General features: G+C 38.3%; 1 protein-coding gene across 1 annotated transcript; it reads left to right on the top strand.

The window, feature by feature from the left end:
* The first annotated feature begins 24,569 nt into the window (after positions 1–24,569).
* Positions 24,570–35,870, top strand: qdpra (quinoid dihydropteridine reductase a). The gene is made up of 7 exons (XM_037780924.1): positions 24,570–24,784; positions 24,873–24,965; positions 26,744–26,840; positions 28,093–28,233; positions 30,959–31,067; positions 33,556–33,639; positions 34,815–35,870. Exons 1-7 carry the CDS (start codon positions 24,701–24,703, stop codon positions 34,915–34,917), a joined length of 711 nt encoding a protein of 236 aa, XP_037636852.1. The 5' UTR covers positions 24,570–24,700; the 3' UTR covers positions 34,918–35,870.
* Positions 35,871–72,089: the final 36,219 nt, after the last annotated feature.

Consider the following 72,089-nt stretch of genomic DNA (forward strand, 5'->3'; position numbering starts at 1 on the left):
TATTTATGCATGCTATCATTACTTATTCATGTATTTATTTCTGTTTAGCTTATTGTTTTGACTAGTTTCTATTCATATTAATTTCTCTTTTTCCACTTCAAGACATCAGACTCTTAAATTATGCACTGTACTGCAGGCTGCTCTTTGTGTAAGAATGTATGCCACTACTACTATTTACTGTATATATGTTTTTATGTTTTTGTGTGTATTAAAGATGCACTGTAACTTTTTCCAAAATGTTGTAATAAATATGTTGTACTGCAAGAATTGGCGGTGTGCAGATGTTTTATTGTCTTCTATTCTAAACTGCATTTCATGTCATTATAAGAATTGTATAAGTCATTGACTCATCAAATCTTCAGATAATTAGTAACCTGATAATAGTGACTCTCTATTTAACCAAAGACGGGTTTGAAACTATGGATGTATGAGTGTACAACTTAGATGAGGTATCCAGACTTATGCTATGTTCACACTATGAGCGACAAAAGCAACAAAACCGGCAACAGTTGAAGTGTTGTTGAAGCGCTCATTGACATAGTTATGCTGTCAAATAGTTATATATGGAACGGAGATGATTGGTTGACATTTCATTCAACTAACGCTACTTGGTTCAGATTATAAAATCCTGTTCCTGGTTAAAAAAAAAAAAAAACATTAAGTTGTTTTCACCTCAACAACCTTTTTAGGAACTTAATGTGCATTAAGAGCATGCATTAGGAGCCCGGGACTAAATTTAGTTCCCGTTGGATAGTTTTAGGTGATACAAAAGTCCTTATAGTCGCAGGTAGCATTGACTGTTGGGAGGAGACAAGATGCAAACTGTGTTCTGCATTGGTAAAGTCAGCCACTTCGTATTCCCAACACCTCCTTCCTCTCTTGTTTGTGAGAGAGGACAGACACTATTTACCATAAGAGAGGTCACCACAGGTCATTTTAAGCATTTGAATAAACAACCGACCGTTGTTTTCTGGTGAGGACAGTCTTTTTGGGTGATACAACCTGAGCCTTACAACCTGAGCCTGACATGACCTGAGGCAACAAAGATTTCTGTCTTGTCATTATTTAATTGAACAACCCACAAAATTACGCTCCCTAACAGGCATTGTCAATTTCTTTTTGAGGGAAACATATTTTCCCATATTTTAAACACAAGGTTAATGTTGTAAATTGAAACAAAACAAAACAAAAACACAACAAAACTTCTTGGTTAGGTTGAGGCAACAAGACTACTAGATACATCATGGTTTGGCTTAAAATTACCTTGCTTGTTACGTTATTTAAGCTGCATACGTAAATAAAAATAAGTGACGTTGACTTTTGTTTTCACACAGAACATAAACAATGGTCTCCTGGATGACAGTCCTGTTTGTTTCACCCAGCCACCACCCCGACCTCCTCCACTACACAGACATCCATGGAAAATCATTACAAATGTATTTGTGATACGTCAAATACAACCGTAATCTGCAACAAAATACGTTTCCCTCAAAACAACAATAATTCATTATTCAGTTTTGTTGTATGGGAACGTAATTTATAGGAAAAGGGGATGAATTGAAGGAAATTTAATTTTTATGCAGCTATTTACTTGCTCTTAGCATTGACAGTGTGAGTCAAAGGGACCATTGTCACTTGGTGAAAGAGCTAAGTAAATCAGAGTGTCGTCTGCGTAGCGGTGATAAGCAATGTTTTGTCATGTATTATTTGAGGTGAATCCCACCAACTTAGTTTCTTTCTTCCAAGCTTCATCTGTCCCTGACCAGCCTAAGTCGATGACTTCCTCTTCCTACATCCATCTTTATATCCAGCCCAGTCGCACAGCAGTTTGTGAAATAGTCACGAAATTTAATGTATTGATTTGTGTACACACGAATTTCAATTTTTTTTCGTGATGGTCAGCACGAAATCAATTTGTATCAATGTAATTGTGAACCGGGAAGTATCAGGAGCGGCGAATGCCATTTAGGGAGTAGGTACTTAAGTTTTGCCACTTCTGTAGTTATTTTAAACCAAACCACAATTTTTTCTTAAACCTAAGTAAGTAGTTTTGTTGCCTAAGCCTAAATAAGTAATTTTATTTGCCTAGGCCTAATCAAGCCAATATTTTCCTAAACTTAACTAAGTAGTTTTGTTTCCTAAACCTAAGTAAGTAGTTTTGCTGCCTAAACCTAAAGAAGTAGTATTGTTGCCTGAGCCTAACCAAGTTGATCTTTTCCTAAATTTAACTATGTAGTTTTCTTGCCTAAACCTAACTAAGTAGTTTTATTTTGAAAAAACTGGAGCGGAAATTTCATAGGGAATTCGTTGGAAAACGCACTGAAAAATATGTTGTTGAAAGTTGCGCTGAGCGTCATGAAAAAAAGGTAAATTTGTGTCTATGTAGACAAATTAAAGTTGTGACTATGACTGTGAGACTGTGTTGTTATAGCATTACAGCCACTTTACCTTGTAATTTAGTTTTATATACCTCATATTACTTTTACTTCCTCTATTTATCTGTACCTACTGTATTTCTGTTCAGCAACAGAATATCCACTCTGGGAATCAATAAAGGTCTATCTTTATCTTACAGTAAGCATTTTAGCTACTGTATATATTGTTATTGTTGTGGTCCTGAACCATTTCTATCCCACACAAGATGTCAAAGAATAAAATCTATTTAATAGCTGTAACATGTAGTGCAGAGACAGGACAATAATGACAACTTAGCACAAGAGATGTTGCCGAAAGAAACACCAGAGATCACCACTTAAATATCTGACATGCTTTCATGTAAAGCCTGAAAAGCGAATCCTGAGCTTCATGTTTCGTGTGCAAATATACTGCCAGAGTCACATCACCATAATCAAACATGATGCACGCGCTCACGCTCATTCAGCACATATGCCAAATGTGCAGTTGGTCCCAGCGAAATGAAGGTGTAGCATGATTCATTAAGGCGAATAAGGGGGAGCTCTCCCTTGACATTCTCCCTACGAATCCGGAGATTATGTTGCCACATCTGTGCTTGTAAACAACCCGTGTGTATATGTCACATGGGTGCTGCTGAGATGGCTCTAATTTATCATGCAGACAATTAATGCCCTGCATGTTAAATAAAGAAAAGAGGGGAAGGAATTGTCTCCGTGGCATGTTGAAGCGTTTTGTTATTCAAGCTGGGAGTTGTGATGTGTGCAGGCTGTCATGTTTGAGAGTACAATAGTTAGTGTGTGCTAGTTTTGAAAGTGTGCACACAGTGAAGTGGTAAAAGTCTACTTCTTTTTCTACAGTTATTTGCATGTTTTGTTGCGTGTGAGCTGGCTTTGTCAGTGTGTGTATGTGTGTGCATTTACACAAAAGAACGGCAGTGAGAATAATCAGCGTGTGTGTCTGTGTGTGTGTCGGTGTGTGGTGAAGACTGTAATAGATTGTGACAAATTGTATGGGGAGCATCAGCAGGAGCGCGCTGCTCACACAGATGTGATATGTGACCAGTTTCACATCCCATTATCCGTTAAACTTTGCGGCGGCGTGCACTGCTCCAGATTGCGATGTCAACTGGATGTACATTCACTGCGACTGCTGCATTAGGACAGAGCATATGGCTCCCACTCTCCATTCTCCAGGCCTCTACAGTGACATTATTTTGGATCCATCTTCCAGAGCTGAGGTTTTTCCATTTGACCTCTATGAATTAATGCAGCAGTTGTGCTGAGGAATCGCCCCTACATGCACCACAATCTGAGAGCTAAAAAACACTTTGTGAGTTCTGTTGGTAGATTGAGATGTCCAAAGTTTGAAAAAAAATTGCTATAGTTGCAAACTCATTAAAACAAGTAATGGAGAGAGAAGTCAGTGGTAAGCAGATCAATGAGATGATGTAGAAGGAAAACTAAATTAGTGTTGAAATGATGAGTCAATTAACGGATTGGTCGCATAAGACACGAACAGCGAACTCTTGGATGAAAGCCTTGTGTTTGTTGGACCCATGCACCTCCCCTCCCACCCGCCCTGTATTTCTCTTTCATTCTTTAAACTACGTCACCACAGCACTTTCCCTGAGTGTTTGCTGTTGCCGCAGATGGGTCTGCATTGTAGTTAACGGAAAGCTCATTGTGCCTCTTAACGAATGTCGGTATTTGACGCCCTGGGAATGACAATAAGATGGGTATAGACAGCGTGAAACTCCATATTGGGTAGAGGTTGGTTCATTCGGTTTTACAACATGTTAGAACGTGTTGTTTTTAAGTTTTGGGTTCACATTCACAACGTAGTATGTGTAGCAGGTCTCTACTGACCCACATGTACAAGACTTATAACGACTAATAACACACATTTAATGAGCAGATAACAGTCGAATCGGGTGCAAAAACTCATGACTCACACAGTAACAGTGGACTTTGTTTCTGTGTGAGTCAGATGATTCTCTAAATGTACATTCAGCTTTCTGTTTTGTGTCAGCTGTCGTGTTTCAGTGCTCTTGAATGCTTTCAGCAGGCCTCGCTCACTGTTTTTCAGCTCCAGTCATTTACGCCCAAAGTGATACTTTGAAAACGAGTGGAAGTCTTTGCTGAGTCCGTCCTGATGGAGTACTCTGCTGCTGCTACATTCATAATGCAGCAGTAGTAGTCACAGCACTTTGAGCGAAAGCTTTTGTGTCTCACTGAGGTCAGAGTCCAAATATCGCTCTGATACCAGCAGCCAGAAACCCAAACAGCCCTCCAAGTAGGACATGCCTCCACGCTGCTTCCTCCACTTTTATTGGTGTCCAGTGTTTGCTACGCTGAAATGATTGCATCCTGCCAAAGCTTTCATGGAAAAACGAATCTGTGCTCAACAGATTTAATGTTTATTCTAATTAGGAAGTGAGAACTAAAGGAAAAGAAGCAGACAGTTTGCACGCTGCTATAATTAAGATGATTATTCTTGCATATTTAATTACTGTTGGACATCCGTATGATTGCATTTGAACATGTTTCTTGAACATCTCAGCAGCTACTACTGCAGCCAAACATTTTTCCCGGAGGATGCAGACGCAAAAGTGGATCACGCCTGATCAAAACTTTTTTGTAGTGTAGCTACAACTGAGTTGTTGTAGCCTTTTGAAGTGCTTCTTAGCTAAGCATTGTTTCCCAGAGGATGTGGAATGAAATCTGACTCAGCAGGATGAAAAACATGAAACGCTTCTTTGACATAAAGAGACACGGTCCAGGTTTAAAGCAGGACTAGGAACGCGATCGCTGGCAGGAAGAAAAGCTCAGCGCTTCAAGAAAACTTTGATTCCAATGTTTCCCTGCTGTTTTATCTTCTGGCGACATGATTTCACTGAAATTAGATCTTCAAAATAATTTGTGGAAATAGTAAGACTGGACAAGTGTTGTCTATAAATGGAGAGACGAACAAAAGTAGTCACAGATTTTAATATACAACCGCAGGAGACACAAACAGTAAAAGACATTTTCAGGCTAATATAATGCAATCTCATAGATCCCTTTAACATTTGGCATAATCACGTGTCCCTAGTGAGTGTTTGGCTGGAGCATAGACTATATATAAATAGTATAAACCCATGAAATCCACAAGTAAATGCACTCAATATAACATCCAAACAACCTCAGAGAGAGGTGCAAATATATAAAGGCATTAAGCCGGTCCAGATTGTTGCATAATGGTTAAAAAGTAATTCAGGATCGTGAAACAAAGCAAGCTGTTAAATTTAACAAAGGAAAGAGTTGATTTATTTCTCACTAAAGGTACTTTTAATGGAAGGAAAGTAAGGCAGGGAAATCACACCAAAAAAGCAGTGGTGGAAGAAGTATTCATATCTTTTACAATATTTAAACAAAAGTAAAGAAAGCGTAAAGTAAAAGTCCTGCATTCAAAATCCCACTTATGTAAAAGTATATTAGCAAAATGCGCTTAAAGTATCACAATAAAAGTACCCATTCTACATTAAAATGTCCCCTGAGACTAATGTATTATTATATATGACATTATTACTCTATACTGACGCAACAATGTAAAAGTAGTATTTTATTATCATAGCAGGTCGAGGTGGAGCTAGTTTGAACTACTTTATAGATAGTTTTGGTTAGTGGTTCCCCCTCTGAAGGGTCACAAGATAAATAGGAGGGGTCGGAGATGATTAATGGGTGAGGGAATAAGAAAAAGAAAAAGTTTTTGTAAACAAATTTTCAATTATTTTTCAAAATTTTTTCTAATCTTTGTGTTTTTTGTGAAATATTGAGTAATTTAGATATTATCATTATTATTATTATTATTATTATTATTATTATGAAAGTTATTTAAATGAAATCATCTGAGAAGTTTAGAGGGGAAATGCGTCTTTGGGGAAACTGCTAACAACTCATATGAGACGTGACAAGGAGCCACAATATGGGTCACATTCAGGACCTCTAGATTATTTTTTTAAATCTGAATTTATGTATATTAATTTGGTAATATGATTATATTTGACATCAGATTATCCTCAGGACCTTAAGACCTGATTTCCATAACGCAGTGCGATAAATCAGGACTTCCTATGTGGCTAATGAACAATCCAATCACACCTTACATCTATGATTTATATGCATGTCTGCTTTCTGTCCATACTGTGATCAGATCTTATTATGCAGAGCAAGCGAACATGGCAGCTCTTTGCTGTACGGAAGGGGGGGGGAGGGGGGGTCATCTTTTATCACAAATGAAGCAACAGAAGTGATGACATGGCTTCTTGTGGGAGAGTAGCGAGCAGAGGTCATGTTGATGATGTTTCTAGCTGTACTGAGGAGTTTTCTTAAAGAGTAACTTAACACCTGGCTCGAAGCAGCATTTTACAGCAGGTTGTGTTGGGAGAAGTGTACTCGCTTTGACAACGTTGATGTCACGACGTACTGACACACGCTGGAGTACACTTCTACATCACAGCAATTGCTTCTGATGTTTGATGTGATGAAGATGTGCATATGTTTGAAGACATTTTCAGCAGTTATTATCGTACATCAACATGATGTCAACATGATGATGACAAAAACATGATGTTTTTAACTTCAGTGGCGACATCTCTTCATGTCGTGATGACTTTTTCTACCCACAGGTTTGACAGTACAGTACTAGGCTACTGGAAATGTGTAGTTACACCAGTATTGCATCATTAGGGACTGCTGGCATGTAACCAAGTACATTAATTCTAATACTCTATCTAGATACTTCATTTTATGTGACTTTCAGAGGGAAATATTGTACTTTTTTTACTGCATTGCATTTATTTCACATCTTTTGTTACTGTTTTTTTGCAGAAAACTGTATTCATAAATTTTGAAAATATTTTTCAAACAGATTAAATGATCAACAGTTCATAAAGTAGTTAAATTAGCTTGATTTTAACCAGCTAGAAAATTAAAATGCTGCTTGAAACTTCATGTATCAGTATTAACAACCCAACAATATAATATATAATAATATATCAGTCAGAGGGGCCATTTTACTGCATAACAACTTATTTTACTTTTGATACTTTAAGTACATTTTGATGATAATATGTTTGTATTTTACTTCAGGAATGCAGGCGGCATCTAGCGGTGAGGTTGCAGATTGCAACCAACTGAAATTTCTCCTGTGTGCCAAGCGTGTAGTGTAGTGTTTGGTTTGTCTGTTCTGGGCTACTGTAGAAACATGACGGCCGGCTCCTATGTAGATATGAAGGGCTCATTCTAAGGTAACACAGTTAAGAAAACATAGTTATTCTTATTTTCAGGTGATTATACATCAAAGAAAACATAGTTATTAATATTATATTCCATTTATGACAATAGATCCCCGCAAATACTACGCACTGGTCCTTTAAGTAAAGGGTTTGAGTATTTTTTCCACCACAGTCATCAGGCACTGACATTTTTATTCACCATTTCTGTCCAAAAATGCAGACTTGCTCTTTGGATAACACTTACACCTGGCTGTCTATGGCCGGATTAACCTTATAGGAGGCCCATCGGCAAAAATGAGCTGCACCGCACCTATTAACCTGCAGTTCCTCCCACTCTTTATGTGCTGTGTGTGCAGTTTTCTGTGCCTGGTCCCTGATTTAATTTATGCAGCATCTAAACTGTAAAAGGTCTTAACACTATAGATTTTCCTTATCATGTCAGGTGATATTCTGCTTTAGTGGTGCATATTCACAAATCTTTTATTAAAGTACCACAAAGCAGATGAAACACAGTAAACCTGGATCTTTCAGGGCCTCTGGACTTCTGGGAGATGCTTGTTTTGCCCGGTTGTTAATCAAGACTAGTCTCTGGATAAGATCCAATGACCGCTGGTGGTTTTCCAACAAAACAAACCTGTCGCCAAGTAAACTAAAAACATCAATGAAGGCCCAATATTTTAATTTTATGGCATACATATTCTGTATACTTACTTTCTTTGTTATATATTATTCATCCAACACATCCAATCAATTATTACAATATAAACTGTGCAGAAGAGGAGATGTGCCAAGTCTTCGCTACCGAAATAAAAACAGAATATAATAAATAAACTGATGACACAAACGTCTAGATCTAAAATGAATTCATGCAACTCATCCAATACAAAAGGAATGATTGACAGTGTTACATTCACATCTACTTTCATACTGACAGGCAACAATATTGTTCAAATGTCTCAACATGTTCAAAAATGTGTTTTTCTTCCCTTCAAAACTCAAGAAATGATTTTTCTCTTTATCCATCAGTTTCCTCCCTGTCATCATGTCATGTGTTGTTCATTTTCTTGCCTCCAAGTTGGGTCATCTTCACACAGAAACATTTGATTCAAACATATTGAGCCAGCCCGTTCGCACGAAATGGCGTATGAATGACACGTTAATTTGCAAGGCAAAAAGCGTGCAATAAGAACGTTGTTTTGCGAAATATTCACCTGTGAATTTATTGTGAAAAATGTGGATTTGGTCTGCGATACCTTTTGTCAAGTTGAAAGGAGTAATAAAGTTTGCCGTCTTGGTACGGACTACGGATCATCCGTGTTGATGTTTCACAAATATGGCGCAACTCAACCGGTTCTGCACAACTTGATTGGTTGATGCCTTTATTCGTGGTGCGAGAGCTCAGAAAATTCGTCCTTATTCTGGAAAAAAATGACGCCGCTATTTTGCCGTGTAATATTCTGTGTGAAAGTTTTCATGAAAAAAAACAAGAGTTCGAAAAAGGTATAATGACAAAAAAGGGTAAGCGTGTTTTCCATACTGATGTTACGTTGTTTCCGTGCGTATTGTACTTAGTTTACGTACTTATTTCAAGTCCAACCATGATGTATTTCCTAAACCTAACTAAGTGGTTTTGTTGCCCCCTGCTGGTACTGTACCTTCATATATGCGTGTAATATTCACGCATTGGCGAGGCAAAATGGGAGACACTTAGCGTGATATCGGGTTGATTGAGCAGTAAAGCAACCTGGAGAAACAATGAATTCTTCCAGAGTTAATTAACAGGAGACAGGCAGTTTATTAATAAACAGCAGCCTCGTAATGAACGAGCAGAAACGTGTCTTATAAAGCGATGAGTGATGCGAATGAACTTGGCTCGTTTGTCACGTACAGCTTTTCTGTTATGAGTGAAAAGCTTAATATTGATGCTATAATTCTTGTGCTTAATTCATTTTTACGCTGATGAGGTAAAATGCAACTTAACATCTTTAATCATTAAGTTCTTTACTCAAACTTATTGGTGCTGCTTGTCTGTTTTATCATTATTTTTCACAAAGCAAAACACTGTTAATTACTGCTTGTTTTTAAAATAAGCTGCTACTTGTTACACTCATCAGGCAGCGTCTTTGTCATAAATAATTACTATTCATCTGAGTTGACTCAGAAACAACACTTTAAAAAATAATAAATAATAATCAGCAGTAGTGATTTTATTAAGAATCAGCACAGTTTGATTCAAACACATGTTCACAGGTAAACCCACTGAGATATCCTCTAAGGAAAGAGATGATTATTAATAAAGTAATAGTGATACTGCTGGAGTATCTGTGATGAATAATTCACTCCTTTTTCACAATCAAGTAGAAAACCGCTGACTGAACATCTTCTGAATCAAACACTTATGGTTGTGCTTTACTGCTTTAAATCAAACATCAGTTTGAATAAAGGTTAAATTAAACTAAACTAATGCACAGCTTGCAGGTTTTTATGGATTCCCTTAAAGAAGTCTTCATTGATTTTCTTGGCTGCATTGGGGCAGCTCAACATGCTATAAACACTAAATTATCAATATAAGAAGTTGTTATGGTGGATGTGTTATGAAACAGTTCACACATCCAGCAGACACAGAGCAGCATTAGAGTTCATATTGGCATCATGTTTCTGTTGACCTGATGAATTCAAATCCAATATTCAGTCTCCTTTTTAGCTCCATTTTTGGTCTCCACCAACTCCTGAGGGATATCTCTGGTTCTTTAGCTGCTAAATGCTGCACAATGTTTACAAGCTGGTTGCTAACTTTGTATATCTGCAGTGCTGGGCAGGTAGTGTACAGTGGGCTTATCAGAGCTTTTTTGTTGTTGTTTTTGCTGACAACAGCTGTAAAACCAAAACATTGAGCTGAAAGATGCTGAAATGCTCTCTAGAACTGACTCAGGTAATCATTCTCAGTGAGTTTGTTATCTAAAGTGACTCCTTTCACATAACATTACAGTCATTTCAAGGGAAAATCCATCACTTTTACACATCAATGTAGTGGGTTTGCAGCTCTTGGAGAGTACTACTACATATGGGAATAACGTCATAAAAGTTGTCTGATGCCTTTTGTGGTGAAATCTTATGAATTCCCTCAAGTGATGTAACTTGAGGCAGCATCAGCTGGAACTGAAGACTCATTTCTGAGTCATTTTGCATGCAAAAAGGACACAGTTCGTGCTTTTGTCATGTCATTTGTACACCATGTATTGACTGCAATGTAAACACGTCTACGAAAATATGCCACGCTCAGAGCTAGTGACGTAGAATAAAAAGTGAAAGAGACTGCTTATGGTGGGCGTATGGGGAGATGGATGGGTCCAACAAACACAAGACTTTTAACTAGGATACCGGTGTTTATGTCCCAAAGTCTTGTTGAGTTATTTTAAGTTAAGTTACGTTAGTGACGTGTTTTTTAGTGACGTTTGCAACATGTTGTCCGTACTTCTGTTACGTTGTTTCCGTACATATTATACTTAGTTTATGTTATTATGTTATTTTTCCAAAACCTAACTAAGTGATTTTGTTGTCTAATCCTAACTGCAGCTGTTCCTTAATTTTTCTACGGAATGTCCTTGTAATATTGTGCTATTTATACGCCTTTCCCATGTCAATGTAGACGCGCGGCAGGCACGCTCAAAAAGCACAATGCTGTCGCAGCGTGCAAGCGCTCCCAAGCACTCCCAAGTGCCTATTTTTCGTTCAACTTTTGGAACGCCACAGCACCCGTATCATGTCACAGCCGGTAGATCTCTTTTCTTTCTTCCGTAAGTATCAGTCTACGATAAATATATAGAGGAGAAGTTAATCATTTTAGTGCAGGACTACCCAGAGCTTTAAGATCTGTCCAACGGACTATTTTACTGGCTTCACCCTTCCAGACCAAGGACGACACACCATCTGGATGAAAGGTCAGCCATATTGACACAGAGAAATCGAGTGTAAAGCTACCATGAGGGATTTACGGTGCTGGAAATGTATTCATCTTTGTTTTGATTGTGTTTAGTTTAGTCGCCAAGGCTTACTGCTAAATTACCGCAACTGCATTATAATCGTCAACATCACAGCATGCAGGTTTTGGTTGCTTAGTAACATCAGGCACTACAGGAGTCTGACAATGTTGGAATAGTGCAACACTAAATTGGCGCAGTACTCAGTTTTTCACTTCTCTAAGCTGTTGAACCGACAGTATTTTATTTCGTGTCTTACTTTCTTTCTGACACACAACTTGTTCTGCATCTAAACTCTAATTCTAGTTGTCACTGAATTTCTAACAACCATTAATGCAGCGTCTCCGAGTTTGAGTCTGAAACTGCAGGATGCAGCACACCTGAGTCAACAAAGCTGATTTCTAGGTGATATTTGGCTGTTAAATGTCAAACCTCAGTCAGAATCAAGGGCGTTATCTTCTTACTGTTTCTGACTGTGAACAGAAACATCAAAATAAATATGAAATCTTGTTTTGTCAGCCGGAAAACCTTTTGCAAGATAATCTCCTTTTTATCTTTCGCTTGGTAAAATTCATTTTATTTTCTTGTTGCAGCTCATGGCTTCAGCAGACACGCTCTTTACAGTATTCATGTCTTTTCTTGCATGATGTCCCTGAAAAGCCACATGTCCATAACCCACCTTTGTAGCCGTGCCATCGGCTGATACGTGTGTGGATGTATATGATTGGATGTCTGTCATATTTTTTTTTTACCTCTTTGATTTTTTTTTCTTCTTCAGAGTTATTTAATGTTGAGGAGTTTTGACCTCTTCGAAATGTCCCTGAGATAGCCACATAATGCATTGTTACCAAAGTGTTATGTTTTTTCTTTACAAGTCGATTCTCTATGGAAGTAAGAAGAATGTAGAAATATAGTGGCATTTATTACTTTCAATGTTGACTGAACTATGCCTCAGACAACTTTTTTATTTTCTGTCACATTATTTTAAATTATATCTCCTCTGAACACGCAATCTCTGTTTTACGTCTCAATGCCTCCTTTACCACTGATGTGTGAAATCACTCTAACACTAACACATTTTAGTTTATCTGTGAACAAACTTTAATTAAAGCAAGCCTGTTTTTTCATCACCTAATCATTACAAATTAAATGAGCCTCATCAACCAAGATATAGTGTTGAAACTTAAATAAAATATGAGGCGAATATGCTAATAAAAGCTGGTGAAACTTTCTTGTTAAAACAATCAGGAGATGGTGAGCAAAATAACAGACAGTGATGTGATTTTTTTGGGGCTTAATTAATCATAACTACATCGTAGACAAAAGGGAACAGCTGCTGGCACTTCTACTTCCCAGTCCTTCTCCATCTTTAAGCCCAAAGTCCCCGGCACAGATGTATCTTGATTCATCCCCAACTCCATTTTGATTGTTTCCTCACACCCATGAAAGTAAGACTTCAATAAGCACCTGCACAGACGCCGGTGATTCCCTGGGACTTTACCTCCAATCTCTCGCTCTAATCACAGCTTCACCCTCCTGTGAAACCTCTCTTTGCAGCTCTGCCTCCCACCAGCCGCCACAGCATCACACTATCACTTTATTGCTTCTCCACGCTGATCTTAAGTCTTACTCCAGGCGAGCTATACGTTTATCCTACATCAGCCACCGACGCCTCTGTCTACCAACAGATTACCCCTCGTCTTCCTCCCCATCTCGCGCCCTCCAGTAAACGTCTCACAACAATATCAATTTCATAATCCACTTTGGGGCGAGCTGCTGTGAGATCTGAGACATTACACCCCTCTAGCTTCACTACCTAATCCTCTCTGTTTAGATGCACCTGACCCACAATACACTGGGTTTTTGTTTCCAGAGCTTTCTGTACAGGCCGCTGGGATGTACGATCACACTGTAATGCCCTGCATTTAGCCGGGGCGTTTAGTGTTTTACCTTCCATTAGCGATGCACTTGCTTCTCTGCATAATCTCTGTGTAATCTCTTCATTTGCATCTACATGATATGCTCTTGAAGAGAAAAAGGCTTAATAAAATACATGTTTATGATCCTCTAAATGGTGCTTTTGCACAGTGAGAGTGATACGCCAAGAGCTTGAGCTGTTTCAGTTTTATCAAATGCTCATGGGGACATCTAGTGTTGGCTCAGGAAAGGAAAAGGAAGTGTTTTCAGTATTTCCCCCTGCAGGATGATCATGCACTCGTCCTTTCAAAGTGTAGTTAAAGCTAATGTGGAAGTGATAAAATAATAGACTTTCCAGGCAAGCTGAAGAGGAAAGTTTCCAGTCTGGGCAGCTCAGGTTCATTCACATAAAAAAAAACAATGTATTGCTTATTTAAGAGGGATTATTAATGCAATAATTTGCTCTCTGCACAGATGAGATGTGGTTTGTTGCCACTACATATTGAAGATTCAGGCAGGGCTGTCCTTGAGTCTTCACTTTTTGGAAATCTTTCCCTTGGTTTGGTCTCTTGGTTTCGTGCCTTGTTGGACTATTCAGAAATGGTCAAGTTGTTCCTGGCTGCTGATTCGGGGGATCAGTTTTACAGAACGTTGCCTAATTCAACCAACATGATGCATGAAAAAAACCCTGTAATGATCCTCAGACGTCAATTCTATTCATAGTTTGGTTTGATGTTAGAAGATAGATCAATATTGTTTATAGATACGGACTGAAGTTAACGCATTAACGCAAATTTGTTTTAACAGCATTAATTTCTTTAAGGCATTAATGCAACTTGCGATTTTTTAGGTTGTAGCGGGCTCAGTTTTAAAGCTAGAAGATACTAGCATCATATGAAACTAGAAAAACCAAAGGAATCCATTGGTGCCAACCATGTCATACTAGTTTGTCCCGAAGGAGGTTAAATAATGCTCCAAAGTTACACTAAATTTTGCAGAGGAAAAACTGGCATGGCCATTTTCAAAGGGGTCCGTTGAACTCTGACCTCCAGATATGTGAATGTAAATGGGTCCTATGGGTACCCACGAGTCTCCCCTTTACAGACATGCCCACTTTATGATGATCACATGCAGTTTGGGGCAAGTCATAGTCAAGTCAGCACACTGACACACTGACAGCTGTTGTTGCCTGTTGGGCTGCAGTTTGCCATGTTATGACTTGGGCATCTTTTTTTATTCTAAATACAGTACCTGTGAGGGTTTCTGGACAATATTTGTCATTGTTTGTGTTGTTAATTTATTTCCAATAATAAATATAAACATATATTTGCAAAAAGCTAGCATATTTTCCCACTCCCATGTTGATAAGGGTATTAAATACTTGACAAATCTCCCTTTAAGGTACATTTTGAACAGATACAAAATATTTCTGTCAATCCTAACTCCCTAATCACTATATTAGCATTGGAAAGACACTATTGCCTGTAATGCTCTTGAACAGGACTCGATTTCCTTGACTTAGACTCGACTGGACCTGGTCTTGGACTCGATTAAGTTGGTCTAGACTGCAGCCCTGGATTCAGGTGTGGTTGAAGATGAATGAGGTGGAAAGCAAAATTAATTTTATGCTCCACTGTCCTTTTATATCATGATTTGTGGTTTGTGGCACCGCTGAACTGTATTGCATTATGCAGAGAGGTGTTTCTGTAATTCAGCCTACACTCATTGATATAAATGGGGTGGACAAAATAATAGAAACACCTCGCAGTATAATGCAATAGGCACCACAAGCTGCAGCCTCCAAAATAATCATTCAACACCTCTTTAAAACAATTAAAAAATTAACATCATGAAGGGAGGATTTATTGCAGGACTGTTGTATTAGACTGCATTAGTTTTGGCTCAGTGTACTTAATAAACTGGGAACTGAGTGTATATCTCAGTGGTGGAAGCAAGCAGCTCCGTCTCTATCTTTCTCCTGTTATCTGTCTCTTTCCTCCCCTACTGCTCCCTGCTTCCCACAGCTTTGATAAGCTCCCATTAAGAAACCACTCCAAGCCGCTCAACCACCCAACACATTTACAAGTCACAAAGCATCGCAATCAACAAACTCGCACCAGGCCGAAACCCTCCAAGCGACCATTTGGAGACCGCCACAATGAGACGAAGAATTCAAATGGCAACAAAGTGGTGCTTGACACAGCTCGGGGAAAAAGCTGCCCGGGATTTATGTCTCAAAAGCATCAAAGTCCATGAGAGAGAGAGACCTCGGGGGACGGGATGCAGCTACAGTGTGTCCTCTGACAAAACTGAAGTGACTCAGTCCAAACAATTTGGCAGGATGGTGCTGGCTGTCACAACTGGAGGCCAAAACAACAACAACGTTTGCCAGTGGTGAAGAAGGGGACTGCAGCTAACTGATTTTACAGGCTTTTATAAACAACTACAGGAAATGACAGGAAGCAACTGCAACAAATTGTATATCAAAAATGTATTCGCATTGGATCTGCTATTGTCTGATACAGGAAATATTTCAGAGCAGAAGGAGATTGATTTCAGCTCACTGAATGAATTGAGTTAGAAAGGACTCAAATATGTGCCAAACACGTTGTACATAACAGTTGAAACAGAGCTCATAGTGCATCTTCCAGCAGCATGCAGCTGAATCAGAAGCCTCACAGCTCGAGGACAGAGAATTTCCAAGCAAAAGGAAAAGAGCACACAGATTGATTTGCAGCCTTTAACTGTGCAAACACACTAATGTCTACTGTGTCTTCATCAGAGACAAAGAGGACAAAGACTAAATGGCAGATATACATACTGTGTGTTCCAATTCCCATACTACCATACTAGTTAGTATACCAGAAAAAGATTTAGCATGTCCCAATATGTCAAATGCAGTATGCCGAAAATACCAGGATGTCCTACTACATCCGGTAACATATTGCAGTTTTGTTACGCCCCTTGGCTTTTTGGCATCAAAACCACTGTAGTTACCTTTGGCGTCACTTTAGGATCAGGCAACTAAAACTACTGTGTTTTGTCTAATGTTTGTACAGTGAAAATGACATTAAACGTTGTGAACACGGGACATGAACAGCGGTCTCCTGGATGAAAGCCTTGTGTTTGTTTGACCCATCCACCTCCCCTCCCACCCGCCTGGTGTATCTTTTTTACTCTTTAAATTCCGTCACCACACTCACTCCCGGCACACTTTCTTGCAGCATTTACTGTTGCCGAGGGCGGGTTTACATTGTAGTTAATTATAGCTGGAACGCCAGGTGCTTTTCATACTGGCGCTAAAGGAGGCCTTATACCGATCGCGCATGGGGTCGTCTGACTTTCTGAGTTGGAATTCTGACTTAAGGGGGTGTTCCAGTTGAAATTTCCGTCTGGGAACTCAGAAATTACGAATTTCCGGTTCAAATAGAGCGCAACATTAAGCCCTGAACCCAGAGGGACATGAAGTGGGTAGAAATGAAGAAAATATTATTTAAAAAAAGTTATTTTTATGAAATGGTCACTATATCCTGACAGTAGTGCATGAGAGTTCACAGACCGGAGAGGAAAACAACCAATCAGAGCTGATCTGGAGTCTGCCATCTCTGAGCAGCTGTCAATCACACGCGCCCTCCGATAAAACGGTCAAACTAGGCAGCGCTGATCAAATATGAATCAATATAGTGTACTGTTTAGCTGTAAAATGACAAAGTTTCCCGTCACTGGCTAGTTTTTTTAAAGCCTGAAAACAGAGCCATGAGGAGGTGCAGAAGTCTAGTTTTCTCTCAGAACACTTGAATTACAATATGCTGAAAGGTTATTATGGAATTTTTGCCCAATGATGCCAAAAAATTGTTGCCTAATGAAGCTTTAACTGCTTGAGGCTGCAAGGGTCTGAAATTATATAAATCCGTTTGGGACAGCACTTATACGCAACAACATATAAGATACTAATATATTACCTTGATGACACCAAACATGTACAATTGTTGGTTTTCATTTTACATTTTTTACTGCCTGATTTGAACGTCTTCCAGGCTCTTGCCTCATGAGATTATAGGCAATCGTAAAATAATCAATTTTATAACTTGTATACTTGCAATTCCTCTCATTAGATGTGTTTTTTTTAACGTACCATCTCAAATCCTTAATTTTAATGTGATGTTTTTGTGCCGTCCTCTTTGTTTACCTTTGTCTTTAACGCCTCCGGGCTTCCTCTGGTAACCCCTCCGGTAGAGTTTCACAGACTTGTAGAATCCATGCAAAGGAGCATTGTAGCTGCTATGGTCTCCATACAGAGACACTTCACATTGTTTTTTTCCATTTGGTTTGTTATCCATTTGTAAATCTTCCAGGAAGAATTTCTTTCCTGAGGCTCAGTCCACCAAGAGATATAACATTTAACAGTTTTGACTGGGTGCGATCACTACCTAAGTTATAGTGGAGGTGGAAAATCACACTTCAGAAGGTAACTCTAAAGACACCTATCTTACCAGAGGTAGCCACACCTGTTGGGGATGAACTGATTGACACTCGTTGTTGAGTCAACCTTGACGCTGAATGACTTCTGCACACTGATGAAGGGTAGTAGTTGTGCATTTTTACTCCTCTGTGCCAAACACAGAAACTAATACATTGAATTGAAAGAGCATCCTGCTGGATTTCACTGTGCAAACTCTCTCTTTTTTTGTACTTGTGGGAAATCTCATTTTGAAAGAAAGCTCCTACAGTTGTCAGCAGAAACTCCAGCTGGTGCCTGCACTGTTCTGCTCACAGTTGTTTCTTTCTACTGAATCTTCTTAAACCAAACATGCACATGTTCTATATCTGTTTCTACAAACTCTATCTTTACATCTATTTGCAATGCATCTATCCAACGTTTAACCTGTATTGGCACCATATTAAATAAACAACAATGGCACCACTCAAACAAAGTGGTAACCTGACCTTTTCTTTGAGCTTGCAAAAACAGTTTGAATCAGATTTTTAGAGACACCACAGTCCTTGTATTGGATAGAGTCAAAGCACAATATAGTTCAGCGAGTAATGTATGCATTAAAATGTATGAGTAATAGCTTTATTCATAGCTACAGAATTTATACACAGTATAAATCCCCTCTGAAGGCAGCAGTCTGCTCCAACATGCTGTGAATACCTTTAAAAAGATAACAGCGCTCAGTCACTTACAAGCAGAACTGTGATTATTTATTTGCATGGGTCATTCCAGAAACAAATAAAGTGCTGCACAACCAAGACAAATGCATGAAATCAACATTATACAATGGAATAAAGGAGTATGAGGGTACAAGAACACTCATTATGGTTATGGGGAAGGTGAGGAAGGTTAAAACAAGCCAGCAGAGTGGAAAAATACTAGGAAATGAAATTACTTCAGGAAAGTAAATGTGGAAAATGAGTCTTTAGAAATTGTTTAAAAGCCCTGAGCATTTTTGATAATGTTGTTTAAAGGTTAAAGCAGTTGGTCTTCTTCAGGCTTCAGTGCAGGTTTTAACTACAAGGGCCATAGCTGAGGTGGATCAACACATTCTCATCCCAACTTGTCATACACTAACGCTTTGTCAGACCCCTCGGCCCCTTACCAAAATTACGTTTATTCAAGTGTGCTATTAGTATACTTCTTTTGAACTTAAAATTAGAGAGTATACTTTCAGTTTATTTTTTATGTACTTATCAGAGAGGTACTTAACAAAAGTATGCTTACTTGGCTCATACTGACAAGTATACTTGGCTTATAGGCCTACTTACTTAACCTTTTGATCAAGATATACATTAGAAAAGTATAATTAATTGCCTTATAGGCCTTATTCTACAGAATACTTGGCTTGTAGTTGTTTTTACTTTTTAGATAGAGTAGCCTATTAAAGTGTGTGAGTGTTTGTAAAAGGATGTTTTGATATGATTTTACTTCAATTCATCAAGTTTTTGGTTTATCTGTTCACCGTAGAGGTATGCCAGAACAACACATTTTATTATTATTTTTTTTAATCTTATCACAAATCATCAAGTCAAACAGCAAAAGGAGCAAGTCTCTTTATGTAAAAATCATTGGGTAAGTACTATAAGTTAAATATATTAAGGATACTTTCATGAACTAAAAAGCACTTGCTTAGGTTCAGGCAATGAAACCACTTAGTTAGGTTTAGGTAAAAACAATGTGGTTGGGCTTAAAACTACTACGTTTGTACAGTGAAAATGACACTGAACGTCGTGAACACGGGACACAAATGAACAGCTGATTGTAAAGTGAAAGTGAAACTTAACGCACGGGACACGAACAGTGGTCTCCTGGATGAAAGCCCGAGTTTGTTGGACCCATCCATCTCCCCTCCCGTCTTACATAGTAGTGAATGGACAGCCCGGTGCATTTCATACCAACGCTAAAGGGTGCCTTGTGCGTCGGTATCTAACGCTGACAGCCGTGAAAAAGCGTTATTTGACGCCCTGGGAATGAGAACGAACTGACTGGATACATGCAACACATAACATCATCACTCCTAACATGTTAGGAAGAGTTTAGTGAACTTACAGACTCTATTTTTCTTTGCTCGGTCAGATGACAATAATGTCACCTGGACACGTAAAATTGCAAACCGCAACCCACAATTCAATTAGGATTTAGAACAATCTGAAACAACCCTCAGGAACATCAAAAAACAAGATTCATGGTATTAGACTTTGTTGGCCAATCCAGTCGATCAGGAGAAAACCGGACTGACTGCTGAACCCAGCCATTATTTCAGAAAGAGGTGCGGTGGAAGGCGGCGGGGAGCAGCTGATGTGTTCAGATCAGAGCGGAGGAAGAGCAGCAGCTCTCCACAGCAACAGCTGAGACAGCATATGTCAATATGTAATTTAAAGGAGCAGTGTGTAACATTTCAGGGGATCTATTAGCAGAAATGGAATATAATACTAATAACTATGTTTTCTTTAGTGTATAATCACCTGAAACTAAGAATCGTTTTGTTTTTGTTAGCTTAGAATGAGCCCTTCATATCTCCATAGGGAGCCGGTCCTCTTCACCACGTTTCTCTCTTCAAAGAGAGACTTTCACATTTTTACGTTACCTGAAGGCCGCTGTAGTTCTCCGACACACTTGTGAAACTGCGGTAACGTGAGCCGCAGAGTGCAAAACCGTGGTACCTCCAGCCGCTGTCTGTCCTCTGTTGCTCCTAAAGTAGTGTTATTATAGCAAGGATGGCCTCTGAGTGAGGCGAACGGCGCTACCACAGTTTTCCCAGCTCCTGGTCCTTCTTTCCAACCAACAATCTTTCAATCATCTCATCGCATCTCTGAGTGACCATCTCCACTCGAACAGCTACTTCTACACCAGCCACTGCTGCCGTAGTCATTATATTGTGTCCTCTTCGCGCCGTGAGATGGTGAGCTGCTGACAGACACTCGACCTGGCACAGATTGCCACGGTGTACTTATAATTTTGTGTTTGTCGACTGTCAGAAACCTGCAGGATGTTTCTCCCAGGTCTGAATCAGACAGCGGGACATAATTATAGTGTGTTCCTCGGTACGTCCCCCAGCTCTCGAGGAGAAGCGAGCTCGGTCAGCCTCACTGACTCCCATCACCCATACATCTCCTCATCTCACACTCTAGAAGAAATGTGGTCGTGCATGTGTGTGTGTGTGTGTGTGTGTGTGTGTTTCATACCTTTTTATCCAGGACAGACAGGCAGGAAGGGATGGCATAATACTTTTGTTTACAACACTGGAAAAAGTGCAAGTGTGTATTAGTCTTTCTCGCTCTGTGTGAGTGTGTGGATGTCAAACTAGACAAACCAAGCATTTATTCCCCGTAGCAGGAGTGTGTGTCATATCCAGGTGAGTGTGACAGATCGGGGGCTTCACCACACTGACAGCGGAGCCAAGGCCATCTCGCTTGTATTATTCATGAGAGCCGGGGATGTCTCGTTGGCACGCTGCTTTCGCACACAGCACGGATAGAGCAGCAGCAAAATAATGGGGAGCTGCAGCTCGCCGTTGTGTCATCAGCATCACAGTGTTATAGCAGCACCTGGTGCTCACTGTGTGAAAACTAAATGCTTGAGAGAAACACAGCCACACATTCATAAGGTGTTTTCTTTGTCTCTTCTGAACTGTGCATTCCCTTTCAAAGACAAAAAACTAAAAATAATTGGTGTCTTCTATTTGAAGAATTGCTCTGATTAATTCTCTTCTAATAAAGAGGGTGTAGCATGGGCCAAGGACGAACCCAATAGAGCAGATGTGAATAATGGGATGGATACACAAACTATTTTGGATTTTTATTAACATTGTGAGATAGGGCTTTGCTTTTCTGGAGGTCTGAGCTCTGAGTTTCTAGTTTTTATTGTAATTCCCACAGTTCTGAAATCCAATCCTGTTACTTATATTACCACTATGAACTGCAACAAGTGATTCACAAATTAGCAAAACGTTCTGCTTAAAGGAACAGTGTGTAGCATTTTGGGGGATCTATTGGCAGAAATGGAATATAATATTAAGTATGTTTTCTTTAATGTAAAATCACCTGAAAATATGAATCGTTACAGAGTGGGTCCTGTTCACAGAGCCCATGTTTATCCTACACGTTTGGCACACGGGAGAAGTTTCAGTTGGTTGCCATCTGCAACCTCACCTCTAGATGCTGCCGAAGACCTACACACTGCACCTTTAAGTAAAACATATGTGCACTTCTAATCTAATAGTATTGTTTGCTTTGAGTACTTTTATCATGCTCATTTTAAGGTTCATACTTGTATTTTGGGTTTCTATTAGAACATGTTTAAATGCTTTAATGTTCAAAAAACATATTATTTTTTCTCATACTGTCTGTCTGAATATACCTGTATTCACCCTCTGTCTGAAATGCTCCGTTTTAGCGCCCGTCTCTTTAAACTCATGCTCTGAATGGCTTTTGAGAACAATATGGAGCTTTGCAAAGGTGGTTCTCAAGCTGTAGGTGATATATTCTAATGAGCCTGCATGTGACATAGGAAGGGGAGCCACATCTGAATGGCTTGTTGAATCACATGTTTTCCCACAAAAACATGGGAAAATCCAGGTTGAAAAATGACAAAATTACCCTTTAACAGGCAACAAGCTGCTTGAATAGAATGAATAACATTGTTTTCTGTGCATCCAAACACTTAAAGTTATCTTTTGCATATCTTAAAAGGATAATCAGATTGGGGATTATGAAATAAGTCACATGGAGAGCAGAGAAAAGACCTCTCTACGTCTGGGGATAAACCTCAGTTTTAAATCCTGAATCAAAGGATTATTAAAAAGCCCTCCATGAGTTGATGATCAATTCAGAGCAGGAAACATGTTTGTGCTCACTGGGTACACTTAACCTCTTTACTTGCTGACGTGATACTTGGCCGTTTATCTCCCACATCTGCTAATATTATTTCCAACATTTAACTGAGCATTCATTCATACAACTTTAATTTACGACAACCTTCAAAGTCAATTGGTTATCCTAATTTGATTTTCTTGTTACCGCTGCACAGATGATACTGGATCATTCATTTTTTACTCACTTTGTTTGATCAAAGCAGGTAAAATATTCTAATGAGCTTGCATGTGACAGGACGGGGAGCCAAATCTGAATGGCTTGTTGAATCACATGTTTTCTGATCTAGACAGCCCACAAAAAAGCTGACTGGGTTGTCTTGTTTCACAGTTTGTGGGTTGGTAGGCATTCCAGATACCAAAATGTATGAGCACAAGCACTGAAAAAGTGACTTTTTCACAATATGTCCACTTTAATACTTAAAATGTTCCTGACTATACTTACATACTTTTGCTAAACCCTCCTATTACCTTTGGGGTTGATTTATTGCTTTATTATAAATTTGTAAACGATAGAAAGAACAATTACATCAACACATAGGTAAACAATACATATAAAGGAAATAAAGAGATAAATAAAAACAAACAAACATAAAAAATAAAATAAATAAATAAAAGCAACATAAAACACAAAATATGCCAGGGGATATTATAAATACATAAATAATAGTAACTTAAGTCAAAACATTAAAATGGGAGCAAAAACTGACCGTTTTATAACCCTTTTTGTTTTTTTGCACAAGATATATTCATATATATATGACTATATATGACTATATATATATATATATATATATATAGCCATATATATATATTATATACAGTATTACTATAATATATATATATATAAATATATATAGGAATATATATATATATTATATACAGTATTACTATAATATATATATATATGAATATATATATATATATATTCATATATATATATATATATAAATATATATATTATAGTAATACTGTATATATATATATATTTATATATATATATATATATTATAGTAATACTGTATATAATATATATATATGACTATATATATATATATATAGTCATATAGTCATATATATATATATTATATACAGTATTACTATAATATATATATATATATAAATATATATATATATATATATATATTTATATATATATATATTATAGTAATACTGTATATAATATATATATATGAATATATATATATATATATATAAATATATTTTTATATATATATATATGACTATATATATTTATATATATATATATATAAATATATATATGTATATATTTATATATATATATATATTATAGTAATACTGTATATAATATATATATATATATATATGACTATATATATATATATATATATATATATAAATATATATATATATATATATATGTATATATATATATAAATATATATATATATATATATATATATGTATATATATATATATCTTAGTCCTCCAGCACAGTTGGATAATGACTGATAATGAGGATGACGCATAGGCTGCATGGTTCACATGGTTGTAATTGTGGTGTTTCCGTTCGTCTTTGAACGCAGCATTAGCTCCGCCAACCTGTTGCACAACACTAGAAACGCCCCCTTCCTCTATCTGTCTGTCTGTCTGTCTCTGTCTGTCCCTCCTCCTCCCTGTCTGTCTGTCTCTCTGTGTGTGTTATATCTGCAGCTGAGCCTCAGCTCTCCCTCTCACTGCTCGCTGCTCATCAGAGAGTAAACATGGCTGCGGACCGGGTGATCGTTTATGGAGGAAAAGGAGCTCTGGGCTCAAAGTGTGTCCAACACTTCAAGTCTAAAGGATGGGTGAGACACCGCACTCAGTCCCTACCTGTCCACATGCTGTAACACCATGCTACCTGAGGAGCTAACTGTGTTTATATGTCATTAATAGTGGGTCGCCTGCATCGACATGGCTGCAAACGAGGAGGCGCACGAGAACGTGTTGGTGAAGATGAGCGAGTCCTTCACCGAGCAGGCTGGACAGGTGAGCTGCAGACAGGTGACAGGTCAGGTAGCATCAGGATGATTTATACATGTTGTATATGTTTCTGTGTCGTTAATGTCAAACCTGAAGAGCTGGCAGATGTTAGTAGAGCCGTCAGCACCATCAGCTGAAGTCTAACTGTTATAAATCCAGTAGTTTATAAATATCATGTAACATGGTTATGTGTATGCTAATGCTGCGTTCAAGTCACACTGGAAAAGAAGGGAGAAAAGTGTAACAATCATATTCATAGATGAAAATGAATTAAATGTATTATATTTTTTCATAAAATACAAAAATATGTTTTATTATTTATAAAAAATCATTCTGAATGCACTTGCAGTAATAGTATGTGGACGTCTGGCATCAAACAAAGCAGCCGAAACAGCAATGTTGTGGTGAAAAATTATATATATATATATATATATATATATATATATATATATATATATATATATAAATATATATATATTCATGTATATATATATATATTTATATATATATATTTTTATATCTATGTATATGTAATTATATATAATACATATACTGTATATTATATATATATATATATATATATATATAAATATATATATATTCATGTATATATATACATTTTTATATCTATGTATATGTAATTATATATAATACATATACTGTATATTATATATATATATATAAATATATATATATATTCATGTATATATATATTTATATATATATTTTTTTATATATATATATGTAATTATATATAATACATATACTGTATATTATATATATATATATAAATATATATATATTCATGTATATATATATTTATATATATATATATGTAATTATATATAATACATATACTGTATATTATATATATATATATATTTATATAAATATATATATATTCATGTATATATATATTTATATATATATATTTTTATATATATATGTAATTATATATAATACATATACTGTATATTATATATATATATATATATATATAAATATATATATATTCATGTATATATATATTTATATATATATTTTTATATATATATATGTAATTATATATAATACATATACTGTATATTATATATATATATATAAATATATATATATTCATGTATATATATATTTATATATATATTTTTATATATATATGTAATTATATATAATACATATACTGTATATTATATATATATATATATATATATATATTTATATATATATTATTTTTCACCACGACATTGCTGGTTTGACTGCTTTGTTTGATGCCAGACGTCCACATACTATTACTGCAAGTGCATTCAGAATCCAGCAATGATTTTTAATAAATAATAACAAATATTTTTGTATTTTATTAAAAAATATAATATATTTTAATTCATTTTCTATGCTGTTTATCCAGTTAATGCTTAGTACAACCTGGACAGGTCACTCCAAGACAAATACAACTTTAAAATACAATATGTGGTTGATGTAATAATTATATTCTTATTGGATACAGGATAGTATGTTAACACATTTTCTATTATTATTATATATTATATGTCACATTATAATTGTTTTTGTCACCCTACTATAGGACATACTTGCATTTTTTCTTTTTTGTAATAAAGGTTATGAAGAAACTCCCTGTATTCATCACCTACTGTGATGTTTTCTCCCAATTTCCTAATTTTGTTTGTTGATCCGAACGCAGCGCAGAATGTGTACTGAGAGCTAATCGACATTTAAATGGCATTTATGAAAAATAGGTGTTCTTAGTCATCTCTCACGTTGTGCAGGTGTCGACAGATGTGGCCCAGTTGCTAGGGGAACAGAAAGTGGATGCCATCTTGTGTGTGGCAGGAGGATGGGCGGGAGGGAGCGCTGGTTCCAAAGGTCGGAGTTCAATTTTTTTTGTTTGCTGTAACATTAATCATCAGCCATTTGTCTCCTGCTTCCATTCATGCAAAAAGACTGGAGACAGTAGGAAACAGCTAGCCTGGCTCTGCCCAAAAGTAACAAAATCCACCTGTCTCAGCACCTGTAAAACTCACTGATGAACACTTATCATGTTTGTTTATTCTGCCCAATAACTAAAGTGTAGAAATGACAGAAGTTTCTGGTCCGAGTCAAGTAATAATCTGCTACATAAACCCCATTTTGTTTTTTGTATGGATTAAGCAAATGAGATATTAAGGCCCAGTCACACCAAACCGACATCAAAGAACTAGCGACGATGAAGGCCGACTGTTGTGTCACTTCACGTCGCCTTTGTCTTGGCCGACAAGTTGCATTTGAACACACCGCAAAGACGAAAGCCAACGGCCAGTTAGCACGTACGTTCTGTGCCTGCGTGAGAGGAAATAACTCTCCCTACCAGCAAGTGGTGGTAATCTGTATTCGTCATTCAAAAACGGAAACCAGAAGATCGAGGACTGCGGATATGCAAGCCGTTGTTATGATACGTACATGAAACAAAGCAGCGTTTGCCGACCATTTTCATATCCACTCTCACCACTTAGCTTCAAAAATATCGGAAAATATCTGTGTTGGAATGATCAGATGAGATGAAGATGAAAAATGAGAAGAGCCTTCTGTGTTTTTCCTCTTGACTTTACCTGTTTGCTTGCTTTCCTCACGTCCGTTTCTCTTCTCGTGCACTGATTCGTTTAAGCTGAACAGCCAATCAGAGCAATTTCTCTCACCGACGGGCTCCGCCTCCGATTCAACATGCTGGATCGGCCGAAAAGCCTCTGACAACTAGAGCTGACGGTGCAAGACACACCGAAAAAACTAGGCCGACAGACACTCACCGTCAGCCCCGAACGTCGGCTTGGTGTGGGCCTTTTAATTTGTGAGCTTTAGAGGTGCTTGTTGGCAGATTTTGTTACTGTTGGACAAAGCCAGGCTAACTGTTCCCCTCTGTTTCCAGTCTTTGTGCTAACAGCTGCTGGCTGTAGCTTTATATTTCTAACAGACAGACATGAGAGTGATGTAGATATCTTCTCATGTAACTCTTGTATTTCCCAAAAAATGTTGAACTAAATAAGGTGATGCATCTATGGAATAAGCACGTTGTATAAATTATAAGAAACCAGTGAATTAAAATGACGCTTTCCTTTATAATTATTTTCCTCGTCTCTCTTAGATTTATACAAAAACTCAGATCTGATGTGGAAACAGAGCGTGTGGACCTCCACTATCTCCAGCCACCTCGCCACTCTGCACCTAAAACCAGGCGGACTGTTGACTTTGTCCGGGGCCAAAGCAGCTCTGACAGGCACTGGAGGTACCTTGGCACACACACATACACACTTGTGTTTACCATTCTCATCATGATGACCTGGTTGGTCCACGTGTCACGTCAGGGCTGCAGGCAGACTTTGATATATTGAAGAACACATTGTGCATATAGCTTTGTTGTCCAACCTGCCAATTCAGATAATGTGGGTAATAGAAAGCACTGCAGGGCTCTGACCAGGGAATTGACGTACTGATGATCAGAGCCACGGGGGATCTCACGCAGCTCACAACAGTGAGAGGAAAAGGTGTCGATAAAATGGATCCAAGAAAACAAAACAAGAGGGAAAAAGAGAGAATAGCTGATGAGCTCTGTGGAAGCAGCAACCAGGTGATTTGTTAGTGTCCTTGAGCTATTGACTCAACTCTGACCTGCTCACTCATTTTACTCTTACTGAATAATTAAAATGCAACTGATTGGGGTTCATTAAAGCAGCTAATGACTACAGAAGCCAATAAACGAAAGATAACTAATGAATAGAAAAGGATTGATTGGTTATGTAAATAAAACAATAATAGTCTCAAACTGAAACAGAGAGGATGATGGTTATTTTCTCAGACCATAGAAAGCTTCTCCAGAGCCACAGATGGACCTGCCCTTTAAAGATGGTTTAAGCTTGGATCCATGCAGCGAAAGGTGTCAGATGTCTCAGCATCAAACAAGCTGACTTGTGGATCGAACATCTTGTGTAGATCTGTTAAAAAACAGCCACACAAACATGTCAGTGTGCACAGGAAACCTTTTCTTCATATCTTTGGATGGTGCTCCGGTAAATTTAATTCTACTTGTAGTTAACCATTGTTAATGTAATACCCGCCGGCCTCATGTCAGGCTCTGTGGCATCCAGAGAGGCTTTGGTTTGGTGCCATGTGATCAGTCTCCCCCTGTATCCAAGCTAACCATGTGATGGGCTCAGATTCAACTCAATACAAAGCCCTGGCTCAGCAGTCAGCACAGAGCACAGCAGCTCATTGGCTGCTGAAGAGAATGACTCAGCAGTTGTGGCTCCACACACATTATCCTCATGGACAGTGTGCGTTAACTGCACTGATGCAGTTTGGGGTTCCTGATATCTATTGTTCTCAAACTCATATCTGTGTGGTCTAATTAAATATGAATCAGTATCAAGAGTCACGTGTTAAGAAATATAACCAACACATTGTTTCTTGTGTGCTTTGATAAAACAAGATAAGTAAAAAGTTAATGAGCAAATCCAGATCATCTGACCAACGGAAAATGGGGAAAAAGCAGATTAGGATAACCAGTTGACTTTGAAGGTTGTTGTATATTAAAGTTTTATGAATGAATGCCCAGTTAAATGTTGGAAATAATATTAGCAGATGTGGGAGATAAACGGCCAAGCATCACCTCAGCAAGTAAAGTGGCTGTTCTGAATCAATCACCAATTACAATTTGACAATCCAAAACAAACTTAAAGGGTATCAAACCAAGAAAGGGTTGTCAAACCTCGTGGAGGGATTTTTAATAATCCTAACCTTTGATTTTAGGATTTAAGACAGAGGTTGAGCCCCTGAAGGTTAAGGGTCTTTTCTGTGCTTTCCATGTGACTTTCTTTTTTTATAATCCCCGATCTGATTATCCTCTTAAGATATGCAAAAGATAGTTTTCAGTGTTTGGATGCACAGCGAAGAATGTTATTCTATTAAAGCAGCTTGTTGCCTGTTAAAGGGGTAACTTCGTTATTTTTCAACCTGGCCCATGTTTTTGTGGGAAAACATGTGATTCATCAAGCCATTCAGATTTTGCTCCCCTTCCTTTGGCACATGCAGGCTCATTAGAATATATCGCTCACAGCTTGAGAACTACCTTTGCAGGATGGCGACGGTCAAAGATGGGGGTTTAAGCTGGGCAAACACTGTATGATTTTAGCCCGTTTCTGGCCCGAATTTTGAGCCACACGACTCATTTTAGAGTCGGATCCAATTTCAGCTTCGTCGGGCATCGTTTGCCATGCAGTGTTGCTCAAAGTGAGAATAACTTGTATGAAAAAACTTAAATTAGCCTGAACTTCCCGTCGTTACATTGACATGTCGCCGTTGCTCCTAAAAGGTTAACAGTGAGAGCAGATTGGGTTTCAAGGACAAATGATGATGATAAGATTGAAGATTGTTGATGGATGCATATCGGCTCATCCACACGTGACCCGTCAGGGATTCACTGTCCTTGGCCTGGTGCATTGGCACTGGGATCTCTAACTCGTGAAAAACTGGTGAAAGACAAAAGCTTGTTCTAAAAGCCATGTCACCACCCCTCGTTCTCATTGGTCATAAGATTGGTTGCATGGGGTGTGCAGATGCTTAGCATACTTCAGAAAACTTGTTAAATGTTTCGGGGGAGGAGGCTCTCACTGCTTCCAGATGCTGAAGCTGCAAAAGATTCTTCTAACTTTATCTGGTTCCATGTAGAAACATGGTGTAGAAACAGAAAGAAGCAGTCAGGGATGTTTTATATGTAAATTGAATGTGATTTGTTTGCATCCTGTCTATCAGAGCACAGCACAAACATACCTGCTTACTACTTCAGTTTCCTTCCGTAGATTCTCCAATTTCTTTCCACTTGACCTCTCTCCACTAAATCAATGCCATCCACTCCCGGGCACAGTGTGCGATGCATTCGATGTGGTTCATGTTGCCTTTGCAAACTGAATTTCCTCCAGGACACTAACAGAAATATTCTATCTGTATCTCTGCAGGCATGGTGGGATACGGCATGGCCAAAGCTGCCGTCCACCAGCTGTGTCAGAGTCTCGCAGCTAAAAACAGTGGGCTGCCATCAGGAGCTGCTGCTGTGGCGATACTACCGTAAGTACTAGTTGAAATGTTGTGTGTACACACACTATATCATGATGCACATTTAGTCCTGAGGTGATGATTTTAGAACATCACAGTCACAGGTAGAGGCTTTTTTTGAATTTATAGTCTACCAAACATGTCTTGAGTATGAAATAGCCTCCACTTGGTGGCTCTAAAAATGTTTGTGCTCTTTTGTGGAGGATAGCAGCTGTAGTCAGTTTACAATCGATGACTCAGAAAACATGTGTCCAGACCTTAATGGAAACTTCTCAAACCACATCTGCAGCGTGATTGACTTGCTTGCTGATGATCCGTGTGAGAATTTGATAATGAAAAGATTTCTTTAAAGAGAAATAAGCACTTTGCTGCAAACCAAGTCTCATTTTTGTAAGATTGTCTACTCGACCCGCCATCTGGAAGAATAACCACATTTTTTTTTTTTTTTTAAATCTACTCTGTCTCAAAAAAGATGTTTAGCTTTGAATTCAACCTGTTTCTGTGGAAAATGTGAATTTCAGGTGTAAGAATTAGTTGATTAATCAACAACCAGTTACTTTGTTTCATACATTTTTTATTTGATGATCCTAGTATTTTGACTTCAGCAACACAATCTGTTGCGACTGCTTTATGTTTTCCGCCATCTAGCAGCGCCGCCATTACTGCGGTGGCAAGTCGTCGTGGCTCTACTCTCTGCTAACAGTATTAAATGGTGACTTTCAGCCGAATGCGTCCGTGGTTGCTCGTAGTAACTTATTGGTCGGAGTAGATAATAAACACAGATGAGTATGTATTAAAAATTGATTAAAATAAAATTGAAGGTTTTTACGAGGACACAGCTGCCATCACTACGAGCAACCACGACGCATTCGACTGAGAGTCACCAGTTAACACGGTTAGCAGACACTTTGTACGTGTTCTGTTCGTGATGCCGACCAAATGATGTTTACTTTGTGGTCATTAGATTGCCCTGGTTTAGAGCAACTGACGTTATATTTCACAATAACGCCACAGTTAGTTTATTGAGTTCATTTATTCTGTGGGACCACCGCAAAATTTTTGCAGTCAAATTGGGGCCGCTTGACGGCAAATTCCCAGGATTTTATTAAACTGGATATCTTTTGGTTTTGGACTGTTAAAGGAATAAAACAAGACATTTGAAGATCACTTTGGGCTCTGGGAAACTGATGTACATTTTCTGACATTTCACAGACAAACCAATAGACAGTTTGTTGCAGCCTTAATATTTATTGTCCTTGCAGTTAAAAACCTTAGGCCTTGGGCTCACACTAAAATGAGGAATAACTGAACAGAAGAGAGACTTTATTGCTTCAACCTTGTATGTTGTCGGCTAAAGCAACAAAAGTAAAATATTAGACTTCTTTGAACTTCAATAGCCTGAGACACCGTAACATGATGCTAGTAAACTGCACATAGCACGTTCAGGTTTACCAATCTGGATAGTCTGGGATGCTTTAAGATGCTTTATTGGGTGTTTTCCCCTAAATTGTATTAGTTATTGTTGTCCATTGAGTCCATTCCCAGCAGTAGCATTTCATTACAAATATACAGGTCTTAGTCAATGTGGATGGGAATCTCTTTTCTGTTCTCATTTTGTGCTTTAGGATGAAAGAATCGCTGCATATTTAACATGAATATCTTTCTCAGTGCATCTTTAAATGCAACGCGAGCAGCCAGCTAAAGGAGTGAAGATGAAAGCTTTTGTTACGTTCGATGGATAAGTGCTAGGTGAAGATAAGCTGCAGGAACAAAAGGATGGATAAGGCTGCCAATTTCACCCCGTAGATCTCGGGGTTGTGCACATGATCTGTTTTAAATGAATGACGCACACGGTTGCTTTTGCATCATCGTCTCCCCTGGGCGCTTATTGAATTTAAATCCATTTTTTTGTAACCAGCTTTTTTCGCAAAGTCATCGTGAGAAGCTAAAAACGGGTTTTCAGGGGGGGTTTCCTGCTCCTGCTCTCTGTTTGGTTGTATTTTTCTACCAACATGCGACTGCCTCTCCAGCATGCTGCTGTCACATCTGTTCAGCATTAGCCACATGACTTGCATTTCTGCTACAGCCTGCATCCCCAACCCCCTACTCCTGCTGCACCAGCATATACCAACACTGTATAGCGTTTGTGTACGAGAGTATTCCTGCAAAGGTCAGGAAACAGAGTGTTCATGTAGCTTATACACCTTGACGAAAATACTACAGTACACCTGGGTTAGGATGTTTATAAGCTATTACACAGGGACACTGCATGTTAATATTAGCATCCTTGTACTAAAGGTGACAAGAAAAGCGTGCTGTGTTGAATTGCTAAGTGGTATTTGAAGTCATGAATATGATAATAAAACAGAAACATGATGCTCTCTGTTTCTGTTTGTGGTCTGTATGTGTGGAGGTGCTGCAGTCTTCCTTCCAGCCAGCTCTCTGCTTTCTCTCTGCCGCTCACCCCCCCCCCTGATTGTCATCTGGCTTAATTTGACAGGGTAACCTTGGATACGCCGATGAACAGGAAGTTCATGCCAGACGCGGATTTCGGTTCCTGGACACCGCTGGAGTACGTCGCAGAGTGAGTGCTGAAGCGAATGATAATTCCTGGTCTTGTTTACAGGCTGGAGAGAGCTCTGCAACATCTGTTTTCATCAATAGAACTTCACCAAATGTTTTGCTTTCTTCTGCTCTAGAGTCATATTTTCAATGATTTATATTAGCCATTATCCCCTAATTGCCTTAACACTGATTTTCTTTTAACACAATTACTCAATGACTTTTGAAACATCGTGCATTTAGAAAGAGAAATTTGTAACCTACATTTTAAAGTTCAATGCATCTATCTGGTGCAACATTTAGAGGCTCGATCTATGAAGAACTCTAGTAAACAATTCAATCACAAACACATTGGTTGTATAGATATTAGGTCTGTCAATCGATTCAACATTTAATCACATGATTGTCCATAGTTAATCGCAATTAATCACATTTTTTTATCTGTTCAAAATGTATAAAACCATACCTGTGCTGACTTGATTATGACTTGCCCCAAACTGCATGTGATTATCATAAAGTGGTGTCTACAGTAAGTACATTGGAAATAGTGTGTTTTGAGAGTACTAGAACTCCCCTGAATAAATGCCGGGTGCATTGAAACAGAAGTTTGTGTTTACGCTGTGTGTAGGCCAGGAGAGATTAGACTGGATTTGATCCAGTTTGATAATCCCTGAGGAAACAGATGAGGGTCTGAGGACAGAAATAGAAACGGGAAATGAAGGGATGTGGCACTCAGAGCTTCATTGTCTTTTTTCCTATCCTCAACCGTCCTCACCCTTTCTGGCTTTCAAACGACAAACTTCATTCATAAAACCTGCACACGACTGTAGGAGAAGATTTACTTTCTAGCACACGTCATTACGTTGGAATCACGGGTCGTCAAATTCATTATTCAACATAAAAAATCTGGAGGACTCAGGTTGTAAATGTGTCATTTGTCAGTTAAAGTTAGCCTCTGTCCACTAAAAGGTTACATCACTATTAATTATTATAAGTTGCTGATTCGGCTGGTTATTTTTCAATACTAGTGTGGATATGATATCAAGGTTTTGGTACTAATACTAAAACAATATTTTTCTTACTTTCTCACTTATCTTGCTATTTGAAATATAAACATGTTTCTTTTTTAATTTAGAAACCCTTTTTTTTGACTGCTTAACAACGAATAACGTTTGTATTTTCTTTGTTTTACTCCAGAATGTTCTTCAAATGGACCACAGGAGCGGACCGCCCGGCTTCAGGAAGCCTGATGCAGATAGTGACCTCCGGAGGAGAAACCCAGGCTGTGGCCACGCAGTAGAGGACAGAGAGGAGCTGTGGAGACGGTGATGGGGGTTGGGAGGGAGAAAGAGTGAGAGAGGGAGAGATGGATGGAAGGAAAGACTAGTAGAGAAAGGAGGAGGTTAAAGGGTGTAGAGGTGAAGAAGAAGAGACGGTGACAGAGAGGACCTAAATGAAATAAGGAGGTGGAGAGGAGACGGCTAGATGGGTTTGTTTTGGAGCGATGAGGAGGAGGAGGGGTGAAGGCTTTCATTGCAAATGTAGCCTCAGAGCGCCATCTAGCTGTAAAACCCTGCAATGATCCCACTAACAGTCAGACTGTGTTATATCTCCAGTAAAGGTAGGAACACACTCTCCACTCTTGCATTTTCAGGTCTCATTTAAAGTATTCTTTCAAAAATCAGTGAAGTGTGTTAAATGATCATGTCAAAATGTTCATGTAGCTCTTTTTTGGTCAGGACTGTGTGAAAGCGGTCACCAATTAAGATGCATATACAAATTGGTTATACCATACCATTGTAATTCTGTGTCACAGCAGTGTTATTACAATAATTATAATGGAGAACAACGCTGACAACGAATCAGCTGTCTAAACTTGTTCCCCCCCTTCCTCCAAAATGCAAATCAGCATCTTCATATCTACTGTACACTAGCTACAGTAATTTCCTTTAACATCTGTGAAATCCAACACACGACGGTGTCAGTCCATTGTGACATGTGAGATCTGTTGACCTTTACTGTTTGTTTATCGTCCCTGAAGGTCCCAACCTCTAAGTCGAAGAAAGCCGCTGTCTTCTTTTTCCCTCAAACGGACAAAACGGTTTAAAGTGGAGTGGCCTTATTTTATGTTCGTAGCTATCAAGTGTCCTTGGTGTCCGTGGTGTGGAAAAAAAAGGTGTTGTGGGTTTTTTCTAAGTCTTGTATTGTAACTGTGTCAAATTCACAATAAAATGAGTTGAAATAAAAGATTGATTCGAGGTTCAAAGTTCATTCTTGACTTTGGAAACAGCTGTAGTAGCCGGCCGTTCTGGAGCTTTCAATTATTACACACATCAGAAATCATATTCAGTCATATTTTATTTAAGTTTCTGAGCTTTTCCTTCATGTTGGCTCAAAGGAATACTTCACCCACAAAATGATCATTTGTATATTGTTTACTCACCCCGTGTTACCTTCAGTTCTTGATGAAAACCGTTTTTCTCGCATGCCTCCACGGTGAATGAAGAATCAAAAAGCATCCGTTTACAAACTCTCACACAACTCGTGCAGTATAATCAAAGTCTCATTTATCCAGTCGTATGCTCACTACTTCCCAAACACATGTATCTTCAGTAAGACTTACAATTTAAAACACTTAGGACTCACACGGACGAGTAGCACGCCTGTGAAAGCGTGAGACTGTTTATGTGGAAGTGTTTTAAATAGTTGGTTTTAGTGAAGATGCATGTGTTTGGGAAGTAGTGAACATACAACTGCATATACCTATACTATTTAGTATGAAAGAAAAATATTCAGTATGTCCCCAATAATACATAGTGTGTCAAAAATACCAGGATGTCTGTTGCAGTTTGCAAGCCAGCATGCTTTTCTGGCTATTCTAACCCACAATGTATGAGCAAGAGGGTCAAAGTTCAAGGTGCAATGTTATGACGATATGTCCCAATAGTATGCATACTGCATGCAACAGTATGTACTTTATAAGGGCAGGATTATACGGCACGAGTTGGGAGAGTTTGTAAATGGATGTTGATATAGTTTTACTGTTGTTAAACGCGGCCCCCATTTACTTTTAAGTTTTCTTCAAGAACTCAAGGTAACACAGGGCGAGTAATTAATATACAAATGATCATTTTGTGGGTGAAGTATTCCTTTAAAAAGTGACGTTCATTCTTGACCTTGGAAAACACTAGCTGAAAAAGAAAAAACTCACTTCAAGGTTTAATTTAGTAGCTGCTCGGAAACTGATGAAGTTTGTTGAAAGCTCCAGACCTGGCACTAAATGGACCGGGGCGGCAGTTGCTCAGAGGTAGAGCGGGTCGTCCACCAATCGAAAGGTTGGCGGCTCTTCCAGTCCACATGTCGAAGTGTCCTTGGTCAAGATACTTAACTCCAAATTGCTCCTGAAGGCTGTGCCATCGGTGTGTGAATGAGTATTTAGATTAAATCCTGATGGCCAGGTGCTTTGGAAGACTAGATAGGTGCTATATAAATGCAAATCCATTTAATTAACTGATGTATTTAGTTATTTACTGGATAATTTATTTATTTTTATTATTTATTATTGTTATTTTAATTATTATGTCTTCATATCGACCGTCATTTTTTAAAACTTTTTCTTTCTATTTTTCATTTTTTATTGTTATGTTGCCTCCCACTCTTATTACTTTTCTCCTTCTTTTGTTATTATACTGTTAATATTATTTTTGTTAATATACTCTCTGCTTTAAAAGAAGAAAGAAAACAGAAAAAATATATATATTATCAGCAAGTATACTGAGTATGCAAAGTGCTGAACCTAAAGTAAAATTAATTAAATTAATCTACCTCCTTTTGAATGTTCTTCCAGAAATCCAGGAGCTTTGGGCCAATTTTTAGCTTTTATACGTGTTAAAAGGATCAATTCATTGTTGACAATAACAAAAATACTAAACATCTCCAGCCTTATCCTTTAAACACTCTACTATATGAACAACCACTAGATGGTGCTCTCTAATAACAGTTCCACTGCTCTACTGCCAGTCTGTGTTCTCCAGTGGAAGTCTTATTAATCAACTAGATGAGTTAAAATTGATGTCTGAATGTGCACTGCCATGCATACACTGTATAAAAATAACTTACAGAAGAGCCCTTTAGCGTTCCCTCTCCGGCTCTGAACTGATTGCAGCGGAGCATCCGGGCCTTTCACCTTGGCAAATGCAAATCTCTCCACAGCGGCGACATCTGGGACGACATCAATTTAAAAGTTGGATTATGACAAATAGATTATTTTACAGTCCTATTCCACTTTGCACAAAAATGTTGTTGTTATCCCACCAACCCTGTATATATAATCACCTTCAGCGTGGACCAGAATGCACATAAATAGAGTAGAGGGCAGCTGCCGGGCCTTTTAGTCTTAAACTCCACTATTTCTCCCAGCCGGCCTCAGTTACAGGGGACTATATGGCTGTTGACAAGCACACTGCAATAAATCACCATGCTGAGGATTAATAGGAAAGAGCAAAGCGCCCCAGCTCACTGTAGCTGATATGTATTTATTCTAGGTGGCGTAGCAATTCATCTCACTGTGTGTGCATGCCCGTGAGTGTGTGTGTGTGTGAGGGCCTGAGGCGAATGCAACACGTCTATGCATACATTACCTCCCATGATGCCAGCACTATAGAGTGATTGCCCATGGGGATCGAGTCAATGTTTATCACAGAAAGCGTTTCAGCTGATCAAAGATTACCGCCGAGACAGAGCATGTTGTTCCTGTTTCAGCTGGGGCAGATAAGCTGTCACTCGGCGCCACAGATGCTATTGTTTCGTGCAATGTAAATCTATGAGAAGCAAATTATTCGTATGTCACAGGTGCAGTGGCGTGCCAAAGAGAATTTATCCGTGGTGGTGGTGGTACTCCTCTGTTCAAGGTGCAGCAGTGCGTTTTTCACGTCTCATCTTTGGAGGCTGATGGCTAGTATGTAAATACAGGATGACTGATGTGATTCAAGGATGTCTCTCTCACACACTATGGTAAACAGAGAGCCGAGTCACATGAGGTCAACAGCACCGTATAGTGTAATGGAACAATGGAACAATCTCACAATATACTTAATTATATGATAAATATCCTGGAAACACAATTGAGTAAATGTTAAAATAACTAGATGGGAATGGTTAACAAGTGGTGCTGATCATCGGGGTGGGACGATTATAGGATTTAATCGTGGATCATGATAAAAAAAACAAAAACACCCCCAATAAGTTGATTGTGGTGAATTTCCATTATCGGGATAATCGTGAATATCGTCACATGAGTGACTTGAAAAAGCTGTCATGTCTGTTTTTAAAAAATATAGGAATTATGTAAGAAAGAGCATACTCACACAATGTTGCTAGTCTTTTTTTATTATTATTTAAGATTGTTAAAAAGGATGTGTCCTATCTGTGATGCAATACAAATATTTGTTTCATAATGAAATGCAAGGCGAAGTGATTCCAGTATGTTTTAAGCATATTTTGATGCATTGTGTTCAAGGTTGATATCGTGAATCGCAATTATTTCGGCCAGCATAATCGTGACATGAAATTTTCATATTGTCTCATACCTAGCTGATCGTAAACCGCCACGTCCCTGGTTCAACATCCTGGTGACCTTTGTTGAATGCCGTCTTTCTCTCCCCTCATTTCCTGTAATTTCTCTGTTAAAAACATTCTAATAAAGGCAAAAACAAAAAACATACTTTTAAAAAAATCCAGCTTTTCAAAGACTAAAAAACATTTGAAGAAACAAAAGATACTCGACCACATTAATTGTTTGGTCTAAAATGTCAGAAAATGTTGATCAATGTTTCCCAAAGCCCGAGATGACGTCCTCAAAATGTCTTGTTTTGTCCACAACTCAAAAATATTCAGTTTACTGTCATAGAGGAGTAAAGAAACCAGAAATTATTCACATTTAAGAAGCCGGAATCAGACAATTTTGACTTTTTTTTTTTTCTTAAATTACTCAAATTGATTATCAAAATAGTTGTTGATTAATTGAGTAGTTGACAACCGTTGCAGCTCTATCATAATACATCAAACGGTATTAATTGCCAGAAATGATAGGTTTGCAGAGTTCTTTGATCTCATGGTGTAGTATAACTGTCACTATACACATATACAATACATTTAAGTATTAATATATGATGTTTTCTTATCAATGCGCTTCCATTTTGCTTATTTTTCCCTCCCAACTGGCTCCATCACAACAATTAACTTATAACTGATTAATGAAAGCGTTCACGTTTCCAGCAGCAGCATTAGCTGTTTATGTGGATTAAATACACACTGTGTGTATAACCTACAGTCATCCTGTTCTTCACCTCAGTCAGATGATCATCTTTTACCTGAGCGGAGGTGATCAACTGTTCTCTCTTGTGTGTACCTCATGATTTATGATTCATTTTTGGCCCTGACACTCTCGGAAACGAATCCATCCATCCGTTTAACCATCCTGGTTAAATAAAGGTCAGATAAATGAAAAAAAAAGAAAAGAAATTTATGATCAGTTGTAATGAGTTGAAGGATCCAAAGCAGGTTTGGAGTACACTCTCTCTGCAGTGCTTGTACTGATATTTACTTTCAGACTATGTTGTGTTGTACGTTGTATTATAATGAGGGGAACTGGCTTCTGGTCGTCCACTTTTCCCCGTTATTAATTAAGCCTGTCACAGGTGTCTCTAATGTTTTTATTTCACTGCTCAACACATTATTATATTAAATATATTAAGGAAGGACACGTTTCTGTTCAGTGCCTAGAACACAGGTGAAGTTTGCCTCTAATGGCGCAATGGCTGTACTGCCCCTCCAACCCGTTCTCATTCCCAGGGCGTCAAATATCAAGGCTTTGTCACGGCCATCGGCGTTCGATACCGCCGCACAAGACATCCTTTAGCGCCGGTATGAACCGCACTGGACGTTCCATTAACTATAGTGTAAACCCATCCGCGGCAGCAGTAAACGCTCAGAGAAAGTGTTTGTTGACGTAATTTAATGTGCAAAAAGACGCACACCAAGTGGAGCAGGGCGGGTGGTGGATGGGTCCAACAAACACAAGGCTTTAATCCAGCAGACCACTGTTCATGCCCCGTGTTTCCAACATTCGGTGTCATTTTCACTGCACAAATGTAGTAATTTTAAGCCCAACCATTTAGGTTTTCCTAAACCTAACTAAAGTGGTTTTGTTGCCTAATCCTAAAGTGACGCCAAGGATAACTATACTGGCTTTGATGCCAAAAATAAAGCGACGCCAAGGGGTGTGACAAAGTGTTAGTGTGTGATGATTTGGGATGAGAACGTGTTGGCCCCTCTAGCTTTGTAATACTCCTACTAGACCTGAGTAGTTATTACCAGTGACAGCATGGCTTACGGTGGTGTTAAACTCTACTTTTTAACAGGGTTTTGGGGTCAGTAACCATCACATTCAGTATGAAATAAGGTGAAACTGGTGCTAATTTGAGGTCAAGCCACCTCATGACCTTCTTGCACGTAATCCTCTCCCCTCAGCACTATCTATTGCTCTGTACATTTTTATTTACATCTAGATTTAATAAAAACTGCTTCAAAATACTTATTTTAAAGGAACAGTGTGTAGCATTTCGGGTGATTAATTGGCAGAAATAGAATATAATATTAATAAGTATGTTTTCTTTAGTGTATAATCAACTGATAATAAGAATGTCTTATGTCTTAGAATGAGACATTTATATCTACATAGGGAGCGGGTCCTCTTCATGGAGCCGGCCACCATGTTTCTACAGTAGCCCAGGACGGACAAACCAAACACTGGCTCTAGATAGGGCCATTCACGTTTTTGCGTCGGCCACCGTAGTTCTCCTAAACGCTTGGGAGAAATTTCAGTTGGTTGCAATCTGCAACCTCATCGCTAGATGCCGCCAAATCCTACACACTGCACCTTTAAGGGGAGACGCTACAGATGAACACAGTAAAGATGTTTAACTAATAAATATCACCGTGAATTTTCCCCACTTTTTACTTACTTACATGAAGACAATTATTATTCAATTACAAGTTTTCGGAAATATTATGTTTAAATATGCAAATGAGGCATTATTTTATGAAATATGTGCTAATTTGCATACATTTCCAGAACAGAAATCTGAACATTAGATGAAGCCAGGTTCAAAACTCTTGTTTCATGTTGTTGACAAATTAGAGTCAAAGGTTTTTACAGAGAGAATTTAGGATATCTCTTTTTATCACTCCATAAATCAGAAAATACAGTCAACAACCATAAAAAAATAATTTTCGCCATGTTTTTAGGAGTAAACTGTCTACAAATCAGGCTATGAATGATATATGAACAATGTTTGTGCCTCTAAAAAAAACACCAAACCACTAATTATGTTGGATTCTGTATAATTAGTGTTGTTGGTGGTTTCCCCACATGCTGCATACAGTATAAAACCATATAAGAGATTACATTGCACACAGAGAACCTGTGATAGCAATAGCTTTATTGACAGTGGATTGAGGCTTTCAAGCAACGGCTGTCTCGGTGATTCATTGTGTGAAGCAGGGAGAAGAGCAGCGTCCAGTCCTGCTTACATGAAACCCCTGGAGGTGAATTTCCTGATTAAAGCCCCTCAAAACCCCCAACACCACCACCACTACCACCACCCCCGTCTGCTCCAAACCTCTGCAGTTGTGTGTGCGTGCACACGGTGGCATGCATGTGTCTTTGTGCGAGCATGCGGGTTGTGTGTGTATACTTGCTTGTGTGCAATGTGCATGTATGTTTTAATGTTTTTTGTGTATTTATGAAGCCAAATTAGTGTTTTTAAAAAGCATTTTATTTGGGGGTTTTTTTTGGGGGGAGGGGCTTTTTCTTGATCTTAAAGGAGCAGGGAGTTTTTGATGATTATTTGAATAATATTGTAAATCGCAATTATTTCGGCCACGATACTCGTGACATGAAATTTTTACATCGTCCCATACCTACCTGATCGTAAACCGCAACATCCCTGGTTCAACCTCCTGGTGACCGTTGTTGAATGCCGTCTTTCTTTCCCCTCATTTCCTATATTTTCTCTATTAAAAAGACTAATAAATGCAGGAAATGACCAAACATACTTTTAGAAAATCCAGCTTTTCAAAGACTAAAAAACATTAAAAAAAAAATTTAAAAAATACTTGACCACACTGATGCAACAATCTTGTACATCCAATATTACCATAAAGTAGTCGTGCTCAGAGACTTGCATTATTATGTCAATACATCCAAAGATATTGAAGGGACAGTGTGTAATCACCTGAAACTAAGAATCATTGTGTTTTCGTTAGCTTAGAATGAGCCCATCATATCTACATAGGGAACGGGTCCTCTTCTTGGAGTCCACCATGTTGCTCCGCCATGTTTCTACAGTAGCCCTGAACGGACAAACCAAACACTGGCTCTAAAGAGAGCCTTTCACTGAACGCCACACTTCAGCTTGTGAAACTGTGGTAATGTGAGCCGCAGAGTGCAAAACCATGGTACCGCCAGCCTCCGTCTGACTTGTTGCTCCTAAAGAGGTGTAATTATGGTATGGATGGCCTCTGAGTGAGGTGAACGGAGTTACCACAGTCTTGGAAAGGGAGGAGTGAGCGGAGGGGTACTCAGTTGGTTGCAATCTGCAACCAAACCACTAGATGCAGCCAAATCCAACACACTGCACCTTTAAAACTTTGGATTTTGTCATTTGTGCACATTTTTATTAATTGTCTCGTCTATTTTTCTGTAAAGTTGTAAATACAGTTTCAGTAAGTGCAATAAACGACTTTCTTATTTCTTAGGTGTTCATATGTGCAGACAGATGTGTGCACATGTATATATTATCTGTGCATATGTGCCTGAGCTTGTGTAGGTGTATATGTGTGTCCCTTGTGTGTGCATCAGTTTTCTGAATGTGTATCTCTGTGTGTTTGTGTGTTGCAGAGTGTATGTCTGAGATGGCGGGGCGCCATGTGGAAGCCATTGGGACGTGGAGCGGGAGGAGTGAGCATGGAAGGTGAGGCCAGATGGTAGTGGTTAGCCCTTGGCTGCTCTGGGTAACCTGACCTGCAGGGAGAACCCTGCTCTGCCTCCCGAGGACCGGCCGCCACATGTGTTGCGTGAGAGTAAGTCACCCAAAACCCAGGAACCGCCTCTCAGCTTCCTGACCGCCTGTTCTCATAGCCCAGTCTGTTTTTTTAACCGAGGATCTAAAACAACAAACTAGAAAGGGGATCAGACAGGAGCAGTTCAGAGACAGGATCATGGAGGATCCTGAGGGCTGGTGAAGGTGTTATTAAGAGTTCATGTGTTCATGCTGCATTAGCACTTTATGTACAGTTGTCAGCATTAAAGAGTATCCTCGTCACGCAGCAGATACTTCTACCTTCAACATTATACTGTTGAAACCAGTACATTTACTCTAGTACTGTACTGTACAATCCATTTTACTTTATACTTCTAGTGCACTACATGTCTGAGGGAAATCTTGTGTTTTTTACTCCACTACATTTATCTTACATGCTATAGTTACATTTTATATACAAAGTAAAATATAATTCCTGGCTACAGATCAAACTTCCCAGTAGTACATAAGTAGTTAAATTGTTTCTAAATGACTAAATTCACAATTAAAAGGCTTACATGTCAATGCATCAGTAATACTTATCCAATATAACATTCTGCAAAGAGCACTGTTACTTTTGATACTTTAAGTGTACTTTGTTGACAATACTTCTGTACTCTACTGATTACAGATATTACAAATACAAATATTTTATGAGCTTAAAAAATATGACACTTATTGTAACAGATGAAACCACCCAACAGTGTTTAGCTCCAAGTGCTACTTCCATAATAAATCCATCAGTAACAATAATCCAGTAATATAATAATATTACAATTTGCCTGGGGTTGTTTGCCTGCCTACTTTTACTTTTGATATTTTTATTTACTTATTTGTTTGCAAAAATGCACAAATACTATTACAAAAGATATGATATGTACACCATCACATTCACATACATATATATAGACACACTTACTGTATGCCTACATATACATTAATTAAAAGTAAACAAAAACCTGTGCAGGAGAGGTTCGAAGCTAAACACAAAGACAAGATGAACAGGATTAAATCAAAATAATGAAAGATGGAAAGGCAATTACTAAACAAAGAAAACATCAATACATTTTACTGATAATAATTCTGTAATTTTATTTTGAATGCAGGACTTTTACTTGTAATGGAGTATTTTTACACTTTACATTGAAGATCCTATTCAGACATGTTTTAAGACATATAGAAATACTCTGTTTGGAATAATAATAATATGTATCTGAGCTGGTTTTCTGACCCTTTAAATGACATCTACTCTTTTTACCTCACTGAAAAATACAGAATCTGTGAATATGCAAATTAGGGCTGGGCAATATGATGATATATATCGTCAAAACAATATAGAAATGTCCATCGTATATATTTCTCTATATTGTTTCTATCGTGCTATAGGATAGGCTTTTATTTGTTTATTTTTTTATATATATAATTTCACTTAAAATTGATGTTCATTTTGCACTCAAGTTATTAAAATGATAAAATATTCAGTAGTTTTCATCTGTCAAGTATTTAATGAGGTATAAAGATTAAATAAAATTTTAAAAAATTCACACAGGAGTGTACAAAAATAGGCTTTCCCATGTGGTTATTTCATATATATTATTTATTTATTGAATTACCGGAAAACATGCTATAGCGTGATATATATTGTTATCAAGATATGAAATGAGCTATATCGTGATAGAAGATTTTGGCCATATCGCCTATCCTTAATGCAAATATTCCTAGTTTCAAACGTCTTGAGCTGATAGATGTGAAAACAGCCTTCCAGAGTCAATCACACACATTATTCTGCATCCAGAGGATGTAACAACTTTACCATAGTTACCTTAACAACTTGTAAAAAGCCACAACATGTACTGAACTGTTCCAGAGCAACAGCTCAAATTTATGTGAAAATTAATTTTTTTTATTATTATATATTATATTAATATACTGTATTTGCCCTTTTTACCATTAATCTCTTTCTGTTAAGGGATAAAGACATTTAAGGTCATCCTCAAACGGTCATAATAAGCTGCACATACTGAAGCCTAATGTTGCTCTCTCTTGTGTTTTCAGTTGTACCCACATTGGTCTCTAGATGGCACTAAGTCATAAGTGAACCTGAGGTGTTTGGGGAGCATAATTAAAAATTTGAGTGATAAGTTTTTGATTTAATTAAATGCCCCTTGTGCTGGTAACTCATTGCACAGGGGTCTACGCAGATAGGGAATTTATTTTACAAATAGACAACATCAGGTCCAGTGTGTCTTCAGATCAAGGCAGCTCCTCAACATCTGCTCAGTGAGAGGTGAGCCACTGTTTGAAAAAATCCATGTCAATGAATAAATGATGGGCTGATGAAGGCCTGCTCCAGATATTCTTTCAATGCACCCTATAATGAAATCTCTGAAATTACTCAACTGAAAAGAAAAACTGCAACGACAAAAAAAAAGAAGAAAAAAAAAAGTGAGGAGTTTGACAAATCCTGTTGCTGAAACACCGAACGTAATCTCTCTCACACACACAGGCGGGAACAACAGAGGCTTCGACGCCTTTGGAGTGTTTTGATTTGTGATTACACTGAAGTTATGTGGGAACATGTTTTTCTGGCCTGTCAGGAGCGTCACTGTGACAGTAACGACAGGCTGACAGCAACGTGCAGCAATGCACGCAGTATCTGTCAAACCTCCACTACATATATTACTGTTTTCTGTCTGAGCTGGTACACAGTGTATATATTCAGCAGTCACATTTTGACATAATTCACTGTCCACTCAGAGGGACACGGTGGGATAGAGACTCTTTTTTTAAGAGCAGTGTGTTGGTGTCTTACTGCAGAGTTTTAGCATTTGAGAAAAGTGGGATCACAAGAACCAAAACCTGCTGCTGTGCACAGATTGAAGGAACTATTGTGCTCATGTTTTTTTACTGTAACTGTCATTAGAGCTGCAACGATTAATCGATTAGTTGTCAACTATTAAATTAATCGGCAACTATTTTGATCGATTTATCGGTTTGAGTATTTTTTTTAAGGAAAAAAAAGACAAAATTCTCTGATTCCAGCTTCTTAAATGTGAATATTTTTGGTTTCTTTACTCCTCTATGACAGTAAACTGAATATCTTTGAGTTTTGGACAAAACAAGACATTTGAGGACATCATCTTGGGCTTTGGGAAACACTGATCAACATTTTATAGACCAAACAACTAATTGATTAATCAAGAAAATAATCAACAGATTAATCGACAATAAAACTAATCGTTAGTTGCAGCCCTTAAATACAGTAAAACATTACTTATTTACAGATTTTAGTCAAATGAAACACTTTGAATTGTCAGTTATTTTGTGCGTCAGTCTTGTATTTTGCAAAAGAAATAATGTTCTGTTACATATACTCTGCAGTAAAACAGGATTGACACAATAAATGTGCTGTAAAATGAAAACTATTCACTAAAAGAGGCTAAAAAAGATGCTGCAGGGTTGCATAAAAAATATTTGTGATTGCATCAGATAAATCGACAATGAAAATAATCGTTAGTTGCAGCCCTAACCGTCACATAGACCCTCTAAGAGTATAGCGAATCTTAACACCACCTTGTTGTTTTTTCTTCTTTCATTCAACACCACTGCAAGTTTTATCTCAAATATCCATCCTAAAAATCGTATCTTATTTATCCAGAGTGCTTTACAATGTGCCTTCGCTTCGGTCATGCACACACACATGCCTTGTCATGCGAGGCGCTGGCCTGGTTATCAGGAGTAATTCAGGGCTCAGTGTCTTGCTCAAGGACTCTTTGACAGGTGGACAAGAGACACCAGTGATCAAACCACCAACCCTGCAATTAATGAACAACCCGCTCTACAGTACGTCGTTAGCCACGGCCGCCACACAAAACATCAAACGTAGCATCTTGAATGTGTGGATGGATTTGGATTAATCAGGCAAAAACGGCCGACATTTGCCAATGATACACCAAATTCTGTGACCCATCAGATTCTGTGACCAAAATGGGAAGTTATATGTTGCCACTGCAAATCTGCAAACATATACTTTATGACATAACCTACTTTTTAAAAGCAGCTATAACAAAAATTGTGAATGGGTAACTAATTCCGATAGTTATTTAGAAAAAAAAGGTACAGAGAGGGTAACAATTTTTGTGACTTTCTTCTCTTTGACAATTAAAATACAAAGATGTCACTGTGTTGCTATCAAAATAAAATTTTAAAAAAGTATGTGATAAAGACACAGAATCTGATGGATCACAGAATTTGGAATAACACCGGATCCAGCTTCTTAAATGTGGGGATTTGTTGCTTTTCTCTGCTTTATAATACTTCAAATTGAATAACTGGGTTTCTGGACTGCTGGTTGGTCAAAACAAACAATTCAAAGATGTCTCTTTTCACTCTGGAAACTATTTTCTGATGTTTTATACCCTAAACCAGTATTGTACTGTTCTTCCCAACAATTTTTGTCTGACCCAATCAGAGCGTGTCATTTGTATGCCATGTAGTCTATACTGATTGCATTGTAAATACTTGTAAATATCCTACACTCTTGTTTTGTAAGATACATTAGTGACATTTGTGACGTCTTTTCATTACTTCTATTACGTTGTTTCCCGTCATATGTGTCCAAATGTGTTAATTTGAATAACTTTACGTTACGTTAGTTTACGGTACCATTTATCCATTAATTTTAATTTCAACTTCTCTGCTTGCTGTCAAGAACTCTCAGTTTCAGCAGGTGAAAGTTGGTGGGAGATGTGTGTTGTGCAATAGATCTTTTTTCAGCTGGAAATTTATTACTATTGTGACGATAAATGTGCTAAAGATCAGCCTCACACCAATTAGTAATCCTGTTTATTTTCATAATTTCATTTTCTCTCAAATTAGCTGAGCTACTCCTCAATCTTTCCACGTACCTGCTAGCACTTGTGACTGATATTTGGCAAAATCATTTACTCCTGTCCCCCTCTTCACCCTCACCCTCACTGTGTCATCATGGGAGGCGGTGCCGGAGGAGGAGCAGGTCTGGAGTCTGGGGCCCCGGGGCCTCGGGGTATAGAAGCCAACACTTCTCTGTGTTTTCTACCTCGAGTTTTATTTCCATTCAAGCATTTCTTTGTCACACGTTTTAGCAGCTCTGGTGTATTTCATACAACTGATCCTGCACGTTCGGTTGTTGGTTGCTTGTCACGTTGGTGATCTGGGGGTGGAAATTTCTTATACCGTTGCTCTTATTAAACAGGCTAAATGTAAATGCCTCTGGCCAAACTGGATGACAACCTGCAACATCAGAGGGGATGAAGGCAGGCTGCCTTTAAAGGTAATAGCCTCGTTATTAGGCCTGCAGCGGGGGTGGGGTGAGGAGGGCCGGCATCACATGTGACCCATCTAATCACATCTGTCACTTCTGGGACCAGGAATATCTAACAGGTCCTTGTTCCTGCTTGTTTGTAAATCTCGTAACAAATCATTTGTTTCCAAATTAGGGATCGGCACAGGTGTGTGATGACGGGAGGAAACCGTTTGAAGACGGAAAGGTAGCACTGCAGCAGATAATGTGGTGCTACATGACACATGTCAGTAATGTTTAATGACATCCTCAATATGTTGAAGACAGGGGAAAAAGAGGCTTTTTGATGTCTGCAACATCTCCCATGAGATGCTGGTGTGCACCCCTACACCTCTCCTAACACAAACACACACACACCTTGAATAAACTGAAATAAACTGTACATATCGTTACACAGTGAAAAATCACCCAGTTGTAGATTTTGGGTTTTAAAAAAGTTGAAACGGTTGTTTATGCACCATTAGTGTTATAAGATGCATATTGTGTTATAATGATACGTTGATTAATCGGTTATAGGTTTGGGAGAAAATTAATCCACAACTATGGATTTTGATTAATCAGGCAAAAATGGACAACATGTGCCGGATTGAGCTTCTAAAATATGGAGATTTGCGGCTTTTATATCATTTCAAATGGAATATCTTTGGGTTTTGGACTGCTGGTCAGTCAAAACAAACAATCTCAAGGTGAATGGTGAAGGTTGAATAAACTGAAATTAACTGTACATATTGTTACACAGTGAAAAAATCACCCAGTTGTAGATTTGGGGTTTTAAAAATGTTGAAAAGGTTGTTTATTTATCCATGAATGAGCGTTAAAGGTCCCATATTGTAAAAAGTGAGATTTTCATGTCTTTTATATTATGAAGCAGGTTTAAGTGATATAAAAATACTGTGAAAGTATCAAAACACTCAATCCATGGAGAAATACACACAGCCTATATTCAGAAACTGTGTGATGGAAACAAGCCGTTAGGATTTCTGTCCATTTGTGATGTCACAAATCTACAATATTTAGACCATTTCACCGTTTTAAACGTAAACATTCTAAATGTGTCCCAGTTTATTTCCTGTTGCAGTGTATGTAAATTACATCAGCTGACAGGATGTAAACATGGACCCAAAATTACGTCATCATCATTGACACTGACATGGCAATTTGTGTATTTGGTTGTCTGACTGCACTCTTTGTGGTTTGCATAGCCTTTTTATCTAACATTTTATCTTTGGTTATTTGATGCAGATATGGAGCTTTGTATGCTCATGATGTGTTTTGGCTGCTTTTTATTGTATTGGATGGGGTTTAAATTGTGATTTAACGTCCCATATTATAAAAAAGTGAGATTTTCATGTTCTTTTTTTTATTTTTATTATAAAGCAAACTGTGAAAGTATTGAAACGCTCAAACCACAGGGAGATACACACAGCCCGTATTCAGAAACTCTGCATTTGAAACAAGCTGTCAGGATTTCTGTCCATTCGTGATGTCACGAATATACAATTTTTAGACCCTTGACACAGACTTAAACGTAAACATTCTAAATGTGTCCCAGTTTATTCCTGGTTGCAGTGTATGTGAATGTCATCAGCTGACAGGAAGTACACATGGACCCAAGCTGTTGCCTAGCAACGCAATTGTGTTCCAATTTCCTCACAATGCGCTAAAACGGAGCGTTTCAGACAGAGGGTAAATACAGGCATATTCAGGCTGACAGTATGAGGAAAATAAAGTTTTTTTTTAACATTACAGCATGTAAACATGTTCTAGTAGAAACACAAAATACAAATATGAACCTGAAAATTAGCATAACATGGGACTTTTAAGTTAGAAACTGACAATCAGACCTGGCAACCCTGACCTGTGGCTGGATATCTAGTTAGTCTTGTTGTTAATATACTGTTGAAATATATTTACTGTTTGTGAAACGTACGCAGTGTTATTGACGTTTAAACCTTGCTAGCATAACCTTAGCTTAGCTGTCTAACTCGTAGCTGAGCGGAAATATCTCCGTTGCCATGGTAGCTAAGGTCCGTCCTATTTACTGGAGTAGTGAACAACGTTTCCATTGCATGGGAAGCTAATGGGGTGATAATGATTTCCCCAGGTATTAGCAAACACTCAGGTTTACCAGGGAAATGGATTGTGAAAAACGTAAGATTTAGGTTGCAAAACGCATAAAATATTGAATATTATTGGTCTTACCTCGTCAGGCATTTTCCTTTGCATGTTTTATAATTTAACTTGTGCACAGTAATCCAAAAACACATGTATGGAAACTGGAAAATAAGCATTTTTCTCCCATACTGTGATTCTATTCAGAAAACAGTGTAAAATGTATGTCTAGTAAAATGATGCATAAATTCAATATGGATTCAAGATTCAAGATGTTTATTGTCACGCCGGTTATACAAGTACAATCATGTGAAATGCTTTTTGCTGGGAAGCTCCATTTGAAATAATAATATTACAATTATAAAAGGAAATACTTTGTACAAGGCATATTAAGAACATAATATCAGGAGGTATGAATGTACATATATAAGAAATACTTTGTAAAAGGCAAGGCAAGGCAAGGCAGCTTTATTTGTATAGCACATTTCAGCAGCAGGGCAATTCAAAGTGCTTCACATAAACATTGAAGAACATTGCGACAAACTGAAAAAAGAACATTAAGACATAATTAAAACAGTTATAAAAACATAAAAACATTAAAGATTAGAAAATAAAAACAAGCTAAAAATAAAAGCTAGGATAGAAGCTAAAATAGAATATAACACACAAGAGTAAAAGCTCTAGTGCAGTATATAAGATCATTATCTGGTTTAATAAAAGGCAGCAGCAAACAAGGCACAATATACAACAGTATACAAGGCATATTAAGAACATATACAGTATATACAGTATAAGATATATGATTGAGGTATTGCACTTGTTTCTTGCACTTGCTCTTGGTGGTCTGAAAATTCTGTATCTGCATTTATCAGATATGTAGGCTATTTACATACTGCAAATATATATAGATAGATAGATAGATAGATAGATAGATAGATAGATAGATAGATTATTAGTACTCCTACTATCCTACATTGAACAGAACTGCTGTCACTAAGACAAAATACACTACTACCATTATTATGATTACTTCTGATAGTAGCCTACTATTACTACCGCTATACTTCTAATTATTGTATTTCTAGGCTAATTAACACTAACAGTCCTATGAAAACAACTACTGCTGCGACTCAGTGGTGGAAAGTAAACTACTATAAAGTTCTTTATACTTCTATTCTGCTACATCTCAGACTTGAATATTGTAGTTTTTACTCCGCTACATCTATCTGACAGCTGCAGTTACCAGTTAATCTGCAGATTAAGATTTTTACACAAACAACATTTGGTCATGATATATAATATGATGCATCTTTATAGATTAAAGTAGCCTACAATATATAAAGTAGTTAGAATTGGCTCCACCTTGATTAACTGCATTATTTAAATGCTGCTTACACATTAAAGCAAAAATAAAATTAATATAATATAACATTAAGAAGGGAGCATTCTGCATAATGGGTACTTTTGATGTTTTACCTAAACTTAGCTGATAATACTTACTGATAATACTAATGTAGTTTTATCTTTTAACCTTTTTATTGTAATGTAAGAGTGTATTTTACATTGTGATATTTTTATTTTTACTTAGGTAAAGGATCGAAGTACTCATTCCACCACTACTGCTACTACTACAGGACGCAGGGTCGTCTACTATTACAAATTGAACTCCTGGTAAGTATTCATTTGGTGATTTGGGGGTCATAAGACACTGTGGGTTAAAGATGGACTACATTTGGATGAACAGTAAATGTTTTTTTCAGAAATAGGTCACATATAGCCTTATTCTCAGCAGCATTAAATGATGTTGCTATATGAAGCAGATCCAAACTACTTATTGAAATATAGTCATTAAAATCGGTTTGAAACGGCTACCACTATTACTACAGTACTACTGTCATCACTGCTGTTATTCCTAATGGTTTTACTTCTTGTGCTACGTCTACTTTTACATATTGCTCATCATGTTAATGGTTCATTATCCATTAAAACAACATTTATAAAAGTATATTAGTAAAAACACAACCGTTATTTCCCTCTCAGCTCAAACATCCAACAGCCAGCAGGCCCGTCGAAGTCGATGTGGGTGGATACCGCAGGCAGCAGCCAGTCAAATCCAGGTCAGTGGTGGTGGAGGGGGTGTGTGTATATGTGTGTGTGTGTGTGTGTGTGTGTGTGGGTGGGGGTGAGGAGGGGGGTTGTATTATACACTGGACGAACGATGTGACCGAATTGAGAGTTTCCATACAAGCAACAGGATCTGACCAAGATAAGCCTCTTGGGAGTCGTGCGGTCGTCTCTCTCAGGGCAGATTAAGCAGACACACATACACACACACACACACGCACTCCTCCCTCTGTCTACTGTACACACACACACACACACACACACACATCTGTCCACATGTGCGTCTGTCTGTCAGTTTCTCTGTTTATGCCTCTGTTGACTTCCCGGGATGGCGCCTCGTGCAGAGAGGCAGGACCAAAAGATCCAAGTTTGGGGATTTTCTGGTTCTTCTAAGCCTAAAGGTCTTTGTGGAAACATAGTGCCCCCCCCCACCACCACCCTCCTACACATCTGTTTCTCATTTACATCCTGGGTCTAAGTTCAGTAAAAGACGGGGGGGAGGGTGGGTGTTGGAAAGCGAGGGGGGGATCTGAAACATCTTAAGTCCTCCACATGTTTCTCTTTCACTATAAATAAAGACTTTGTTTCTAATATGTGAGTTCCAACATTTTAAAAACACGGATGCCCACTCCCTCTAAATTATTAAAAAGCATAGAGTTGAAACACACGAGCGTGGCTTTTAAAAGGTGATAGCTAATGTGAGACCTTTGTTGACAAATAATTACACAGATGCACTCTGGTAACCTTGATATTTTCAAGTAATTATCGTATAATAAATATCAGTGTGGAGGCTGAAATTTAAGATATCTCCACTTTTGTTCTGAGTGGTCATGATTTCAATCAAATATATCCAAATAATCTTTTAGATAATCAAAGGTAAGAATTTAATAGTCAAAATACAATTGACCATTCTCTCTAATAGTTATTGTGCTGAAGTACTCAGGTTGTTTACTTAAGTAAAGATAGCACTACACCAGTGTAAAATACTCTGTTAAGTAAAAGTAAGTAAGTATTAGCATCAAAATGTACTTAAAGTCCCCAAATTAAAAGTACTCATTGTGCAGAATGGCCCATTTCAGAATATTATATTATTGGATTATAATTATTGATGTATTAATGTGTTCATTACTTTAATGTTGCAGCTGGTAAAAGTGGAGTTACTTTTTATATATATATATTTGTATATATTGCCAGGTATCTTAATCCATAAAAATACATTATAATTTATTAGTTGATTTATGTTTTTTATTAATAATCTAAATCTGCAAAGTAACTAACTAATGTTGTCAAATAAATGTAGTGGAGTAAAAAGTAGCATAAAATGAAAATACTTAAGTATAGCACAGGTAAAGCAAACCTCAAAATTCTACTTAAGTACAGTACTTCAGTAAATGTACTTACTCCACTGGATAACAATGGCAGATTTATCGCTTGAAAGTCTTAGTCATTTTTTTCAAACAGTGACTCAGACAGAGATAGACAAACACAGGCTTCTGCAGTAATTTCTAGCTTAAGAGCATCGATCTTGCTGACTGAAATAACAACTGTCACAGGCAGTAGTTGTTAGCTAATTAAGTTAGCTCCATGACTTGTTTGAAAACTGGTATGTCAAGCTGACTCGCTTTAAAATCCTGTAAAAGGGGTATTAATTATATTATGCACTTCATCGTTACATACATGATATCATGCTAACAGACTGAGGGCTAAAGCTGATGTCCACGGCAAAAAGTCAGCGATCTCAAATATGGAAACATAAAAACATTCAGCTTGGCTATAATTGCATTTATTGGAAGATACAAAAACATTTAGACGAGTCCTGATTATAATGTGCAATTAAAATCAGGTAAATCAAGTAAAAACCTAATTATTGATAATACAAAAAAAGGGGAAAAAAATTAACAAACAAACATTTCATCTACAATGGCGTCAGAAATATCTTCATTTGACTATTTACAGACAAGGAAAGGAGTTATGTTTACTTTGTCAAAATGTAATTTTCAGACATCTGACCTAGAATTTTGACTAAAACAAATCAGTGATGTGTGACCTGATGCAAACATTTACAATGGACTTAGACCTTTTTCACAGCAGACATGTGACATGTCATACTGTAGTAGGAAAAGCACAGGTAAAATTGGTAACATTAACAATGTCGCAGTTCCATTAAAGCTGAGGTTGGTAACTTTGAGCAAATATCATAAAAAAGTCAGTCAGTATATCCTGACAGTAACAGTGCAGGATAGCAGCTCGGATAACAGCTGCTAAACATTACACTAAAATATGTTTCTGAAAACATTTGAGGCGAGAAATAGGCATTATAGTAATAGAATATTGATTCATATTTGATCCGCGCTGCCTAGTTTGACAGTTTGATCGGAGTTCACGAGTTTTGCGAGCAGTGATTGACAGTTTTATAAAAATAACTTTATAATAACATCATATTTATTCAAAGTTACAAACTGCAGCTTTAAGTGTCCCAGTAAGCTATTCTAGTGAGCCAGCATGGACAATAACAGCCCCCCCTTAATGCATCATTAATGTTATTAAACACACCTGTGCACCTGTGTGACAAGTCAAAATGTCTGATGTGTGAAAGGTCTATTGTAGCTTTTGACTGTAAAGAAAATCTCATAATAATTGATTTTTTTTGGTGTATGAATGATAGATGATTATTCAAAACATCTCGTAAGAATTGCACATTTATCATCTCCAGATACAGACGAGGAACGTAATGTTTGCAGGTTCAGGTTGAGCTGACATGGCGGTCCCCGTCGGCCACACCACATGATTTTTTACTGCCTTTGTTGCAATACAGACCACCAAGTCAGGTTAATAAAGTGGAAACAGCAGCAGGTCTCTATGTAATGTGACTATTGGGAGCATGTTTTTTTATATATCTTTAAATGTACTTTGATTAGTCAGAATGATAATTTAACTTACAGTTTGAACTATAAAAGACACAGATGGAGGTTTCCTCAACACAACATCTGTCTTGTGAAAACCACTTTAAAGATACTCATAAACTTTTTATAGACGTTGTAAACGTGAATCAAAAGATTCTCTACTTTAGTTTGAAACACTCATTACTCCTGTCCAAGATGCAGAATTTCAAATTGGCAACTAAGTCTTGGTTTTAGATATAGATATAGTCATCAAATGGCTTATTGATATCTTTATTGTGATGACCATAGTCATATACTTGAAGTCCATTAGAAAAACACAAACAACAATATATACGTTAAAATACAACAAGGATTTGACAGTAGTATGACAATGATGTTCTGAAAATCATTTAGCGGACATATAAATTTGTACATCAGATTTCTTCACCAGATCCATACAGAGCAACTTGCATGCACTACACAACCTGGGTGTTTTAAGTAACATCTGCTTGCAGTCATTATAAGTATGATAACATACTACATACATTAGCAAAGTGTGCAAATTTGTTGCATTTTCTTTTTTCTTTTTTAATAAAATGAAATGAGGTAATGTGGACCTGGATCCTGAGCTTATATGTGTGAAATACTGCAGTATATTTGAGTCATTGCTACAGCAACTACATGTAAACAATCCAGTTGTTAAGGACTCTGTGGCCTATTTGACCACACAAAGACATTTTCCTCTTGTGTTCCTAAATGAGGGATTTCTTTGAATCACGACTTTAAAGGCGCCCTCGTCCTTCATTATTGATGTTAATTTATGCAACAGAATACCCAACTAATACAATTTTGGAATATATAAGTGTGTCTTGGTCCGGAGTAATGAGATATGCCAATAATAATATGCAAATTTGGTGAATTATTGAATAGGCATGACTGAGGATTTCTTATTAGTTTGCATGTTTATCCCGAAAAATCCATCAATTTTTCAGAGTGCTTCTTGTGCCCCATCCAATAGGTAAATCTAATCAAACACTGAAATCAATAATTCAGGTGTTTATGTGCTGCTGTGTGCATATATGTGTGTAGTACAGTTTCGTCTGGTCTTCATTTACAGTCTCCAAACTTTGTGAGCGGCAGCCTTTTTGTTGACTTGGCACAGATTCTACTGTAATAAACTCATGACTGATGTGAAATCAATACAGTTTATCAACCACTCATGGACGATTATTGCTAAGTGCTTATTTGAATCCCGTCATCAGCTGCTGCAAGAATATTGCAAAACACTAAAAGCAGATAGTAGCCGTAGTAAATGTATATTGTATGTGATATATTACAGCCTGTGGCGATCTGGTTTAAAAAAAAAAAAAAAGCTGTGCCAAATGTATTTTTTTTTTTCTTCTTCTTCTTCTTCTCCGTTCCCCTGCCTCATTTGCAATGATTGTGTTATCAGGGCAGCCAGGCAAAAGGGTGGAGCAACCATAATTTCAGTGCGGGATTAGGCAGAAATAACGAGGTCACCAAGTTACAGTTGCCATGGCAACGACACATCCAAGAACACAGGATGCCATTGCTTAAAAAAAAAAAAAAAAAAATACAGAAGAAACAGGGCCCAGGATTTTTCCTCTCCCTCTCTCTCTCTGCTTCTTTTTTTTCATACCCCTCCCTCTCCATCTTCCTCTCCCTCATCCTCTCCTTCTCCCTGTCTCCTTTTTTTATTATTTTTTTTTGAGGAGCGGAGGGGAGCAGTTCACTTTCACTCCCTCTGTTTTCCAGAGCCTTTTGTTCCTGAACATATTCAGAATTGCAAATTCACTGTTGAGTACATTTGCATCTTTCTGGTATTCATATTTGGTGGGAGGTCTGTTTCCTCTCATTTTAACGTGGCTGCACCCGTTCTACAAAGCTCATTAGAGATCACCCCTCCTCGCTCCTTCCTCACAACCCCCTCTTACCTCCCACAGTCTTCAAGAAAAAAGACTGTGAGTTCTCCACATTTTTTTTAGTTTTAGGGGAAAACTATCTGAGGTAATCGAAGTCAGGAAAATAAGATGGCTCCTTTTTTGAGGGGAAACAACATATCTGGTGCCCTGGTCTGAGCATTGATTTGGATTGAAGTTGCCAGAAGCTTTGGGCTTCTATTCAAACAGATATCCATTCCCATGTTACACCTGGCTGCTGCCGGTGAGACCAGAGCCCAGCAAACCAACTCAACACTATGCAAAGTCCAATAATCAGCAGCAGGCCTGGAGATAGCACCCAGTCCAGCGCTGTAATTTTGAAGCACTATCGATCGTCTTTGGGATGATGCCAATTACACACAGCCTAAAAAAAAAGCAAAAAGCATTGTGGATGATACAAGGACAGCGGCTGAACCTGGCAAAGTAAACACCAGGGATAAATTAAGCTGAGAAATAGGATGTGTGTGTCTGCAGTTAAAAAGTCTAAAACACGGTGGACGTCATGTACAATTTGCAGTTTGTTCTTACATGTCACATGTAATTTAGCCTACCATTGTGTAGTATTACATCATATACATATAAAGACTTCATATACTGTACATGTGCACACAATAATGGAAGAAGTATTCAGATCATTAAGGGGCCGTTTTGTCACGTCTAAAACGCGTGGAAAACACCAATCATGCCACTTTCAACCTTTTATGCTTCGGAGGTTGCGCTAGTGTCACACCTGCCGTTACCAAGCAACCAAAACTTGCGTGCTGCGTTGACAATGATGAAGTTGCGGTAATTTAGCAGTAAAAGCCTTAAAAAAAAACAATGTCAAAACAAAGATAAATACATTTCCAGCACCGTAAATCCCTCACAGTAGCTTTACTGCTCCATGTCTCTGTGTCAAGTTGGCTGACCTTTCAACTGGATGCGACGTTCTTGGACGGAAAAGGTATAGCGAGTAAGATAGTCTGTGGGAGAGATCGTAAAGCACTGGGTCGCACTGATGTTTGCGGAAGAAAGAAAAGATATCTGTTGGTTGTGAATGGTTGTTCCAAAAGTTGAACTATTTTTACTATACTATACTACCACTAGAAAAATAGGCGCGTTGGAACGCTTGCGCGCCGGGACGGTTGTCTTTTTTTTGTCTGTGCTGTTTTAATCTTGCTCTGTGAAGCACTTTTGGCTGCATGATTGTACGAACGGTGCTAAATAAATAAAGTTGAGTTGAGTTATATCCTGCATTTAAAAGGTAAAAAGTATTTTCTGCAAGATATCAAGCAAAGTATCAAAAGTAAGAGTACCTTTCAGAATGTTTATATTATTATATACATTATATTATATTTACTACTGACGCAGTAACTTGTAAGCAGTATTTTAATGTTACTTGGTAAATGTTAAACCAAATTGAATCTACGGTATATCAATGAATCATATTTTACAGCCTAATCATACATATGCTTTGAATGAAAAATCTCAATTTGTAAAATGTAAAGAGTATAAAGTACAATATTTCCTGTCAGAATAAAGTTAGTATAAAATAGAGTATAAAGTTCTTGAATACAGTTCTTGAGTAAATATACTTAGTTACTTTCCACTACTACACCTACAACATAACTACATGTCATGTAGGCTACCATATTATACACAGGTTATATCACATTATATTTCAAATTATTGAAATTAAATATTGTCCCACTTCATTATTATACATAAATATACACAAGCCTGTAGCTAATTTAGATTATTTTCCATATTGGAGTTCACCTGATCTGCATCATGTTCTTGGACTGTGGGAGGAATCCACAGCACCTGGAGGAAACCCACACAGACTCAGTAGAGAGCTGTACACACTGTACACAGAAAAGATATTTGTACACAGAACTCAGCAGAAGGAAGATTTAATCTTTTAGAAAGTTATTCCAAAGTAAATCATCTCGCTCCCAGCAATAGAAGTTGCATAAATACAAGTAACAATAACAGCAATTATCATAACAATACCGGTGTTGTATTAGCAGCAATAGAAGTGGAAACAGAACTACAGATAAATAGACACAGCTGTTCTAATAGTAGTGAAATAGTAGAAGTAATAACAGTAGTAGTTACAGTATTTTGATGCTTTATAAATATATTCGCGATAGGAGTAATATTCCAGTAGCATTAGAAGAAGCAATGTCCATAAGTAAGTTTGTTTTATAAGCAGTACAACTACTAATATTTGTAGCAGCATCAGTACTAGAAGGAGTAGTTGTAGCAGTAACAGAAACATTTTTTTACATATACTTGTAACATTTCGGGGGATCTATAAGCAGAAATGGAATATAATATTCATAAATATGTTTTCATTAGTGTATAATCACCAGAAACTAAGAATTGTTGTATTTTTGTTAGCTTAGAGTCCTTCATATCTACATAGGGAGCGGCTCACGTTACCACAGTCTTGGAAAGAGAGGAGTGAGCGGAGGCTTACTCAGTTGGTTGCAATCTGCAAACACACCACTAGATGCCGCCAAATCCTACACACTGTCCCTTTAAAAGTCCAGCCTGTAATTTCTTGCACAATTTGAATTACAATCAAATAAATGACTGAATTAGGACTTTTAATTATAAATGGAACATTTGCATTTCTTTTGTTTTTTCATTGACAATGAATAAGTGTTTATGTTCCTTATGTAAGCCATACTTTTGTGAAGGCAAACATTTGTTAGCTTATTTTTGCCAAATAAATGAAAAGCATGTTGAAATCATGAACATGACCTCCTCGCTGTATCATAAATGTACCGAACAGAACCAAAAACCGTGACCCCAAAACCGTGATATGAACCGAACCGTGAATTTTATGAACCGTTCCACCCCTAGTGGTTACTGTGGCGGAGCAACATGGTGGACTCTGTGAAGAGGACCCGCTCCCTATGTAGATTTGAAGGACTCATTCTAAGCTAACGAAAACACAACGATTCTTAGTTTCAGGTGATAATACACTAAAGAAAACATAGTTATGAATACCTTATTCCATTTCTGCTAATAGATCCCCCGAAATGTTACACACCGACCTTTAAATACGAGTGCAAAGTTAAAATGCAGTATATAAGTGCTCCTGTAGCAGACCTGGCCACACCTAAACACACTGGCGAAATAAAGCATAGACCGATCTCTATACTGAATCTGCCTCACAGCCTCTTTATATCTGCACTATTCCATTGAAAAGAACTATATCTGAATGACTTCAAATGCTTTAAACATCTTTCAAATAAAAAAATTCTAAGAAATAACCTTGTGCAGCCAATCATCCCTGAGCTGCTGTGTTATGAGGGTGCAGGGAGGGCAGCGGGACCACCACAGACCACCACAGCTGGTTTTCAAACACTGCTCCAGTCTGGCTCTTAAAACACTTTATTTATTCAGCACTGGAGCTATACCATAAACTTTTCCCCCTCCCTCCAACTCTTTTTTTTTTTTTTTCTTTCTCCCAGCGGTTTAAAATTGATCCTTGAGACTTTAATAGCAGCAGCTTTAAATACATGCGTGGATTTAATTTGAATTAGGACTATTGCAGCGTGGTTTTTCTGTTTTGTATGAATAGCGGAGGATGATTCATTGTGTTTGGTTTCTGGAATATTCTCTCTGCCTCACATCAGGTAGCAGAGAGAGATGGGCTGTGTGTGTGTGTGTGTGTGTGTGTGTGTGTGAGAGTGCGTGTGTTTGTGAGTGTGTTTATGTATGTGTGCTTTGTATGCATGTGTATTTGTGTGTAGGTGTGTCCGTGAGCAAGCGTGTGTGTGTGTGTGTGTGTGTATGTGTGTGTGCGGGCGCATGTGTGCGAGGCTGCTGCCATGCCTACGAGATGGGGGATGGTAGCAGCACAGCCAGCTATTTTTCTTTCTTTCTCTGCTGAACATCAAGTTTGGTCTCCCATCAGCCTCGTCCTCTACAGAAAATGGTTGTTGGTTAAAGATGTGGTGCAAACGTTTATTGATAAACCAGCGTGTCAGACACGAGATTATTGATTAGCTCAGCGTGGTACAGATGTGTATTGATCCAAGAAAATATAATACATGTTGATTAAGCAAAGATATTGAGCTGAGTACATACAGATGTTTATTAATACATGTAGGAACCTTTTGGTATGAAGGGTGCAGATGTTTCTTAACTAAAACATGATTGATTTTAATTGGCAGATGTGTTCATTGGCACACAGATGTTTCATTCTTAAAAAGCCGGATGTTTCATGACTGAGTAAAATATTGGATATTCTGTTTTTTTGATTGACGCTAATTACCTGTTTCACCAGTTCTCATCTCTCTCGCTGGGCTTGTATGTTCTTGGTCTGTTGAAATGCAGCACAGGGATTTTCTCAAACTACCTGCTTGTAAAAATGAAGGTAAACAGGTGAATTCACTTCTCAGGTTCAACTTTTTAGGTTTGATTTTGCTCAAAATATGTTGTTTTAATTTGTGTGTTTGTTGTTGCTTTTTTAAGGTTAGTTAGACGGATACTAGAGGTCTGTACTACGGAGCGAGTTCAACATACCCAGGGTATCTTCTCGTTATCTGGCTTAACTAACCCTAGGAACCGCATGTATTTGGTACAGCCCCATAAGATATTTAAGTAAGATTACTTACCGCTTTGATATGCTCTTATATTTATTTTTTTATTTGCTCCGAAGTCTGTTTCACACCATCTGGGTTGCAGCTGAAAGAATAAGGCTAATAAGAATACATCTAATCAACACATTAACTTAACAGAAAAGCCTATTAACTTATGCATTCACACAGTCAACAATTTTTTGCCCGTTGTCTTTCCTGCATTTGTAAATTCAAACGGTTGCTTTTAGCCTGTATTAACTGTAACTTCTTCGTATTAGTGTAATATTTCATACGATTCGCGCTCCGAGCTTTGATTGGTCAGTAGGCGGTGCTTTTACACGAGTTGATCTCTTATCTCGAGCATAAACTGCTCCGGAGCAGGTTAGGTGCATAAGTTACCATGGTGATCTACCCCGGTAAGAAGTGAACCACGGTCGTAGAACTGAAAACCCAGAGTTAAACCTGAAGTTACCGCGCTAACCACAAATCCTGCTTCGTAGTATAGGCCTCAGATGGTGATTGGTTTTGATGACAGAACTTGAGTACTGATAAAATAGTGCAGATAACAAACCTGTGAACACTATTATGATGCCAATAACAGAAAGATAGTTATTGTATTCTGACTTGATTCTAACCAGCTGCTGACTCTGTTGAAAACAGCAACATTGTCAGCGTTAACAACCATCTCTGCACCAATATTAGTGTAATTCCATCCCCATCAGAGTTAATTTAACACTTTCAGATAGTTTTGAAGCCATATCCGCTCTAGAAGTGCATAATCAACACTCAGAATAATTGTCGCTGAGCAATCAACACTTATGAAAACTGGGAGATTTGGTGTGTCGGTAGGAAGGGGAACACTGGGAGGTGTATCCCCTATTTTCTCATTTTGCTGTCTGGGAAAAGTTTTGCACCTGAAGTGTTGTGATGCCACAGAGCAGGCGAGCTAATGAGCCGGCTGGTCCAGCCAAAACCCAAACTGAACCTGAAATCCCTTCAGCAAATGTTTGCCACATTGCGGTGCAAAACCGACAAACAGAGGAGTGCCGTGTGTGTCCAAACACACAGAGATGGGCCCATTTATTTTTATATTTTGCCGCCCTTCTCTAATCACTTCATATTCATAAAATGATTCTCCTGCACTTTAATGCTTGCAGGTTGGGTAATTAGGATCCTGCTATGTGCACACTGGGCAGCCATTGGGGCTAACCTCTGCACGACCTCTCTCTGTCTGAGGAATGTTGGCCGCCATTCACGCTAACACCAAACCGTTGGCCGGCACCACCGCCGCCGCCGCCGCCGCCGCACCAGCGACTGCAGGAGACGACCGAGGGGCATTTTGTTGGCAGTTGGCGCAGCTTCCTCACTAAGAAAACATATCCAAAACATCTGCAGCAGAGTGAGCAGAGAGAGGAGAGGGGAAGGAGGTTGATGGGGGAGGAGGGGTGGTGGTTAGAGGGATGGGGAGATGTGGTGGAGGTGGTGGTGGTGGAGGTGGGGAACGGGAGGGGGGGCAGAGATGTGGGGGCGGCAGGCAGCAGAAGTACGTCTGCGCTGCAAATCTGACGAGGACTTTTGAAAGGCTAAATCCCAAAGAGAGCGCTGCTGCCTCGGCTTGCTGCACTACAAACAGCCAGAGCCGAGACAGCCGGGGCTTTTTCACTGGAGGTGCTCCACGAGAGAGAAGAAAAAAATAATTATATTGATAACCTCTCTGTGTGCTATACCTGACAAATGTTGCAGATGGGAAATATTTACAATGCAAAAAAGTGCAGGAATATTTCATATGTTAAGTGTCAGTGTTATTATATGAAACGTTTTCATGGTGTAAATGCTGCATTTCATGGAGAGGCGCTCATTGAAGGTTGCAGTGTGTGTGTGTGTGTGTGTGTGTGTGTGTGTGTGTGTGTGTCTACATGTTTTTTTCTTTTCTTGCTCCACCATTTCCACAATTTTTTCCACCACTGTCATGGTGTATTTGGGGGTGGAGAATAACATTTAGTTTGAAAAAAATCTCATTTACAATTAGGGTGTGTGTTTACACATTACACCTCACATCACCTCCTGCATGAATGTTATTTTTCTGGATTATATTTCCGCGTTGAGGCATGCAGGAGCGAGAGAAAAGTGAGAATGTTTATGATTAGGTCCAAACCACACTATAATTGCCTCTTATTCAAAGATGCCAGCAAGCCAAGCTCTCCCACGTTTAGTTTGACATAGCGGAGAAGCAAGACAGAGTCTTGTCTGTGAAGAATTCAATCCTGCAGCGACACCGGTTTACAATCTGTGTGATTGCTAATCCCATTGGAACAGTGGAGGTAATCTACACATGGAGGTGGTGGGATCTCTCTGGCTGGAGATCCCGTCCAGACCACAGAAAATGGGATTGGGTCTTATCCCTTCCTTTGCTCAGCTAAATCTCATAAAAAAAACCCCGTCATAATCCCTGAGCAACACTGAGCTAACACTCCATAACTGTGATTAATGGATATGTAGAATTTGAAAAACAGCAAAAACATGCTCTGCCTGCATGTCGTGTACATGAGCAGGCTCAATGCAGTGAGTATTGTTTTTCCTGAGTAAATAGGACCCTGTTGGAGGCATGAATCATACTCAGCCTTGCCGGGCAACATGATTCATCAGACCTTTGTCATTTTGTCCTGAAACAAGGTCTCTAAAACCAAATGGGTCACATTTAGAGACATTGTGAAGCGCAGAAAAACATGTAATTTACAAAAAAAAACAAATTAAGGGTTAAAGGTCACTGCGAGAAGACATTTATTTATTTCTACCGCTGTGCCATTATGCCTTATTCTTCTAATACTACAAACATGTTTTCACCCACTCTGTTCATTTAAACTTGTTTGCAGCCACTCTCTTTAATTTACATGAAACATGAAATAGTTGCCTGCTCGCTGGAATGGTGATTACAGCATCCTTTCCTCAGTGTTTACTCTCCATCGCCTACAGACCTTAACATGTAGCGCAGGGACGCCGATAGATGGAGCTGTGGGTTTGAGGAGGAATGAAAGAGGAGGAGGAGGATGGAGGATGGTGGGGGGGAACTTTCTCAAGACTTGAAGTTGAGACAGAAGTGTGGAAAAGCCACTGTTTCCAAATCTACGGGGCAACTCATTAGCGGCATCACTGATGTCCCCGCGTTGGTAACCGTGTGTGTGTTTACATTTTTCCGTGTGAGTGTAATGCAGGCTTTTTTTGTGCAACACAGACTATCACGGCTTGTCCCCGAAGACTGTGTCGCCATTAAGTTAATGATGGCTTCTTGATGATTCAGGGGGAAAATAAGTGTTTTTCTAAGGTAGTGGTCACTTTACTTAACGGGATGGGGAGACGTCTCAGGAAACACACTCCTGGGACCGCTCTGTTTGTGTGTGAGGATGTTTGTGTGCTGATTTGCAGCACGTGTTGTTGGCGTGCATGCTGTGTGTGTGTGTGTGTGTGTTTGTCAGGTTTCCTGCTGCGCGGTGCGGCTGGGAGCCCTAGCGAGGGTAAAATTCCATTCTCTCGGCGGAGCAGCATTCTGCATGAGCCAATTCCCAGGAGACACTGCTCTGCATGTCCTCCAGACAGCCAAGCTGAGGCACAGGCTCAGGCTCGCTTATTAACTGACCTGAGGGGGGGTGGTGGTGGTGGTGGTAGTGGAGGAGGAGGAGGGAGGAGGAAGGGGGTGGGGAGGGGGGCAGAGATGGAGAATGGAGGAGGAGGAGGAGGAGGTGGAGGGGGGGGAGGGTGAGCCCAGGGAGGCAGGAGGAGGAGGAGGAGGAGGCGGTGGGTGAGGAGGGAGAGGGGGGAGGTGGTGTTGGGAATTATGGGTTTGTGTGTGCATGTGTGTGTGCGTGGGTGTGTGCGCGAGTCTGAGTGTGATCAGGGGTGATGGGTTGTGGGGATATGAGTGTGTGTGTGTGTGTGCGTGCTTGCGTGCATGCATGTGTGTGTGTGTGTGTGTGTGTGTGTCAGAGGCAGAACTGGTTGAAAATATTAACTCTTTGCTTGCTGGGCTGCAAAAAATTCAGCATAAGAAAAGAGTCTAACAAGCTGCACTGTGCGTGTTTGTATCCTTGTGTTCAGCACAAGGACGTGTTACCACCTTGTTAAAAGGGGATGCAGGTTTCACAAAGGGCCTGGTTAATCACCTTAAATTTGCCTTTTACTGAACTTGGAAGGAGCTCATTTTACCAGCTATGTCTCTAACATTTTACTTCAACATCTTTGTCTGTATGTGGCAGCCTTGCATGTCTTATCACAGAGTTCAGGATATCGGTGCAAATTAGGGCTGTATATGGGCAAAAATCTGGCGATACGATACGTATCACAGTACAGGGGTAACAACCCAATATATTGCGATACTGTAAGCAAGGTGATATATTTTGTTTTCTTTTTAAAATCTAATTTTAGGAAAAATGTCATAGTATAAAGACACACTTCCATGTGTATAAAATCAGAGTAAAAACAAGGTGCAATGGCGATTATATGGACTAACATCATATACATTGATACAGTTGGACTCATTGGATACACAAGAGTCTCAGCTTTACAGTGATACCCAATGTATGTAATTCCAAGACTGTTTAAGGACCCTAGTATGCAGAAATATTCAAATACCATTTTAGAATAGGCGAAAATAACACATTTGTACTGCATGCATAAAACTACATGGTTTACTGCAAATATGATTTTAAATCCCACCTTTGCACACGCAGGCTCCGTCTGAAATAGAACTAAAAGCCTCCACTTCCCGTATTAATCTATTTACACTAATTCGTCATCCCTGTGTGCAAATATTAGTTTGTAGTTTTGTGTGTCTTCCCATAATTGCTTGACACGACTGTAAGACTCATTTGTCACCGGTATGAGGAAATAGCATAATTGAAAAGTGCTTTTCAATTACAATTTGTTTAACTTAAATAATGAAATAAAGTGTGGTGCTTCAAAGTTTTACTTCTTTTTTTTTTATTATTATTATTCCATCCAGCAGTGAAGAGGAAAGAGAGAGAGGGGGGAAAAAAATCACTCACGGCGAAATGCAAATGAGCCTGGAAGCTATTACGATGCTAATGAGATTCCACCATAGAAGTTGCTGCTCCGGCATCCGGGGTATATTTCATCCATATTTGGAAAACAATTGTGTGCTCAAAATAGGGGACACACTTCCTAGTGTTCACAGTTGAGTTACTTTTTACTTTGTGCACGACAAGCTGGAAATCTGGTCAGAGTTAGATAGCAGAAGACTTAGTTTGACTGAGCTGGACTACAGTGGTTTATTTGCAGTCTTACCACTCGTCTGCTCTATTTTTAGCACTTCATCTGTCTCATGATTGCTTGTCAATCACCAGCGAGCTCCTTTTATTAATATCACAATCAAACTCTTCCCCCTGCCTTCAAAATATATCACAAACAGTCAGCACATGTTTTCACTCAAAAAATACAAATGAGTGTGATTGTTTAGCAGCGACATCAAACGCAGCTACAACTTTATGTTTTCACGCTCTGCTGTGAAACAGGATAAGGACTCGTGTTCCCGGTTCTTCCGAACAGGAGCAGCATCGGTGCGTTCAGGTGCAAAACCTGTAGCACGGCTGCTATGGGTGTGTAGTTTGTGCGCTAAAGGCAGGCAGGTAGGTAGGTAGGGAGATACGTTACCATAGTAACACCGAGAGGGAACCCAGCAGAAGAAGCAGAGTGTCTATATGTGTCCTGACCCATTTCCATTCTCATCCACAAGTGTTTTGTCTCCCTCACCTTGCGGTTTCACAACTAAAAGCTCTTCTCCTTCATCCTTGATGCATTTTCTGCATTTAACAAATGAAACATTCAGCAAACACGTGCGGCAGGATACAAACACTACAAACTCTCAAGGTACATTTGGTTTCCTATTCAGTTCACTTCAATTGAATTCAATCCCATTCAACGTTGTTGTCCCTGAGGGTAAAAAAGACCTCGTTGAACAGGAGTAAAACATAAATACACAAAAGTATGTAAAACAAAGTAGAGGAAGTCATAAATGAAGAACATTTTCACCTATTGAGCTGCATTGAAATAAGCACTCCTCCGCAAAGACGACAAAAACTAATTAATAGCGGCAAAATAAAAGAGTTCCTCACACTAAATTTTTTTCCATTTAATGGACTAAACTTGCGTCAAAAAAACAAACACATGTAGCGATGAAGGTCAGAACAGTGAAAACAACATTCTGGTCAGTTCAGTAAAACATTATTTGTGATTAACATGTAAAACAGCATTAACTGTCTAAGGAGTAAGGTACATGATGTACTATGATATGTACTGGTTCAGTTATTATAAATATAATAACAGAAATCCGTTATTTCACAGTGTGTCACAGGTGAGTTTAGAACATGATCGATTAGGTTCAAAGTAGGGCTGTCAATCAAAAATAAAATATTTAATCGTGATAAATCAAACATTTTTTATCTGCTGAAAATAAACCCTAAAGGGAGATTTGTCAAATATTTAATACTCTTATAAACATGGGAGTAGGCTATGCTGCTTTATGCAAATGTATGTATATATTTATTATTGGAAATCAATTAATAACACAAACAATGACAAATATTGTCCAGAAACCCTCACAGGTACTGCATTTAGCATGAAAAATATGCTCAAATCATAACATGGCAAACTGCAGCCCAACAGGCAACAACAGCTGTCAGTGTGTCAGTGTGCTGACTTGACTACAAACTGCATGTGATTATCATAAAGTGGACATGTCTGTAAAGGGGAGACTCGTGGGTACCCATAGAACCCATTTTCATTCACATATCTTGAGGTCAGAGGTCAAGGGACCCCTTTGAAAATGGTCATGCCAGTTTTTCCTCGCCAAAATTTAGCATACGTTTGGAGCATTATTTAGCCTCTTCCGCGACAAGCTATTAAGTACCAATGGATTCCTTAGGTTTTCTAGTGTCATGTGATGCCAGTATCTTCACTCTAGCTTTAAAACTGAGCTACAACCTAAAAATCGCAAGTTGCATTAATATGTTAAAGAAATTAGTGGCATTAAAACGAATTTGCGTTAACGCGTTATTATTGCGTTAACCATGACAGAACTAGTTCAAAGTGATTGTTGTTGTTGAAGTTGGGACAAGATTCAGACATGACATTTGTTTTGTCATTGCAAGGAATGCTTTGTGTGGTTGATACTAAAACATTTAAAGGATAAGACTGTTGTTATTTTATATTTTTCCTATTGTCAACAAATCCCAAGAACAAAACAACAATAGCCGTGAATTCCATTCACTTTTTTTTTTGTGAATTTTGAGGTATCGCATTAAAAAAGCTGTATGGAAACGGCAAAATTCGCTAAAATTTCCTCAATTGAAGAGCCATTTTTTTATGTTTTGCCTTTGTCAAAATGGCGCTAAATGGATTATGTACCTTTGCCGAATAAATTCTGGCGTAGCGAACATTTAACTCACATGACTGATCAGCTGTTTCCGCTGTCGGCGTATTCTCGGATATATATTTATATTGTCTTCGTCTCCAGACAGCATGAATTATGGCCAATATTAGCTGCCATGAAAGAACTATTAAAACTTGCCCAATTGAAACAAATTCCTTAAGACCTCTCTCCATCTTTCTCAACCTCTTCTTCTTCTACTCTGTTTACCAGTGGATTACAGCCATACGTACCCTATGGCGCCAACTTTTTACCAAACTACGCTGTAGCTTACTTTATTTGCTCCAAACCAGTTGATCGAAATTCACATTTCTTTTTTGCTACATTTCAAAAGTTTGCTTAAAATTTTCTTGACAATTGAATGGAAACAAAGCTAATGTGTCAGTCCGTTTCTCAATATGTCACGACTTCCCTACCCTGTCTGTGGCCCTCAGCCTTTCAGCCCATTCATTCCTACTGATCACATACAGTACATCTTTAAAATCAGGTCAAAAATATACATTTTCATGTGTCAGTTTTTTTTTTTAAAAAGGCTAAATAATTTCCGAAAAAAATGACTGAGCACTGTAGTTTTTAGGATATGTTATTCAGACAGGAGTAAATAGTGCATTTGTCCGGGACTATTTTCAGCGGTGGATTAATCCACATTTGGTGCTCTAGTGAGTATTTGGGGCAGCAGGACGGTGAGTGGGATTGAGTCAAAATAAACAATGTGTACAGTGTGTGTGTTCATGTCAGCCACTACAACAGTGCAACAACTCTATGCTCCATTCTGAATAAGGCCTAATTCAGAATATCTAAACAGAATACACTGTTCACATGACCCGTATCAAATTCACATATTTTGATAATAGTGGAATATTAGTGTGCATGAAAACATAGTCAGTGTTGCATGACAGTGATTTTAGCTTTGGCATTCGTGGTGAAGCAGTTAATCTAAATTTGTGTGATTTTAAATGTAGCTGGTTGGTGTTTTCTATGTAGAACATCTGGGAGGAGAGCTGCTGTGGGCTGAAAAAGAAAAATCTTCTTGCCAGTCTGGTCGTTCTGTTCACAGAGAGACACTCTGCTGCCTCACCTCACATGTAGGTCCTGTTTACGATCATCTGCACAATGCAACCAAGTCCACATTGAAATCTGTTAAATGAGCTGTTCACTTCAATGTACTGTATTGCAGCCACACTCGAGTGGTAAGCGCTTTAGGCGAGCAACCAAATCCTGTTAGAAATGTCAATTGAAAAGGTCTTGAGATATTAAAAATGTAGTTTTTAATTAAAGGTTTATTAATAGATTTTTCAAACTTTTTTTTAATTACCCGACCGGATGCCTGAGGCATTTGGATTACAACTTTTATCTCACTCGATTCAGACTGCCTCTCCCCATTCAGCCATTTTGGATTAAAAGTCAGACTTCATAAATGCTGTTCATTAATTCCCAGTGCGGGCAGTTAATGTGAGATTCAGTTGCAACGTTACGGCTGGTCTGAGTGTTTATTTTTAGATTCTTGTGGCTACTTTGCAGCCCAGGACTAATCTGTCACGGAGGAGAACATGGAGGAAATCTTAATCGCTGTGCCAAAAAAAGATTTTCAATGCACTCTGCTGTGTCTGGTTTGGAAATTTCAACATGTTAGTGACACATACTGTCACAGTAAATGATGTTATTGACACGTGCTGCATGGCATATAGTGTGAAATTGTTGAAATAAATTAGAACCAGCCTGTTTGCACACAGTGTCCATGTGTCATATTATGCAAACTGCAATTTTTAGGCAACTAGTATGCAAACTAAGCACACGAGTGTGTTCAGAAAACAGATGTTTTCTGATCTTAGATTAATGGCTGCATTCAAAATGTGTTTGTGTTCATTCAACGAGAAGTATACAAGCAAGATCAA

Source organism: Sebastes umbrosus, chromosome 9 (assembly GCF_015220745.1).
Source record: "Sebastes umbrosus isolate fSebUmb1 chromosome 9, fSebUmb1.pri, whole genome shotgun sequence".
NCBI classification, from domain to species: Eukaryota; Metazoa; Chordata; class Actinopteri; order Perciformes; family Sebastidae; genus Sebastes; species Sebastes umbrosus.

Bases quoted from the DNA above. Each gene is read 5' to 3' on its own strand.
- qdpra (XM_037780924.1), top strand. From the start codon at position 24,701: ATGGCTGCGGACCGGGTGATCGTTTATGGAGGAAAAGGAGCTCTGGGC. The intron at 24,966-26,743 runs GTGAGCTGCAGA...CACGTTGTGCAG, and splicing joins TCACCGAGCAGGCTGGACAG to GTGTCGACAGATGTGGCCCA. The intron at 31,068-33,555 runs GTAAGTACTAGT...TTAATTTGACAG, and splicing joins GCTGCTGTGGCGATACTACC to GGTAACCTTGGATACGCCGA.